This window comes from Sinocyclocheilus grahami, unplaced genomic scaffold (assembly GCF_001515645.1).
Source record: "Sinocyclocheilus grahami isolate Dianchi unplaced genomic scaffold, SAMN03320097.WGS_v1.1 scaffold535.1, whole genome shotgun sequence".
NCBI classification, from domain to species: Eukaryota; Metazoa; Chordata; class Actinopteri; order Cypriniformes; family Cyprinidae; genus Sinocyclocheilus; species Sinocyclocheilus grahami.
In genome coordinates, this window is record NW_015505714.1 from 1092724 (window position 1) to 1159635 (window position 66912).

The following is a 66912-nucleotide window of genomic DNA, read 5'->3' on the forward strand; positions in this document are numbered from 1 at the left end:
GGAGATAAACAGTTAATAAGATTATTCGATATGAGATCGTTCCGCAACTCCCCAACTGGACCTCACCGGACAATGGCACCTTTTTAGTTACAATGGCACCCAGCATCACTACCCCCTCCTACCCTGCGCATTTCAAGCCCCGGGACACCCCCGTTGCTTAGAAAAAAGCCATAGAGTGAAATCTTTCCCCTGCGCTGGGACGGCTGGCGGGAGAGCTCATGGGTGATTCCCGTTTATATCATTAAGCAGATGTTCAAACTCCAGTCTGAACAACACTGGCCACAAGCTTTGGGCTCTGCTCTCACGGAGAATATTTATTTATACAGCATATTTTATTTTAGATTAACTAGAAACTATTTTACATTTATAAAGTTTTATTTTGAAATGTAAGTCAATAACAATTGGCTGGAGCCAGAGCCAATGGTGAAAGTCTTTGCGAGAGGAGACCCCGCCCCATTTTGGAGGTTCTGCCCACTTTTGGAGTTCACGCCCCATTTTGGAGATCTCCGGTCTGCAGTTATATCTACTTGAAATTTTCCGCCATGTTCGATTATGACGCATCCTCTTCTTTTTCTGTATGATGTATCCTCTGGCGTGGCCTCCTGGGATAGAAAAGTATCCATCTACGAGCACTCAAGAAGCTGGACAGAAGCAGTAGGACATTCGGGAATTTCTCGCCTACTCTTTTATGAATACTAAGGATTCGGACATACTTATTCGCTTGCCTACTGCTTTTCGCCTACTATATAGTAGAGAAGTAGGCGGTTTCGGACGCAGCCAATGGCTTTGCTTCTGAATGAATCAGCCGTTTGAAGGAATCGGTTGAATGAATGAATGACTCACTCATTAAAACAGCGATTTGCTGTCACCTACTGGCTCTTTTAGTTTTATATTTAGAGTAGTATATTATAATATATAATACAGTATATTTGTGTTTTTGTATGTTGAATCAAATTTCTAATTTAATACAATAATGACTTTATCTTTCATTTTAAATTAATCGGCAAATGATGTGCTAATTAATTAATCTAATTCTTTGAGATTCATTTGATTAATTAATCAGCACATTGTGTAATTACTTAGATTAAAACATAAAAAATACACTATAAAATCACTGTGTAATTCGCACCCTGGACCAACAACCCTTTGGGGAAATTAACCATGTTTTTATTATAGTAAAAGTGTAGTAATGATGCTTTTGGCATTTACCATTACCTTTTTTTTTTTACCATTTAACCACACAAACCATGTGTAGAGTAATTTGTGATTACCATGGTTTAACTATAGTAACCAGGTTTTTTTTATATAGTAAAACCATAATTAATTTTCATAAGGGAAGTTGTAAAAGTTAGCCAGCTTACATAACATTTCACAGTTACAGTAATTGTGTATTTCGTCAACTTAGTTAGGCTAATAATATAGAAAAAAAGCTAAGGAATTATATGATCAGGATGTTTAAAAAAAACTAAAATCTCACCTTTCAGAACAGACATCGATAAGCTTGTGGTTCCCTTAAACATTTTCAATGTGGTCTGTGAGTTTTTGCAGTGCGTTTCTGTATTTGGTTGTGTTGTGAGTTTTTGCAGTGCGTTTCTGTATTTGCAGGCATTTCTGTATTTGGTTGTGTTGTGAGTTTTTGAAGCTCGTTGCTGTATTTGCAGCGCTCTTCTGTATTTGCAGGCATTTCTGTATTTGGTCGTGTTGTGAGTTTTTGCAGCGCTCTTCTGTATTTGCAGGCATTTCTGTATTTGGTCGTGTTGTGAGTTTTTGCAGCGCTCTTCTGTATTTGCAGGCATTTCTGTATTTGGTCGTGTTGTGAGTTTTTGCAGCGCTCTTCTGTATTTGCAGGCATTTCTGTATTTGGTCGTGTTGTGAGTTTTTGCAGCGCTCTTCTGTATTTGCAGGCATTTCTGTATTTGGTCGTGTTGTGAGTTTTTGCAGCGCTCTTCTGTATTTGCAGGAATTTCTGTATTTGGTCATGTCGCGAGTTTTTGCGGCACGTTTGTGTCGTTAGTATTTGCAGCACATGTGTTGTCAAACTAATGAAGATGTTTTCTTAATTTGCTGGTGTTTTTTTCTATTTGTATGTGTTTTTTCTTCATTTGCAGCGCGTTGAGCTCTCTCGGACACAGTATTTTCATTTTTTTTTTTTTATATTTTTATGCACACTGCAGATTAACGTTAGGCCCTACCTCATAGCTTTCCCCCAAACTTTACTGATGCTTCTAAAATTGTTTCTGAAAGCATTTATTTAAAGAACTTTTATTGGTTGCTTTATTTATTTATTTATTTGTATTATTTTAGTGCATGCTGCAGATATGACTTGTTTTCATGTTGGCCTTCAATGTCACATGTAAATACCATGTGGAAAGCACCTCCTATTTTATATGAATGCAGGGAATGTTGTATTAAATTTGCTCTGTACAGTACATTTCACAAAAGCCTGCTGTTCTTCTATAGAGAAGGTAATTTAATAAATTTTTGAAATTTGGAGAGAAACCTTTGAATCTGCTAACTTTGATATATTTGAATTGATTGTACGGATACATACATGACTGGCTTGCTAAAGACAGAGCTCATTTGAAGTTGATATTGACTTGTCATCAGTGTCATTAATCTAGCACATCAGTCAACTATGTCAACAGAGCCGTTGTTCACTGACAAGCTATGCAAAACCATGATGAACATGGTTTTGCGCAGCTTGTCAGTGAACAACGGCTCTGTGTAGTAAATGCTGCTCCATGTGAAAGCCCGCACGTGATGGAGATTTACTGCTGATTACAGAATCGGCTTTCCTGACAATTAAATATCGCATGTGATTTATCGTGCAGCCCTAATATCAACCTAATTAAGTTGTGAAGCTACTGTTATGTTTGATATCTTATAGTTAACCAGATTGCACGCTGGTTGTGCTGTTGTCGTTTACAGTGAGCATGTTTCTGCAAAGAGCCGATATTCATATCCAGTTGCCCTGCAGGTGTGTACATGAGTAAGGTGTTCATCTGGTTCTCAGCAAACCCAAAAACACAGACATGCACAAAGCTTGCTTTTCTGCCTCACTGGTAATGTTCCTGACAGAAGGGCCACTGACTAATTCATAAGGCAGCCCTTAATTGTTTTTCCTATCAAATAGGCTATATTCGCTGTAGAGGCACAAACATGAACAAACCCACTTTGTTTTACTAATGTACTAACAAACACATTCTTGCATTGACTGGTTCAGGCAAAAGCTAACATTCAGTTTAAAGGCATAATTCATTATATATTGACTCATTCTTATAGCTCCTTGAGTGTATGCTTTGTATTGAATGTTTTCCCCCCAGTACTGCATTTATTGTATCTATATGTCATTTCTCATTAAGATTTTCACTTTCAAATGTGGTATACTGTATGTAGAGACCGTGGAGAGACAGATGATACTTAAAAGTATGAAATTACACACTTGATCTTTAAAATGAAAACCTTGGCTGCAGGATGTAAGACAACTGTAAGCATTACACAAATATGCCAAGAACACTAACATTTATGTGGTTGAGTTTAGCTGCAGGTGTGGCACACCAGAATAGCTACCTTATCAAGCTATCCATGATATTTCTTTTTCTATCTACACTGCAATGATCATCAAGAGCGGCTGTCAGTTCTATCACTCAAGGGCAGTTCTAAGCCTAATGTCGCAAGCAGCATTTACCACATTTTTAAAAAGTCACAATTAAAGAGGTAGATACATTTAAACAGATTTGAAGCACCTTGCTTTGTACTGTCAAAGTTTAAGTTAGAGGCCAGTGAGCCATTTGTGATAAGAAGATCTACACTGAACAAAGAATTTCAGAACTTTTATCGGTTTGTAACTCCACATTGAATCCAAATGATCTCTAAAATTCTGCTTTTCAAGGTTGAAAAGGAATGTTTGCTTATTTAACATTTTCTGTTTAGAGGGTTTTTTTAATGCATATTTTGCCATTCAAACAAAGTGATGTTTAGCTGTGCTCATATGGAATGGTACAACTAAATTACCTATTACACTTACCATACAAAGTAATAAATTGCTTGTAGATTTGTTCCAAGACCAAGTTCTTTTCCATTAAGATTCTGGAAAATTGTCTGTTACAAACTTTAGTTCTTTAGAATCCTGAAAATATCAATCATTGTTTTCACAAAAATATTAAGCAGCACAACTGTTTTCAACATTGATAATAAGACATTTTTCTTAAGCAGCAAATCAGCATATTAGAATGATTTATGAAGGATCATGTGACACTGGAGACTGGAGTAATGATGCTGAAAATTCAGCTTTGCCATCACAAAAATAAATTACATTTTAAAATATATTAAAATAGAAAATTTAATTTAAAAAATAATAATTTTGATGGAAAATTAAATGAAAATAGAAAAAAATTAATTGTAATAATATTTCATATATTACAGTTTTACTGCATTTTATGATGTTTTATTAACAAAGTTCGGGAGGAGCACATTCAGAAAATCAACCAATTTAACACAGGTGGAGCATGTTTAGATAATCAACTCAATTAGCACAATAGTAAATATATATAGAGCCCATTTACCCTTTGTCCCATGACAGTTTTCTGGCATCCCTCCTCCACCTCAACTCCTCACTCCTAACTATTCTTATCCCAGCTCAGGATTGGGGGGTGCTCTCTGGGTTCGGGCAAAATTCCAAACTCAGAGCCCTCCCCTTGGACAGCATGCCCAATATTCTTACTATTTGCTCAATCTGATTATATGTAAGTGCGAACTTATATAAATATAAATACTTAATAAATAAATGCAGCCTTGGTGACCATGATTTATCTACCAGTAAATGTTAAGGCTGATTTATACTTCTGCGTCGGACCTACGCCGTAGCCTTTACGCCGTAGGCTATGCGTTAGTTTTCATTTATACTTCTGCGTCGTTGTCCGCGTCAACGTGCAGTACATATGCAAACCGCTAGTCTGCAGTGTCCACGGGCATGTTGCTGGAGTAACCCGCAGTACCACGGCAAAAGCCGAAGAAGAAGCGGCTCGTTGGAGAAGCATTATAGCCGTGACGGCGGCAAATACAAATACAAAAACTACAAAAAGGAGACAACAACGGAACAGGAGATGATGGCATTCTTTCAATCTCCACAAGGACTTGTACCACGGTAGATCAACATTGTTTGTTGCGGACAACTACTGATGTATAATGCTATGTAGTATAATAAATGATAAGACACTTGTTCTTTGCTTTGTTTTATTTTATATAAGAAGGTGTAACATTAAAATATATTAAAGTGCACATAAACACACACAAAACTCAAGTACATATGGAGGGAAGGGTTCTTGCAGACCAATCACAGCGCTTGCGGTCTGCGTAGAATTGACACGCTGTTAGATTTTTGGAGAGGAGCACGTCAGGCTACGGCATATGGGTGTGCGTCTGCGTAAGCTACGGCGTAGGTTCGACGCAGAAGTATAAATTGGGCTTAAGTCCAAAAATTTACTTGTGAGTCAAAAAGCTATGATAAATGGGTGATAAGCAGACAGGATGAGCTAAAGAGGATGAGAAAGATTCATATGAGGCAAACAAGTTGTTTCCCAAACAAGGCAAACAAACTCAAACGAAAGGCTGTATCAACACCCCAAGTAGATGCACAAGGCCTAAAGATCAAGCTGTTGACCCTGGGGTGACAGTTAGATGTCTTAGGAGCACTTTAAAACCAATCAAGATCACCCATGTTAGGAGATCTACACATAGCAAAGCAGTGATTCAACAGGTGTAAAGTGTTGAGCCTCAAGTTGATACAAACTCAGGGCTGATGAAAACCCTGAGAGGGATGAAGTTATTACAGAGGATGTAGGGCCAGAGGAGAATGAATCCACAAGTTACACAAATGTTGATGAAACTGCAAGTGTTGACTGTGGAAGTTCTGAACTGCAGAAAGCTGCAGAAATAGATGATAAAGAAAAAGAACCTCAGATTACAAATGCTACTGAGGAGATCCCACTTATAGAAACAGAAGCTGTGGAGGATGTAACAGAAAACAGAGTTGAAGACATCAAAAAGATGGAGAAAAAGGAAGCAAATTTAGCTGGACAAATGGACAGTGACATAGAGATGAGCAGTCTTGCTCAGGAGGTAAGTGTCCAGGAAGAGGAGGTGCCAGTCATCACAGAAAGACATCTCAGATGTAGAACAATAAGAGTTTGGTCTCCACTGAGAATGAAATCTAGATGTGCACAAAAACAAAAAGCTTAAGCAGATGTTGAACATCAGGAAAGACACACAGTGGTGAGCAAGAATGAACCTGAAACAATCTTAATGACAAAAGAGATAGTTGATGAAATAGATCAAGATGTCAACAAAATGAAGAACAAAGAAGCACATTGAGTTGGAGCCAGTAGAAGAACCAAACCAAACATCAGCAACAACAGAAGAGACTGTGAATGTCTGTATACCAATTATTACAACTGAGACCAGTTTGGAAAGTCTTGATGAAATGGCAAACATAAATATTGAGGAAACAGCAGTTCCGGAGAGTTCTGAACTACTTATGGGTGTAGAAATAGATGATCAGAAGAAAGAATTTCAGATTGTTGATGGTTCTGAAGAGAAGGTCTCACTTGTAGAACCTGGCAAGAACGTAGAGAAAGAGGATTGTACTCCAGTAACAAAATTACAAAGAGCCACAGTAGTACTTGTGGATTTGAACAAACTTTCCCAAAATACAGAAGGAGAGGGTGAGACTTCAGAAGATCTGACACATTCCCAGATGGAGGAAAAACTGGAACTGTATGAACCAGATAAAAGCGAACAAGAACTGTCTAATCTGGCATCAGAAGAAGAGGAACAACAAGAGGAACTACAAACACAGGAAGACACTGAAAAGACCCCTGTGGAAGAGAAAATGGTGGAAGAAAACACAGTTGAAGAACATAAACTCGATAAACAAGACGTGACATTTGAAGAGCAAAAGCCAACTGAAGATTTGGCCACAATGCCAGCTGAGGGCGGCCTGGTGGAAAGCAATAACATTGAAAACAATCAGAATGACGATGAAGGGGAGAGCAGTCTTGCCCAGGAGAAAGCTCAAGAAAACTTAGAAGAGGAGACACCAGTCAGCACACAGCGAAGCTTTAGACGAAGAACAATAAGAGTTCAGTCTCCACCAAGAAGAAAATCTAGACCTATACAAATACAAGAGGTTGAAGTCTTTGAAGATAAAACTGAAATAGTCCAAATAACAAAAAAGGAAGCTGATGAGGTGGACCAAGAAGGTGCAGAAATAGATGATAAAGAGATGGCACCTCAAACATCAACTGTAGATGCTACTGAGAAGGTGATCCCACTTGTAGAAGCAGAACCTGAAGATGATGTAGCAGAAAAAGGAGTTGAAGAAATCAGCAATATGGACACAGGCGAGGAGGCATCTGAGATGGGAGAAGAAGCCAATTTAGAGCAAAAGCAAAATGAGCCATTGGTTAAAAATGCCGAGACTCCATGGAGATTGACCTAGTGATTGGCAAAGAGCAAACATACATTGTTGGCGGGGCCACCATTCAAATAGAGGAGATAGTCTCACAGGTCTCACTTGTAGCAGCAGAACCTGATGAGGAGGAAGAGAAAGATGATGGTACTCCAGTAATACAACTGCAGAAAGCCACAGTAGTACTTGTAGATTTAAACAAACTTTCCCAAAATACAGAAGGAGAGAGTGGCTCTCCAGAAGTCCTAACCCATTCTCAGACAGAGGAAAAACTGGAACAGGATAAACCAGATAATAATGAATATCAACTATGTAATCTGACATCAGAAGATGAAGAAGAGCAAGAACAACTACAAAAAGAGGATGATACTGAAAAGAACCCTGAGGAAGACAAAATGGAGGAAGAAAACACAGTTGAAGAACAGAATGGACCTAACAAACAAGACATGACATTTGAGGGGCAAAAACCAACAGAAGATTTGGAAGGACAAAATGATCTAAAAGTGACAGAGATTGTAGAAGTTTATAGGGCAGTAGATGAGGATGTGGAAGAAGCAGTAAAATCTGGAGAAATTCTGAAAAAAAACAACAAAAACGGCAGACAAAACAAATATAATTCAGGAGGCAGAAAAAGATTACAATATTGCTTTAAAAGAGAAACAAACAGAAAGTGACACAGAAATGAGCGGTCTTGCTCAGGAGGTACCAGAAACTGACCAGGAAATCTTAGAAGAGGAGGCATCAGTCAGCACAGAGAGAAGTCTCAGGCGTAGAACAATAAAAATTCAGTCTCCTCCAAGATGAAAACCGAGATGTGTACAAAAACAAGAGTATGAAGCTTTTGAAGATAAAACCAGAAATGTCCCAACAACAGGAAAGGTAGTTGAAGAAATACATAAAGAAGGTTCAAAAGTAGCAACTAAGATGGTAGAAGAAGCCAATTTAGAACATAATGAAATGACAAACACAAATGTTAAAGAAACTACAGCTATTGAACCTGAGAATTCTGAACTGCTGATGGGTGTAGAAATAAATGATAAAGAGGATACCTCTCAGACTGTAGAAGAGGTCCAACCAATAGAAGCAGAACCTGATGAGGAGGTAGAGAAAGATGATGGTACTCCAGTAATACTGCAAAAAGACAAGTAATTACTTGTAGATTTAAACAAACTTTCCCAAAATACAGAAGGAGAGACTGACATTCCAGAAGTCCTAACACACTTTCACACAGAAGAACAACTGGAACTGGATAAAGCATATAAAAGTGGATATCAACTATGTAACCTGACATCAGAAGAGGACAAACAAGACATGACATTTGAGGAGCAAAAACCAACAAATTATTTGGAAGGACAGAATGATGAAAAGGAGAGGGAGATTGTAGAGGAATATAAGGTGGTCATAGATGAGGATGTGGAAGAAACTGTAACATCTGGAGAGCATCCAAAAGCAAGAACAATGGATTATAAGACAAATATAATTCAGAAGACAGAAAATGATCACGATATTTCTTTAAAAGAGAAAAAAATGGATAGTGATGTAGATATGAGCAGTTTTGATCAGGAAGCACCAGAAGCTGCCCAGGAAATCTTAGAAGAGGAGGCGTCAGCCAGTACAGAGAGAAGTCTCAGGTGTAGAACAATAAAAGTTCAGTCTCCACCAATAAGGAAATCTAGACGAGTACAAAAACAAGTGGCAGAAGGTTTTGAAGCTAAAACTGGAACAGTCCCACTAACAGGAAGAGCAGATGAAGAAGTGCATGAAGGAGGAGCAGAAGTAGATGATAGAGGAAACACTTAAAAAATCAACTGCAGGGGCTACTGAGAACGTCGTCTCACTTATAGAAGGAGAACCTGATGAGGATGTAAGAGAAGAAGGATCTGAAGAAATCAACAAAATGGAGAACAAGGAAACAAATTTAGGAATAAGGAAGCTCCTTAGATGGAAAGTAAAGAAGCCAATTTAGAGCAGCAGGAAAATTAGCCATTTGTTGAAAATGAGAAAGAAACGGCTGAAACATAAAAACCCATGGAGATGGATGAAGTTTCAGTGGTTAACAATGAGCAAACATACGTTATAGAGGAGAGCACCATTCAAGTAGAAGAAGAAACCTCGCAGATGGAAAGCTCTGAAACCAATTAAAATAAAATTGAAAGGACCACAAGGAGAAGTCTAAGGATCAGTGCACAATCAGTCACATCTACACAGAAGACCAGAAAATCTACACTGCTTCACAAATCAGAGTTGGAACTAGTGAAAGAAGCAGAGATGAGTGGAAATGAAGAAACCTCTTCAATGACAGCAAAGACTGTAAATGTCTGTGTACCGGTCACAATAGTGACCAATGTGAAAAAACTTGATGAAGATGGAGATATGGTTTCTGTGAGTAAAAAGGTGGAAACTACTTAAGATGAGCACGAGATAGACATATCAAATGATAAGGGAAAGGTGGTTGAAGCTTTGCCTGAAAGATCTACAGGTGATGACGAAGATGAGACTGTGAGCTCAGTTGAAACAACTGAAAATTAAATTCTGGTGGATAAAACTCAAGAAGTTGTAGAGGGGGGAGCTCAGAATGAAGAAAAAGCAGAGCCTTCACAGGAAAACACAGACCAGGAACAAGAAGAGGAAGTGTCACTGAGTGAAAACATGGGGGAAACCAATCTGACAAATGAATATAAGACAACAGCTGTGGAGGGGAAGTTTGCTTTAAAATGCTCAGATCAAGAAGCAGCTTTCATTACAAGAAGCCTCAGATACCAAACTGTAACAGTCCAACCTACACCAAGAAGTAAATCAAAACGCCTCCACAGAAAAGAGCTGGTGTCAGAAAGAGAAACTGATGGTTTAAATGTCCCTACAGGGAAGGAGAATGAGGCATTAATTGCTAAGGAGTGCACTGCTGAATTTGAAAATTTGGTGACAAACGAGGGAGAGGGCATAATTCAGACAAATGCAGATGAAAAGTCAGAAAAATCTGGGACAAAAGATTATACTAATGAAGATGGAAGTGAAATGCTGTTTGAAATCATGGAAAGTAACAGTGGCAGCCGAGTGAACACCGAGCAGAACAAATCTCAAGAAGAAAATCTTGAGAGAGAAAATGTGCCAGTGCCTAATGAACAGGAGGAGGAAGATGTTTCCAGTGTACAGGAGGAAGCAAACCCACTCCAAGAAAGAGAAAATGAGGGAGCCACAGAAGGTGTGCAAGGAAGTTCTGCTGATGTGGAGGAAACGGCAGTGGAATGGAGAACCCTGAGAAAAAGAACGACTGTTGAAACAGCTGCTCCAAGAAAATCCAAACGTCTTCGTAAACAAGAACATGATGACGATAGCAAACAAGTCAAGGAGGCAGTTATGGGACAAACTGACTCAGTAGAAGTGATATTTACAGCAGACGATGTAGAGCTGAATACTAATTCTGAAGAAATTCTACAGAAAATCCAGAAAAATGCAGAAGGGACTAAATCAGATGGAGATTGTAATGCACATAAAGCCACAGAGCCAGATGCAGATGAATCTCAAGAGGAGCAAAAACAGATCAGATTAAATAAAACCCAGACAGATGAGGATAATGAAGAGGTTGTGACAGTTGAAATAGGGGAGGAAGCGATAGAGCAACATGTAGATCTTGAGTCCAGTACAAATGAGGGCTTCACGTTAGCGTTGGAGGTAAAGGGAACTTCTGATCAAGAAGAAAACAAAGCAGATGAGGAGAGGAGAGTCATGATGGAGGCTCCAAAAGAGATATTCACATCTGCAGAAAAAGGTGAAGAAAATATCTCTGATGATGTCTGAAGTCTTGCCATTGAAAATCATGTTCGTCAGAGTAGCTCAACTATCAGACGAAATAAATGAGGCTACAATTCGTCAGTTATTTGTTCTTAAATGTTTAAATAAAGTCATTAATTATTAAGATTATTTGAACTTGTATCAGTTGTATGCTGGGATAGGCTTCAGCATCCCCATGGCCCTACAGTACATAAAACAAGCGGTTTGGAAAAAGGAAAGAAAAAAAAAGGTTTGTTTCACACACTAAAATAGTATTTGTTTGATTTACTTTTTTCTTACAACCAACACTCGTAGCAAAGTAGCTCACGTAATAACTACACACGAAATGTCTTCAGTCTTATACAATGGCCCCAAAAAGTAACTTTAAAATTCATAAACTTTAATTTATTTTGCACAATAAAATAATAAACCAAGTAACATCAAACAAATGATGCAAGACTACTTCAGTTACTTGTAACCAACTATAATTACTTTGATCCCAAGCCAAGGGGATGTTTAGTGGATTTATAAAAGTACTCCACACAGCTGTCTTTTCAGAGTGATCAGGTTCAGGTTCATCATCTCATTAAACAGACAGTCCAGCTTTTTATCTTAATCTGGACTGTTTATTTTATGGTTTGCCTTTTCTGTGTAATTCTTTCCTTTAAAATACGTGTTTTTGATATCGAAGCATTTTTGATAGTTTACGTGCCCAAATATTTCTTGTGCCAGTGTATAACAAGGGATTTTTTTTTTAGTGTAGGAATGTTTGAACTTTTATTTTGAAAAGAAGGCAAACACTGGCCGGAAACACAAGAGTACAGATTACATACCGTTGGTTTATTTACAAATTTGAGTGTTTTTAAGGTGAAGACTAAAGCTGTCATTTATGCCAGAGACACGGCTGAATATTTTTTTTAATAAAGTCAAGTTTTAGCGAAGGTGGGCATTTATTACTTTTTGCGAAAAGAGAGCACATGTAGTCGCGAAATCAGCAGTGTTGACATACGATTGCGAAACTCTTTGAGAAATTCACAACTAAGTCTAACAGAGCAAAGGTAAATAAGCTACATGTATTTACATAATATGCGATATGCATTTTCCATGCTTGATCCTGCGCGTTTGTATATGCAAAATAAATGAATATGTATGTAGTAATAACGGTATGTTTTACATTAATGAATGAATGAATGCAGGCATGCAGTGTGTGAAACTGCCCATCAGCGTGAGAGTGGAGCTCAACCTGCTGCTGCTGGCTGTCACAGTTCTAGCGCTTGTCACCAGACTATATGGCATTCAGTTTCCTAGAGCTGTAGTGTAAGTATTCGTTTAATTATTATTTATAGACATTATTATTATTAATTTTGTGAATTAAAAGAAATGCACATATTTATATATCATGTCTGCATACCGCTACAGGTTTGATGAAGTTTATTATGGACAGTTTCTGTCGCTGTATATGAAGCAAGTGTTTTTCATCGATGAGAGTGGACCACCTTTTGGCCACATGGTACTAGCTTTAGGAGGTGAGAAGATTTTTATTTTATTTATACATTTTTTAATATTTAATCAATTAAATTATATTTACTAATGCATAGTATTTATCTGTGCAGCGTATTTAGGAGGATTTGATGGCAACTTTGTTTGGAACAGAATTGGAGCAGGTGATCATCTCACAGATGCTGGGTTTATGTTGGGTTGACGAAGCCTGTTCATGTACAGGAGGAAAAAATAAATATGATTTCAATTGTAAAAGTTCACAATGTTTGTGTGTGTGTGTGTTTTATTAGCATTTTGTATTTTTATAATTATTTGCTGATGGTTGAGAACCACTCACACAATCTATTTTGGCACAGTCTTTCAGGCTGTTCTGACTGTATTTTTTTCTAAATGATCAGAATCATGTTTCTAGAAATTACTGCTTTGCAATGTCCTAGCAACCAGTCAGAACACCTTAGTGACCACCAAACAAGGTCTACATTGCATCGAGCTACATGACACACTAAGACTTATATAACCTTTTGTCGTGAATGTTCAGGCAATGCTTCGTCAAGACAACGTTTCAGCTTTCCTTTTAATTTACATAAAACAGGCGTTAGTAATTGCATTAGTCTTATTGATTTTAACTTGGGTCCATTGTAGAGTACACCAGTAATGTTCCTGTTTGGAGTTTTCGGGTAATACCGGCCCTTGCTGGCTCCTTTTGTATACCACTTGCTTATCTTCTGGTGGTGAAGCTCGGATATTCCCATTTCTCAGCATTGGGGGCCTGTGTGATCCTCCTCATAGGTAAGTACTTAGCATATCATTTTCAAGTCATTGCCTGATGGTGGTTTTTCCTGCCTGTTACTGTCGGTTAAATACTTTTGTTTAATTTTTACAGAAAACTCCTTGATTGTGCAATCACGTTTTATGCTGCTGGAGTCTGTTTTAATCTTTTTCCTGCTGTTAGCAGTATTGTCTTACCTTCACTTTCACAAAGCACGCAAGTAAGAGTTGTTGGCTAATATCGGTTTTATGAGTTTCAAATTTGCATTGTCTTGTCAACCTTCTGTGATTGTAATGATATTTGCCCTAATTTCATGGTTATGTATGTCATGCACTTTCTCTTCTTTCAGTTCATCTTTTAGGTGGTTTTGGCTCATGATCTGTGGGGTCAGTTGTGCATGTGGAATTGGGTATGTTTTACATTTTCTTCAGAAAGTGTAAAAAATCTAGTTTCACTTGCTCTGCAAATGAAATCTAAGTAGTTCCAAGTAGTTAGGTTTTCTTTTATTTGTCTTGTTTTACAGGGTAAAGTACATGGGTATGTTCACATACTTTTTACTGCTAGGCCTGACAGCTGTACACACCTGGCAACTTATTGGAGATCGAATCTTAAGCCATGTGAGTAGCAGTTAAGAAAATATCCATTGGTTTTACAGAGTTATGGGTACAACATTATGCCTTTGTGATCGGTGTGAACAGGGCAAAGTAGTGGTCCAGGTTTTGGTTCGCTTCCTGGCTCTTGTGGTGTTACCTGTCATCATGTACATTGGATTTTTCTACGTCCATCTTACCCTGCTGTTTCGCAGTGGACCACATGACCAGATGATGAGCAGTGCTTTTCAAGCAAGTCTAGAGGTACAGATTAATTTCAAATTCAACTTCAAGTTAAAAAGTTTGGAGTTGGTGAGATCCTTTAATGTTTAATGCTCACCAAGACTGCATTTGTTTGATCAAAGCACAGTAAGAAGAGCAATATTGTGAAATATTATTATAATTTTTTAAAATTTGTATCAAAATTTTATTTTATTTATATTTTCACTACTTTTTTTCTTTTCTTTTTCCCCCCATTTGAATACATTTTAAATTGTCATTCATTCCTGTGATGGCAAAGCTTAATTTTCAGCAGCCATTACTCCAGTCTTCAGTGTCACATGATCCTTCAGAAATTGTTCTAAAACATTTTTTGTCATTATCAATACTGAAAACAGTTGCTGCTTAATATTTTTGTGGAAACAGCATTACATTTTTCAGGATTCTTTGATAATTAGATTGATAAAACAGCATTTATGTGAAATAGATTTTTGTTTTTACTGTCACTTTTGAATAATTTAAAGCATCCGTGCTGAATAGAAGTTAAAATGACTGACCCAAATTTTGAATGGTAGTGTGCATAATAGGGGTGTGCGATGACTCTGTTCCCCTTTCGGGCTTGAACTGATGGTAAAACTAATGACATTATTTACTGTCTTTACATTTATTTTGAAAGATGATGCTTGTGATTATGGTAAGGGGCATTACATTTCCGACACGTGCATGCAGTGTTCGGCCAATCACAATGCACTGGGTCAGCTGGCCAATCAGAGCAGACTGCGCTTGTCGGAAGGAGGGACTTTGTAGAAAACTATGTGTTTGAGAGAGGCGGGGCATAGAGGACCTACAATAATGTACAGTATTTGAAAAATAATGTGTTTTTTGAACATTAAAGCATGTCAACATATTCTGTTACACCAAATACACAAAATAATTATCTTTAAAAAAGCATCATGTGACCCCTTTAATCTTTTCCAATAAGTTTAAACTGATTTTTGCATTTTATGGGCATTTTACCTTTATAAAGCCATTTTTTCTAAAAGTGTTCATTATTTTTTTAGCCAAATTCTTACATTTAATCAGGGAATTAGAATAATAAGACATTTGGGCTGTTACCAAGCAAATTAAATCAACACAGAAGCTGCATCTGAAGTGGCATTTAGATGTATTTACACACATGTATTTTGTTTAATGCAAGACATGAATGCATTTAACCTGCAATTACAAATGCATAAATAATGTTTTGATATAATAAACATAAAATGTTGAATACTGATATTTGAAATGATTTAAAACATGAAAAAAATCAAAAATTAAAGAAAGAAAAAGCCGAAATTTGAAATTAAAACCGCCAGCAGGTGGCAGCAAATCACTGTTAATAAGTGAGTCATTGCGATTAAACCGAATCATTTAAACGGTTGATTCATTCAAGAACGAAACACCGTCATGTTGCTCAGAGACACAAAACAGCACTGTGGCTGTATTCGGAATGATTTTTGTTGGCGAAATAGAGACAAAACAAGCAATATGGTGTCTAAAACATAAGTCTCTTAATTAACTTATTGTTTATTGAATTCAATGTCACATTTGTAATCATGGTAATTTTTGGAGAAAAACGGCACTCTTCGTGTGAAATTGAATATCTATATGAAGTGGTATAAATATATACATTTTCTGCCATCATGTCTTGAATTTGTGATCATTCTAAATGCATTTTAATAGACTGAATCATGCAGTGAAAGAAAACACACTAAATGCGCACTCGCACTAGTCTAGACTTCACGTAATGTCTGCGTGCGCTCTGTAGGGATGTTTTGAATGGTTTTTGCAAAATACTCGATAATGTCAAATCGCACATCGTTAAAACAACAATTACGATATTATTGCAGCCGATATATATCGCACACCCCTAGTGCATAATGAATTTAAACAGATTTTGTTTAATTCACATAATCGTCACCTATCCAAGCGGTCAACATCTCCTTTATTTCTCCTGTTTCTACTATAAAGGGTGGTCTAGCGCGGATCACTCAGGGGCAGCCCTTGGATGTCGCGTTCGGCTCACAGGTCACTCTTCGCACCGTGTCCAGTAAACCTGTTCCATGTTGGCTTCACTCCCACAAGGTTAACTATCCAATCAGGTGAGACATTGGGACTCTGTCTCAAAGCTGTAGGTTCAAGGTGACATAATCCTAAACAAACACATTTTCATGCTGATCTTTACTAATTATCTATGCTTAAAGGTATGAAAATGGCCGTGGTAGCTCCCACCAGCAGCAGGTGACCTGCTATCCTTTCAAAGATGTCAACAACTGGTGGATTATTAAAGACCCTGGGCGGTATGTACATTTAAAAGAATAGTTCACCAAAAAATGAAAAAAAAAAAAAAATAGCTGAACATTCACTGACTCTCAGGGCATCCAAGATATAAATGAGTTTGAGAAATTTAGCAGTAGATCACTTGCTCACCAATAGATCCTCTGCAGTACAGAATCAGAGTTCAGCAAGTCCACAATTAACATCTTTTAAAGTGAAACGCTGCGTGTTTATAAGAAACAAATCCATCAAGACATTTTAACTTTAAACTGTTGCATCTGGCTGAGGTAACAGTCCATAATCCATAATAATGCTCCTCCAGATAAAAAGTCCATCCCCTGTTGTCCTCTCAATCCACTGGCATATTGATTAAATCCTGACTTTTTCATTATTTTAGCCAGAAACAACGTTTTTTAAGTTAAAAACGTCTGATGAATTTATTATGAAGACGCAGCTTTTCGCATTAATTGATGGACTGGAGTTGTGTGGATTACTTGTGGATTATTGTGATGTTTTTATCAGCTGTTTGGACTCTGATTCATTCTGACGGTACCCATTCACTGCAGAGGATCAAGTGATGTAATGCTAAATTTTACCAATAAGAAACAAACTCATCTACATTTTGTATGGCCTGAGGGTGAGTAAATGATCAGCTAATTAAAACTTTTGGGAGAACATTCCCTTTAATAATTATAGCATTACTAAAAATATTTTTGTGAAATCATATGACCAATATGAGGGCTGCAGCTAAATATTTTACATGAATTGTATTGTAATTATAATTTCAAACCCCAGGCACAGTCTCGTGGTCAGCAGCCCACCCAGACCTGTCAGACATGGCGATATTATTCAGCTGCTTCATGGAATGACTTCTCGCTACCTAAACACGTAATATAATTCCACCAACATCAGATTTGTTAGTTACATTTCATATTAATTTGTTTTTATTAACATTCATATAAATTAATATACATTTTGTCCAATTATTCTGATGAGTTTTTCATTATGAATTAGTAATAATAATAATAATGTTTATAATATTTTTCATAATCTATTTAAGATAAGTAGTAGCAATAACCTGGCTATGCTTTGTTTTCAAGACATGATGTTGCAGCCCCCATGAGTCCTCATTCACAGGAAGTGTCTGGCTACATTGACTTTAATGTGTCTATGCCGGCTCAGAATCTCTGGAGAGTGGTAAGATCTGAGACCAATAGGTTTATAATACATGTTCACATTTATTCAAAATATATTTTATGATGTATTCTTTTCATTGGACTGTAGGACATAGTGAACAGGGAGTCTGATAGAGAAATCTGGAAGACGATTTTATCAGAGGTGCACCTAGTCCACGTGAACACTTCAGCTGTTTTAAAGGTTTGTATAGTAGTACAATTTGTACAGAAAAAACCTAGGCATAATAATATACAGTTTCAGAAAAAATGTGTGAACTCTTATCAAATTTTAGTTGAATGTATGTAGAAATACATGGACAAAATCACATACTTTTATGACAGAACTTTTGATGACAGAGTTTACATTTTTGGGTGGAGTATCTCTTTAAGAGAGTTATTTATACCTCTTTTGTAATGTCTTGCAGCTCAGTGGAGCGTCTCTGCCAGAGTGGGGTTTCAAACAGCTGGAGGTGGTTGGGGATAAGGTTTATAAAGGTTACCAGCAGAGCGGCATGTGGAATGTGGAGGAGCACCGCTATGGCCGAAGTATGAGAAATAACATCTCTATATGTTTTCATATTCCTTATGTCTTCTTTCTTTGATTAAAGACACATCTGTACAGGTCAGGAACAGAAGGAAAGGGAGTTGGAGCTGAAATCACCTACCAACAGCGACATCAAGAGAAACCTCACTTTTATGGCCAAATTTCTTGAGCTGCAGGTGAATATTAAATATTAATCATGCTCTTAATGTTATGATGTCAATCATCAGAAAAGCCATTTAAAGCTGATGTCGTAGGATAAACACATTTAATGTATGTTTGAGTAACAGTGGAAGATGCTGACTGTGAAGAATGAAGAGTCCGAACACAAATATAGTTCATCACCTCTTGAATGGATCACAATGGACACCAACATTGCATACTGGCTTCATCCTTCAAGTAATGTATGTCAGCATCATTCTGTTGGTTTTTGTTTTATGTCTTTGTATTTGATTTAAATAGAATCTTTTCTATTTTTAATACAGGCACAAATTCAACTGATAGGGAATATTGTTAATTGGACCATTGCAAACCTTGCACTGGTTGTTTACTGTCTTATGTTTCTAACCTACTTACTAAGACGACGGAGAAAAGTTGAAGACATTTCTCAAGGTATGTGCCTGGAGGTACTGTGAGCAATAATAGTAGAGAAGATGTTTGCTTCACCATAACCATTCATTAACTGTTCCTTTCCTGTTTTTCTTCTCTCTTAGACTCTTGGGAGCAGCTGGTTTTGGCTGGTGTTGTTTGTTTTGGAGGCTGGGCAGTGAATTACCTGCCATTCTTCCTAATGGAGAAGACTCTGTTTCTATATCACTATCTTCCAGCGCTCACCTTCAAGATCTTGCAGATACCTATAGTCGTAGAGCACCTGTACATCCATGTATTGAAGTAAGAGTTGTCATTTCTGTCTGAAAATCATCAGTGTGTCAGCCTGTAAGATTTTTAATGTTTTTGAAAGAAGTGTCTTATGCTCACCAAGGCTGCTTTTATTTGATCAAAAAACAGTGCAAACAGTAATAATGTGAAATATTATTACAATTTATCATTTTAATATACTGTTCAGCAGCCATCACTCAAATTTTTTGTGTCACATGATCCTTCAGAAATCATTCTGTGTTGATTTGGTGCTTACGAAAACAGTTGTGCTGCTTAGTATTTTTGAGAAAACCGTGATACGTTTTTTTTTTTCAGGATGCTTTGATGAATAGAAAGTTCAAAAGAACAAAATTTAATTATAATTTATTGCATCCTTGCTGAATAAAAGTAGTAATAAAAAAACGTATCAAGACTTTTGAATCATGGTGTATATGAATGAAAACTGCATGTTTATCATTGTATCACTCCAGTGTAAATCTAGTCTCTGTGCTCATATTTGTATGTTATGCTCTTCTCTCAGATCCCCAGCTCAAAGGAAAGCATTTGGTGGTGTTATTCTGGCAGTCCTTTGTTCAGTATATGTGTCCTACCACAACTTGAGTCCTCTGACCTATGGCCAGCCAGCATTATCGTCAGATGAGCTTGCTGCACTGCGCTGGAGAGAGAGTTGGGATATTCTCCTACGAAAACGCTGAAATCCATTTGTTTCTTTAAGAACGCAAGCTTCAATAAGTTCACAGTGATGTGAATGCTAAAGCCAAGGCATCTGGTAGTGCTGTTGGCTTTCCAGAGAGCTGTGAAATACGGTTTCTAGGGTCTTGTACCCAAACACAAAAATGTGAAAAACTCTACAATGAGAACTCATGCTGCTCAATCTCAAACCTCTAAACCAAATTAGTGCTTAATTTATCATGCTTTTATGTTTACATATTATTGTGTTCGTATGGCAATTTTATTGCATTGTTTTAGGGACTTGTTAAACTAATAAGATAGGTTGCATTTATTTGAATTTGTTTTTATTTAATCCTTACACAACACTAAACGGTGAAAATTGAAAATATGGAATAAACTTTTTTATATCCTCAAACTTTGGATTAGCCTATTCATAGCAGCCATTATTTACATGAATCCAACCAGATAGAATAGATAATGCAATGCAAATGTTGAGTGGAGCGAGCACAGTTGTTCATTTAGGATATAGTGTTCCTCTCTTTGAGAGTGTTTAATACCTCGGCTTAGACTGTCAGTGTTCATAAATATCTCACGGTCATTCAGAGTTGAGTGAAGCGAGGGTTTTTAGCTGGCTCTGCCAGTGGTCGTGCCACTGCTGCAGCTGTCTTTCCTGAGCGTCACACTCTTGCTGGGCTTTGAACAGCTCCTCCTTAACCCTCTGCCCATAGTGTTGGGGGAAGAAGACAGTCGCACAAGCAGAACACTTTCAAAAATTCTATTTCATGCTCTTATCAGGCATGTGTAGACAAGAGCAACTTTATATCCAACTCATTTGAAATGAACTTGCCTCATGCATGGCATCTCGTTCCTCAATGGTCTTAAGATGCCCTAGTGCGGTTTTAGCAGTTGTGATGGTGGCTGTTTCCTGAGATTGTTTGTGAAATGAGCTGTCATCAGTGGATCCGAAATAAATGCCTGACCATGTTCTACAAAACAACACATGCAATACAGCATTTAACATTCATTATTAATGTCCCATATACAGTAAAAAAGTGGTGCTTGAAAGACATTTCTATTTCCACACCTGCTGCCTTTCTGCATCAGAGTTCTGCTCGTCTTGCAGCAGAAGGTCAGTTTGTGTCTGGCGGATGAGTGTAGTAATATTCGCTTTCTTTTGTTCAGCATCTGCTTTTCCAAAAGACATTCAGGATTGAGTCAGTAAATTAATGATTATCAATGCAATAAATATATATACTAATATAATAATAAAAAATTATATGTGACCCTGGACCACAAAATCAGTCTTAAGTTGCACGGGTATGTTTGTAGCAATAGCTAAAAATACATTGTATGGATCAAAATTATCGATTTTTCTTTTATGCCAAAAATCATTAGGATATTAAGTAAAGATCATGTTCCATGAAGATATTTTGTAAATTTCCTACCGTAAATATATCAAAACTTCAGTTTTGATTAGTAATATGCATTGCTAAGGACTTTATTTGGACAACATTACAGGCGATTTTCTCAATATTTAGATTTTTTTTTTTGCACCCTCAGATTCCAGATATTCAAATATTGCCCTATCCTAACAAACTATACATCAATGGAAAGCTTATGTATTCAGGTTTTGGATGATGTATAAATCTCAATTTTGAAAAATTTACACTTAAGACTGGTTTTGTGGTCCAGGGTCACATATATACTTTTATATACAACATATACTTTTTTTTAGTATACACTTACATGAAAAAAATCTGATTACCTATTGCCTATAATTATGCTTCTAATGCATTAACGCTGATCGAGACCCTGTAAAACCTGTGCTATGGCACCATCTACATTTACATACATTCATTCATAAACTTACATCCCACTTGAACCTCATGAATGGTTATGAGGTTGTCAAACTGGAAGAGTAAGGCCTCAGCCAACCTAGCAAGAGCAGTGACAAATTCTTCTGCATGTTTGAGAGCACAGGCCTGTCCAGAAACAAGAAGACCCAAGTTTTAACTTTTGTGATTTTTTAAAAAGCAATAAAAGCAGTATACTCTTAAAAATAAAGGTGCTTCAAAAGGTTCTTCAAGCGATGCCATAGAAGAACCCTTTTTGGTTCCACAAAGAACCATTCAGTCAAAGGTTCTTTAAAGAACCATCTCTTTCTTACCTTTTTATAATCTGAAGAACCTTCTTTCGCCACAAAGAACCTTTTGTTAAACAGAAAGGGTCCTCAGATGTTAAAGGATCTTTATGGAACCATTTAGACAAAAAGGTTCTTCTATGGCATCGTGAAGCACCTTTATTTTTAAGAGTGTACAGCGATTATTTGAGTGAAAGTTTGAAACGGTAAGTCTGTAACCTGAACTTCCTGTCTGGTATTCTGGATGGCTTGTCTCTGCTCTGTCTGTCTCTTCTCCTCAGCCAGCACCAGCTGATTCAGTTCTGTCTCACAGGCCGAATGGCTCAGATGCACACACAACTGACCACTGTGTTCCCTCTATGACAGCAAGCCACAAAAAAGCACAAACCTAGTTACTACTCTTTATGAATAGCTACGGTTGCATGTATGTGTCCAATATTTCACATATATCTGGAGTAGATGACCGTACTCTTGCATTGTGACAGTTTAATGGCATCTTCCTCGGAGTGACTACATGGGAGGAACTTGATAGTATAGGATAATTTCCTCTGCTCTCACCATTGTTCTGCATTTGTTCACATACCCTCTTTTGTTCACTCTGCTGCAGAGCTAGTTGAAACCAGTGTTGAATTTGTGTCATGCTTTGCGTCAGCTTCTCAAGATATTGATCTCTTAGTTTAGAAAAAAGCTTCTCTGGTACGCTGGATAGAAACTCCTCAGTGGCCTTCAACTGCAGCTGAAATTCAACACAGAGTGAAAAGACAAAGAGTGAAAAATTTAAGGGGGTCTGAATACTTTCCGTACCCACTGTATATATATGTCATGAATATTAGAAATGCACATTGTTTTGTCTCATAATCAGATCTCTGCTATTGTTATTATAGGATTGCAAGGCAGTATGGTACTGATATTTAAAAAACATTGTATTTTAACTGTCGGTCATGTTTTCCAATCCTATGTGAGTTTTTCTTCTGTTGAAAATAGAAGATATTTTGAAGAATGTGGGTAACCAAACAGTTGGAAAGATTTGAAATGATTTTTGGGTGAACTATCCCTTTAAGTTGTGACACAAGGAATACTGTTTCCAGTTATAAGCCTCTACTCCTTTCAATTGATAATACCCTCTCAAAAGCCATTTATGAGTACTATTTATTCGTATTGTAGCATTTGGACCAATCAGACACACCATTTTTCATTAGATTTAACAAATCAATTATTCATTAGATTAACAAATAGTCACAGACCCCTCACCCAATAAACATATTGGGTGCCAGGATGTCTGTGAACGACACCAGCCCCCTGGTTACCATGGCAACCAGGACAATTCAGCTAGATCAGATAAACTTTACGATCTAAAATTATGTAGAGAGAATCTTCCCCCCACTCAATTCTCTCTAAAACAGATGCATACTGCTATAGGAAACGACTTCTTTCATTAATTCATAGACAAATTTGTCTGTGACCTTCCTATCATGCATATCATTGCACCGTTCTCAAGCCTGCCGACCGTTCCTCATTCTAGCCCGCCATGTGTGACGCTGTGTGTTTCGTTGTGAAAGCGAAATTACTTTGTTTGGTCTTCCAAAAGAGGACACGACTAGAAATCAGTGGTTAAGTTGTATTTACAACACTGTTCCAGAACACTTCAACCCAAATATTCAGATGTGTGCAGCACATTTTATGGAGGACTGTTTCCTGATCCTGGGAGAGTAGACTACAATGCCGGCTGTTCTGACTCACAGACTGTAAGTACGTTTTCATATTTAAAGGATTTACCACTGACGATTCAAAAGTGAGTTTTGAGCAGTGTAGAGTAGAGCTTGTTGTTTGTCATTTCTCCGATCAAAAATGCAGACACGGTTTTATGTTTACGTGGAGCGATGCAACGCAACGCGTAAAAAGACAGTATAAGTCATTATAATCCGTAATTATGTCATCCCTGGATGTAACAAATGCCTCATTTATAATGGGTTTTAATGTTTTTGTCTCGTCGCTCCGGCCAGGACACGGCATCACAGTATGGTAAGGGGCGTAACATTTCGGTCACATGCTTTCGGCCTTGTCTTTACATTCACCAACGATCCTTGGATCTCAGCTGACGTCTGTCTTAGCTCTTCATCGTCTTCATCTGGGAGAAAACTCTCCCGACCACCACAGAGTCAGAATAACATCTTTTTGGAGTTCATCACTCTTCAAACCCGGAAGAAGGTGATCACTTCTCCTACACCACCGAACCTCCAAACCATCAAAATTTTCATCTGAGGCTGGATCCGGACGCTCGTTCCAGGCCAAGGCAATGCAAGTATCGTACATTTAACTAAACGAAACAGAGGTTTAGAATAAGCTGTAGACCCCGTTCTAAAACGGCGCTGATGGTTCTACTCCGGTGGTTAACTGATTCTTTTCATAGCTTCATTCTCTGGTTTTCCTGATGGTTTCATCCATCAAGTCTCATTTGCCCTTTCCCATGTATGAGTGATTGTTTGTTTGTTTGTTAGACTAGTTTGTGTTAGTGTTTAGTTAATAAAACTCTTGTGCACAAATTACATGAGTTTCTGATTCTGCCTTGCAAATTAATGTCCCTTTACGATTTTGATCCTTGCTACATGCTCTAATGCATTAATACTGTATGAAAAGTATTTTCTGTGGCCACGAAAATATCCTTTCCTAGAGTTTATATGAACTCACACTGAATGTTCGCTGGACGAACAGATTAGTTGAGGGCAATTTAATTCTGCTACAGTTTCTACTGGCAGCTGATATAAATAATTGTAATTTATCATAATTAATTGTAATTATTTATATACATTTTCCTTTTGAGCTAATTTGCTACAGTATCATATATTTAAACTAGGCTTTTAAAAACTCATGGCATACAATACAGTCTCCGTTCTCACTGTGTCACGAACACCAATGTTTTAACAATTCATAAAAGATTGCCATCTGAGATTTCAGTATGATAAAGGTTAGGATCATGATTTTTTCAGTAGTATAACAGCACACCATGAGTGCATATTAGCACTGCTTTGTTTGTTTGGTTTTTGTTTTTGACACGATAGAGCATCTGGACCCGGAAACAGTGACCTGTGATGTCAGACTAAACAATCGGATAGCGTCATCATTGGTGACAATCATAACAAATGCATATTGCTTTGTAACTGGTCTACATTTAGGGCAATATTCCATGTGTTAACCTTGCAGGTATCTGTTGTGGTAATCATGTGACTGGCTCTGGTAGATAAGAAGTCTTTTGTGTATCTCCTCTGCACACTGATCAAATGTCTTCTGCAGTTGCTCAGGCCGAGTAATGAGGCGGCGCTCTTTCTTCTTACAGAACTCCTGATGGTGACACATAGCTCAGTTGCACTCCAAAATCAACTGTTTTAACACCTTATTTGCTTAATACAAACTGACTGTCTTAAAAAATAAATTCGTAGTACCTCTGCCACCAAGAGGAGAATATCATTGGCTTTCCAAACTGTTTCCAATACTGGTGATTGAGGCTTTAAAGGGAACACTGAGAAATGCAAAAATATTCAAAGAACGTGAAATTAACATGGCAAAAATTAAATAAAATAAAATATTACATAAAATAAGCAAGTGCACTGATCTGTCCTGCTGCTCTTCAGCTTTTGAACCAAAAATAAGGAACTTCTTATCAAAGCGGTTGGGTTTGGAGAACCTTCTTAAACTGACAGAAATGTTTCAAAGAAAGTATTAAACATTTTGTATCATAAATGTCAATTTTATATGATCACTAAGTTGAAAGTATGCTAATTATTATATTATTACAGCTCATTTTCTAAGTGTTCAGATTTTTTTTTATTACTATAGAACTATATTACTATATTATCACCGGAGGAGAGACACAGCCACTTCTCTAATGGCATTTCCCAAATTTTTTTCTCTTTTATCATATTTGAAATGTCAAACCTCTATGCGGTCATTGACTCCACTGACTTTCTGCACAGAGTCTCTATTCCAGACTGACTGGGGCTCTTTCCTGACCTCCAATCTGATCCAAGAGTGGAATTTAACCTTGCTGAAGGCAAGTGAATTTACAATGTTTAGAAGAACCCACAAAAACTAGTCACAGATGAGCATAAAAAGGCAAACTAATAACACCACAACAGCAGTATTAAATGATGAGGACACATAAACAATCCAACCTGCTGAAGGGCATCTTTCTATTGGGTCAACGTTTGCATCCTTGAGGTCTTGTGCTTTGCCTACACTGTTCGCCGGAAACAGACATGTACGTCATGAGAAGTAGATTATTTCCTCATTTTTTGTTTTTGTTTTAATTTTACCTATACAGCACGTGTGCCTTTTTAGGGCATTACAAATAGTCGCCCACAACAGGTGATAACAAACCAGTGTGTATGAATCTTTTACTTAAATTATTTGCTAATAATTCCAAACAATCTACAATATACAATAATGACATCAGGGAACATTTAAAATTTAAGGACACTGACTTGAGTAGGCCTTTGATAACCCCCACTGCCGCATCAACCAGGAAGGACACTCCAATGCGGCTAGGATGGAGCAGGCCATCTCCAGGACTGCCTGTTTTTTCCTGTATATGGGACCTGGGCCGAGCTGCAACTGCAAAAGCCCCCTGAAGCAGAGTCTGTGGTCGGGGGACAGCCATAGATGCATCCTATAAAAATATATCAGACTATTATCATCCATTTCTACAGGGATTACATTTCAATATGCCTATAGCATCAGAATATTTAATGCCGTACCAAGAAGCAGTCAAGGTACTGACACCTCTTCTTTAGTTCCTCCATCAGAGTTGTTGTTAAACTGGTTATCTCCACTATGGTTACAATCTACAATACAAAATGTTTTCTGTAGACCAGTATTATAATGACATAAATGTGAATCTTATAATATATATGGCTGTTTACCTTCTTATCGGAGCTGGGTTGATCATACGCAGCAGTCATTTTCTTTAAATTAGTTAGCATGCTGTCAATCGTCTTTTTCTGCATGCTACTCTTCAAAGCCTAAGCAGATAAATAGAAATTCAAAAGATTATGAATGGCAGACAGAGGGATGGAAAAGAAATAAGAGTAAACTATATACTTAAAATACCTCGCCTTTGATCTGGACTTGCGTGTTTTTAAAAATTTGTTGCATTTTTTCCAGAAACTTAAGATCGATAGCGAGGAAACTGAATTTTTCCTCAAACTTCCCGAGTATGTCTTTGGCATGAGGAAAAATGGATTCTCACTGTTACTTCCTTTCAAAATAATACATCTTTAATGTGTGATCACAATGATCGATTTATGAGCTGAAAATCTCAACCTACTCCAGACAATTTGTTTCTCTTTCTTCCATGTCCTGTATTATGGCCCACTCTGCAGAATCAATGTGCTTGTCAATTCCAGATGTGACTGAAAAGACTTCAATTTCTGCCATTCATTATATATTATTAATATATAATAATATATTAAAATTGTATGTATCAAATTCACTGCAAAACACAACACCGATAATTACTTATACCGAAAATAGTAATGGCATACTTGAAAGATCTCATTATCTGAACATTTGCATCCCTCAGGCCCTCCAGTCTAAACTCTATCTTCTGTCTGAAGTCTCTTTGTAAAGTCTGGATGATACTGATGTGCTAGTTCAGGTTGGTTTGAAGCGAGGTACGAAGTTTATTTATCCTGTGAATAAAAATGGCCAGAATAAGTAGACTGTGTATAAACTGTACACATAATTACCACTAAACATAGTTTATTTGCATTTATTTACTTTTCAGAATTAGTGGCAAAGGTCAAATCTTTCTCTCTATTGTAGATTTGCATTAGGAAGTCTTCAGTCAGTTTATTTTGCTGGATCTGTAACTCCTGTACTTCTGTCCAGCAGTTTTCTAGGACATCCAGTATACCCTTGCAGTGTCGATCCATCTGTTCTCGATGTAGCACTATTTCAGTTGCCCAAGTAATAAACAGTTTTATGAAATGCCAGATTTCACTTTTCTCTTGTGAAAAAGAAGTATGCATAAATTGAATTGAATGTGCACTTGTAGAATACTTCAATCCTTAAGGTATATAAAAAAAACTGTACTAATAATATTAATGAAATAATAAAAATGTACCTAAAAAAATCCTACTTATGTAAAAAAAAGATTAAATGTCAGAAAACATTACATTCCGTTTTTATTATTATATAAATATATTATTCCTGTAATAAATACTCTTTTTTTATAAATATGCTAAAGCAAGGGCTGTTACACTACTCCAAATAAGTAACAGCCAAAATGGCTTTGGATGTGATGAGAGGACAAACCTGCTCTGACATTATAAATGTCCATCTCTATTCTTGCAGCACGAGGTTGGTGGAGCTGCAGACGAAGACCCAGCTCAGCTTTCAGTTTCTCCTTCTTGGCTTCCACAACAGTCATAGTTTTGGTTAGAGTAATATGAAACCTCTCTTCCAGATGGCTGAAAAATTGGGTGATGTGCAACAGTGTGTAGTGCGAGAGTCAATGCAATAGGAAAGGGTGACCTCTGATGGCTAGCAGATGAAAGTTCATGGACCGGATTCGTGACAATTACAGTACTCAAAGAAAACTTTTGGACAGATTACAAATGGTTCGAAATTCAGCCGCAAGACTACTGACAGGTACACGGAAGTATGACCACATTACCTGTTTTGAGATCGTTGCACTGGTTACCAGTACCTTATAGAATTAATTTTAAGATTTAAATTTTTGTTTTTAAATCCCTCCATATATTGCTGATCTTATTCATGTTCAAGAGTCAAAGAGATCATTACGATCTAATGAACAAAATCTCTTACATGTTCCTCGTTCAAAATTAAAGTTCAGAGGTGACCGCGCATTTGCGGTAGCTGCTGGTAGCTGGATCAACCAGACACACAATTTTTTTAGTTATATTTAACAAATACTCTGTAACACTCCTCAGTCAACAAACCAACTACGAGGGTCGATGGACCCTTCCCCCGAAATGCATCTAACACCTCAGAAAGGCAGAACAGGCCTCAGGTTCCATGGCAACCAATGCTGATATCACTGGATTTATTGCCCAAAGGAATGCGGGCAGAGCAACTCACTCATTTTCCTCATAGAAAAGACACATAATGCCCAGAGAAATGGACTGTTTCTCTAATTAATTCATAGGAAAACCTTTCTTTGAATGAACATGCATATCCTTCAGGTCATTGTGTATACCATTATTGTTCTTGTATATTGTCTGTTGTATTGTATGCTGTTTTATGCATGTTATGATGGATCACTAGTTAATATAACCTCACCTATATCATGTTTGGTCTCTATGAATTCATCTTCGGATGATCTAATTGAGAGTGCATATTACATTCTGATACCTATGCAACATATTAATGTTCTAAAAATTTTTACTAGTTTGTGTTTTAACACCCAATCGAATTACATATGCGAAATACCATGCTTGGAGACAAAGAGTCATAAAACTCCCCAGTATTTCCAACCTCCCGCTTGGAATTTCAGCCTTTCTCATTGGACAAGCTCATCCTGAGAGGCGTGAATCTTGTCAGACCTTAAAGGCCTCACATCAGTGACCCGCCTTCAGTCTGCGGTTCTGTTAGATTCTGAGAAGATGAGGATGTGAGCTAGCACCCCTCTAAGGACACCCTAAGTCTGCGCCAGGCCTCGGGCTTTGACTTTCCATTCACCAAGATCCTCTGATTCAAACTGGTTCTTTTTCATCAACCAACTTCAGCAAAGATCAACTTGAGCATTCAGATTGCATCAAAACTCTCTTTCAGACAGACAAGACGTACAAGTATCAAACTTAGTCTTATTAATTGATACATTAAGTATCATTTGCACCTTTTTACAAAGGTGTGTTTGAACTAAGAAACTGATGTTTCCTTCAGGCTGCAGATCCGCTGAATATCAAATGGTACCATAGCTTCATGTTTTTATTTATCTTCTTTTTACTGCCTAAGCTTTAACCCTTTTCCTATACCAACTGTATGCGTGTGTGTGTGTGTGTGTATGTGTATGTTAGACTAGTTTAAGTGTTTATGTAGTTAATAAAGTCTTACTTGTATCACACTTGGCGTTGTTTATTGTTTGCTCATAACTGGAGTCCCTAATCATGCAGATTTTTGCTACATGCTCTGAGTATTGTACAGTAAGAAAGTTATTTTCCTTAACCAGGAAATTAACGTTCTTAGAATTAACAGACAGTTGACACTGAGAGGTCAAATGAATGCTTACAGCAGATCTAAATATTTATAATTAATTATAACTAGTTATGATTAATTATTCATATTTCCCCTTTGAGCTGATTCGCTACAGTGCTTTATAAATAAAGTTGGCGTGTTTCATTTCTCACATAAGAATCTCCAGCATTTGGATGCGTTTCTCACTCTGTGTTTTCTGATCTGACTTCAAAGTGCTCGGAGTATCTTGAATGTTTTTAGGATTCTGAATGTGAGGGATGTTCATAACGTCTCTGCAGGAAGAACATAAACATGGGTATATGTTGTATTTTAGACAAGTCCCCTGTATGATTTTATGATGGCCCTGGCAGGATTCTTAACCAGCAAAACTCCCATTGGCAAATATTTTCATCAGAAAGATCAGGCACTTTGTTGGTAAATAACATGGCATTACTTTTATGGCAAGGGAATTTTCACAGTTTTTTTAAATATCAGACATACTTGAACCGGGTAACTGCATCAAGTTTTATTTTTTTCCAATTTTGGAGCTTTTCCTCCCATCTCAACCTTTGGAAAATGTCAATCTTCAAATGTTTCTCCATCAAATTCAAACACAGTTTGGCCAAAGCACGTCGATTTGCTAGCAGAGCTTGGTTTATCATCTATGGAAAACATGGATTTATGATAAAAGAAAAAACTGCCGATAACATGCAAATACATTTTTGTCATGTAGACTATACTACCATGGCTTCATTGTCAATCAGTCTGTGGACATCACATGGCATCAAATAACTGATTTTCTCCAGTTTTGTGGTAGACTTTTTCAGTAATGCTGAAATCTAAGAAAGAGGGACAAATAAGCAGCATTACTAATCTAACAACTGTGGGACATATGCTTAGTTATTATATAGACCACATTCCATAGCTTTTCTCTCGGATTCATATTTGGAATATATCTCATATAGCTCTTTAATCCGCTTTCTTTTCAAGGAAGATTCATGGCTGACTTTGTTCCAGATCTCATGCATGAATAACAGTTGAGTGATCCTACACTCATTTACTTAGTAATGCTGAATTTGAGCAGTAAGCAAGTATTGTATATGACATTTGGTCCTCGCCTGATAGCTGTATGCTGTCAAATCAGAGATGTTTTAAATATTTTGCATAAGGCTTTCAATATTGTCATTATGCTCTGACAATCTGAGAAGAATATCCTTTCCCGTCTGTCTAAATAAAGGTTTGAAACCATAAATGCATAAATGTCACAATATAAGGCACCTTTGAGAAATATAATTAGTAATACTGCTACAGTGATTAAACACTAGATGGAGAATAGATTAACTGGGCTCTACTAAAGAATAAACACATTTTGGCAATAAATAGAAGTGTGTACCACACTGATGCTGGAGAGATCTGTCTGCAACTGAGAAACAGCTTCATTGTGATCCCTTCACCTTTTTTCCACAAGACGATCAATGATATCTGAGTTTTTTTCTCTGGAACTACAGACAAAACTATGGAAGAATAATGACTTAGTTTCTCATTATTATGACTTACAGAATTATATTTTTTTATTTAGTGGCGGAAACGGGCTTCCATAGGGCTTCCATACAAAACAGAATCACAAAAGATTGACTTTTAGTTTCAAAAAACTTTTGGGAAAGATGGCAAAACATTTTTGTTCTTAGACATTATTAGATAACATCACATTATTAGGACATGTATTAGACATACATAAATTGTATAATGTCAATCAAACAGTTTTGAACTATTTAGCAATTATTTTATGTTATACAATTTATTTATTATTATTGAAAAGAAATCTGGCAAAATGTCTTATTGAGTTTCATTGTCTTTTTGAGTTTCTTTATTGTTTCTTTGACTGAAAATTAACAAATGATGTTTAAACGAATGTTTGTGTTTTTACTTACACTACCATTCAAAAATTTGGGGACAGTAAGATTCTTTTTTTTTTTTAAATTAATACTTTCAAGTAGCAAGGACACACTGACAGTAAAGACATTCATAATATTACAAAATATTTAAAATAAATGCTGTTCTTTTGTACTTTCTATTCACCTAACAATCCTGAAAAAAGTATAATGGTTTCCACAAAAATAATACGCAACTAAATTGATATTAAGATATGCTTGTCTGTTGTTGGACTAGGAAATGCATATCAGAAAGATTTATGTGACACTGAAGACTAAAGTATGGCTGCTGAAAATTCAACTTTGTCATCACAGAAATAAATTACACTTTAAAATATTTTCAAATAGAGAAACGTTATTTAAATTTTGGTAACACTTTATATCGATAGCCCACTTTAGACATTCTATTAACAGTAAGTAACTTTGCAACTACATGTCAACTAGCAGTCAGTAGAGTATTAGTAAACTGTCTGCTTAATATCTTCGAACACTTTCTTTGTCAACTTATTCTACTAACCCTAAACCTACCCTAACAGTCTACTCTGAGAGTTAGTAGACATGTAGTTGCAAATTAATGAGAATTAGTTGACATGTAGTTACAAAGTTACTTATAGTTAGTAGAATGTCTAAAATGGACTATCGAAATAAAGTGTAACCTAAATTTTTTAAAAGTATTTTATTGTATTTTTGATCAAATAAATGCAGCCTTGGTCAGCATAAGAAACTTCTTTCAAAAAATGTTTAAATATCTTGTATTACAAAAAGATAAAACATTTATCTCCTATTGCTATGTACAGATCACTTCCATGCACTTTCCTCTACAATTCTGTCTTTTCAGGTAACACTTTATTTTACAGTGTCCTTGTTACACATGACATGTTACTTGCACTAGTACTAACAGTACATTATGCATAATTACAAGCAACTAACTCTAAGCCAAACCCTAATCCTATAACCTATAGTAAGTACATGCTGTTCATTACTCAGTACTTATTGGTGTGACTACACTGTAACAAAAATTGCCTTGAAAAGAAAAGACTCTATGCTACAAACAGTTCAGCATCACTGAGACTTTTAGTTCTCACCAACAGTGTCTGGAAGACCCCAAACCTCCTCACTATCATCCTGGTCCTCACTTTTTCCAACAGAATAAAGTGTGTTCCTATCAAACAGAGTACTTTTAATTACGATTAATGTCTTTAAACTAAAATCAAATTTGTATCTTGAGCAGCAGCAGCAGCAGCAGCATACCGTGTGTTGATGCTGAATGTCCCATTGAGGCGCTGTGATGCGGAGTCCGCCACATCTCCACTGAGCAGACAGTCGCCCTCATCTGCCACACGCTTCTTCCGCGAGTCATAGAGAGCCAGAGACAACTGAACCTGAGCACAAACACTCCCTTATCAACATACGCCAAGAGCTGCCTTCAGGCCAGGATTTTGCACTTAAAAGTATCCACAATATTACAAATATCAACAACATGAAAAACGCACATTTGTCTTTCAGATACTATGAATGCTGTTACCTGGGCATCAAACATCTGCCGGTAAACTTTACCACTGGAAAGCACATGTGTGTCTGCCATTGTAGGGACTAGGGGTGCTCCAATTGATCGGCTACTATGGATGTAACGGTTCACTCAACTCACGATTCGATTCGATTCACGATTTTGATTTCACGATTCGATTCACGATTGTTTTTAACAAAATTAGATTTAAGACAAATGATTATAAATACTGAATTAATACTTTATTCATCAAGGATGCATTAAACAAATGTTGCACGTTTCTTTGTGAAATTTAAATATAACACTATAATAATATACTAATATAGCACTTGCATATTATTGCTCTTTTGTTGGTTTTGATTGCTTATATTGTCCTCATTTGTAAGTCGCTTTGGATTAAACGTGTCTGCTAAATGACAACATTTAAATATAATGTAAATGAAAATAACAAAACTAAATTGAAATTTTAAAACAAGCCCCAAATCAAATAAATAAGTAAGCTTTGTCTGTGCTCTTTCCATTTAAAATTAGAGGCAACCACTGCATTTTAAACATGATCCAAAAAAAGATGCTGCATACATGCAACATGAGCAGTTTTTAATCTAAATTCGATATGATGATGATGATATGCTGTATGTATAATTTCGAAATTTGAAGGAAAAACAGAATGGTTTGACTTCAGTTTTGTGAAACTATATAAAATAATGATCTGCATGAAACAGAAAGAGCAGACGAGCTGAATGAGACACAGATTCACTCCCTGCCAGCAGGTGGCACTTAAGCGTTTCCTTGAAAGGAGGCCCAACCAAGTATTGAGTACATGTACAGTAAATTAACATACTTTCCAGAAGGCCAACAATTCACTAAAAAAAATTTTTTTATTGGTCTTATGAAGTATTCTAATTTGCTCAGATAGTGAATTGGTGGGTTTTTGTGAAATGTGAGCCAAAATCATCCCAATTAAAAGAACCAAAGACTTAAACTACTTCAGTCTGTGTGCATAGAATTGATTTAATACATGAACTTTTCCACAACATTCTAATTTATTGAGATGCACCTGTATAATATGCACTGTTGCACAATATTTAATTACAGCTTCAGATACATGATATTTTCATTTGCTACAAGTAGGATACACGAGACGTGTGTTCAACTCGGACACGCAGACGGTTGTTGTGGTGATAAACACTGTAAAAAGCAACCATTCTCATGTCAGCACTTAATGTGCATCTCGTATATGAAAAGCATTTTAGGGGGCCCTTGGCTTTTGGGGCCCAAGGCGGTCGCCTACCTTTGCCTAAAGGGTAAGTCCGCCTCTGGGGATAAATGTCAGACTTATCCACCTTTTTCTTGTCGTAAAAATGGGCGCGTGCATTTGTAAATTCTATAGGTCTAGCTTCCAGTCTCATCTGCATCCAGCTATTTTTATCTGTACAGAACCGCTCCTTTTTCTGCTTGATATTGAAAATGGGTGTGTCTTACCATATTATTTAAATGTATTATCTTAATTATGAACACACTGGTTTGTAGTGCAAACAGTTTAACCGTTTACTGCACGTTGTTATTCTCCTCGTTATTTCCCTATAGCGGCCAATGAACCGGAAGTCTCACCCATAGGCTTACTTCCGCGTTGAAGAAAAAGGTGGATCAGTTCAGTGAATATATTTTAGGGTACGTTTATTTTTAAACATCAGTTACTGCAACAGAAAAAAAGAGAACAAGATTTACATGAAAAGATATTTTATATTTATTATATAATATATATTAATAGATAACAGGAAATTTGGCAGATCAGACTCATCATGACAGCATAAGTGATTGACTGGACATACTTTGACAGTGAACACTATTATATTGATATGATGTTGTTAATCAGGTTTTATGGGTCACTGGATGCAAAACAATGTTGGATTGTCATTAAATTGTATTTTAATATGTCGTCAAAGAAGGCCACATTTCGTCTCCTTGTCCAAAGTTGTATGTCACGTCCCGTCTGTATCACTCCCAGTAGTGTTGTCTAGGATGCACTGCACACTCTCTTTGTCTGTTAATTTTTTGGTTCTTAAAGCACGTTTCCTGTTCAAGACCACATTAGTAGTATTGCTTAGAAACTAATCAATCAGTTCATTTAAAATCTGAAATATAGTTGTAGCTCTGCTTCAATGGTTAATTCCAATGATTAAATAGTTGTTATGAAAGAATACAAAAAACCAACCTCCTATAATAAAAGTTGCATTTTTCTTTAAGTCTGCAGTTAGCTGATATGTCCTCCTCAGTGAACATCCTCTGAATACTGCAAACATGAAATATGCATAAAAAAGGAAGCCACTATCACTGTATGCATAAACATCCACAACAAAGACACCTACATTGTACTCGCCAGATGTTTGGTTTTGTGACTCTTCACTCATATCTGTGTGAGAAAACAGGAACAAGGTTTAAAAAACAAGAACAATCTATTTTATGAGCATGAGATCTGATGGAGAAAAACAGTGAATGTTACCCTTTTCACGTCTTTCCCTGGACTCCTCCTCGCTGATCTGACTGTTCATCTGTGGACAAAATGTAAGCAACCCTGTTGATGACTAAAAATAATACAAACCAAATGCTTTAATGCAAAACTGTCGCTTTAAAATGAGAAAGACAATACAGAAATATCTTATTTCCTAAGAGTGTTTGCATTTAAACGTTTAGAGAATTAATTCAAATGACCTCAAATGAACTCAGCAAGGAGCTTTCTTCGGAGTTCTGAGGAATAAAACAAATCATAATAAACATACTATTCATTACAAACCATTACCCAGTGATGATACATTATGTGCCTAAAGATAATGTGCTTAAATCAGAGTGACACAACAGAAAGCCTAACCCTTTGAACTCACTAATGATTCATCTGTTCCATGCTCACTCTGTGTAGCAGAATTTTCGAGTGTACATACCACTTGAATTGGGTTTTTCTTTTTGCGAATCTTTGAATGGAGAGCAAGAACTTCTCCTTGAGTTCGAAACAACTGGACTTGAAGTTCATCATAACGCTCGCCCATCTCCCGGATCTGTTTGCGGTACTGGTCTTTGTCTTGGAGATTTTTTGAGTTCTCCAAATGGTACTCCTCTCTTGTACAAATAGCCTATCAAAAGGGCAGTGCCATACAACTGTTGTGGTTAATGTGATGCATACAACGGATACATTGAATAAATTTGAATAGAGATTGGCCTTTCTTCATCTAACACAGATGTGCCCAAACTTTTTATTATGAAGGGTCAAAAATCAAACTAGATTTAGGGCCGTGGGCCAAAAGTAAATGTTGCATTATATCCAACTATATTAAAATGTACATTTCTTAATCATATTTATATTTTCTACATTTCAGTGCGAACATAAAAATGTTAAATACAAAAAGATAAGGTAAAAGTTAAGGTATACTTTAATGCCATGTTTTTGAACATAAAATATGTTGCAAACATAATGTTGCTATATGTTCTCTCATGCAAAGATAAAAGTATGATACCGTGTCTCTTTCTTTGATGACCTCTTCCAGCTGCTTCAGAATGTCTTTCATTCGGTCACAGTACATTTTGGAGTCCTTTTTTAGCATTGTGCACTTCAGTTTCAACTCATCCTTCTCCTCTTGATACTTAAATTTAAAACTTACAAAATTACAAAAATTACAAAATTATATGTAATAATATTAATGAATAATTTGTTACATTTATATAGCGCTTTTCTGGGTACTCAAAGCACTTTACATGAAAGGGGGAATCTCCTCAACCACCAATGTGCAGCATCCACCTGGATGATGTGACGGCAGCCATATTGAGCCAGAATGCCCACCACACACCAGTTTATTGGTGGAAAGGAGTGAAGAAGAAGCCAATCAGTATATGGGGATGATTATGAGGCCATGATGATGGAATTGGTGAATTTGGCCAGGATGCCGGGGTTACACCCCTCCTCTTTTTCGAAGGACATTCTGATGATTATGAGGCCATGATGATGGAATTGGTGAATTTGGCCAGGATGCCGGGGTTACACCCCTCCTCTTTTTCGAAGGACACTCTGGGATTTTTAATGACCACAGAGAGTCAGGACCTCGGTTTAACGTCTCATCTGAAGGACGGTGCTTTTTGACGGCATAGTGTCCCCATCACTAACTATACTGGGGCATTAGGACCCACACAGACCACAAGGCGAGCACCCCCTGCTGGCCTCACTGTATATATATATATATATACACACACACACATATACATAGAGTGGGAATAGAAAATAATCACTTTTTTTCCAAATGGACACAGTTTTTTTTTTATCCAGCTGCATTTAGTGCAACTTATAACATCCAAGTGAAAGATATAACACCAACATGTCAGAAAAGAAAAAAACAATCACTAAATTGAAAAAAGGTTCACCCCCTTGTGTCCGTATTTTGTTGGACCACCTTTTGCTTTAATTACAGCCTTTAGTCTGTTGGGATACATCTCTACTAACTTTGCACATCTAGACTTTACAATATTTGCCCAATCGTCTTTGCAGAACTGCTCATAACAGGATATTACCACCTCCATGCTTTACTGGAGGAATGCTGAATTCTGGATGGTGAGCTGTATAGGATTTCCGTCAGACATACTGTTTGGTGTTGAGGCCAAATAATTCAATTTTAATCTCATCTGCCTCAGAATCACCAAGGTGCCTTTTGGCAAAGCTCAGTCGTGACTGCATGTGGCCTTTCTTGAGGAGTGGCTTTTTTCTCGCAACCCTCCCATACAAGCCACATTTGTGGAGAATGTGTGATGTTGTTGTCACATGCACACAATGAACACTCTTTGTCATAAATTCCTGAAACTGCTTCAGAGTTGCTGTAGGCCTCTTGGTAGCCTCTCTGACCAGTTTGCTCCTGGCTCTTTCATCCAGTTTGGAGTGATGTCCTGATCCAGGGAGGGTCTGTGTTGTACCAAATACCTTCCACTTCTTAATAATAGCTTTCACTGTGCTTCTAGGCATTGTTAAAACCTTTGAAATTGTATTGTATCCATCTCCTGACTTGTGCCTGTCCACAACTTTATCCCGGAGATCTTTTGACAGTGCCTCGCCACCCATAGTTGATTGTTTGTTTCAGTTGCACTACCAAGAACTGAAATGCTCCAGGAAGCTCTTTTCATACTGAGCTAATCAAAATGACCACAGCTGATCACAGTTGAAACTCAAATGGCTGTGTGCCATTGAGAAGGTGATTAGCTAGTAATTTTTAGGAGGGGGTGATCCTTTTTCCAACTCAATTCAGTTTATTTATTTATTTTTTCCCTGACATGTTGGTTTTACATCTTTCACTTGGATGTTATAAGTTGCACAGTAAATACAGTAAACACAGCTGGATAAAACAAAAACTGTGTCTGTCTTTATTTCAGGCTGCAAAGCAACAAATTGTGATCATTTTAAAGGGAGGTGATTCTTATCTATACCCACTGTACATTTATACATACAAATACACACACAAAAAACCCTCACAGTATGAAATGCATAATAAAAAATAAAGTTAAATTTACTTTGAATCCAGTCTGCATGTATTATTAAACACAGGCTACCTTATCACGCAGCTTTTCTGCATCATGTAGGTCTCTCCTTAGATTGTAGAGATCATTCACCAGCTCCTGGTATTGTGCCTGACTTTGTTGCTTGAATTCCTCTAATGACTGTGAATCAAGCTTTTCGTGCTCTAGAGTTTGGACCTGTGTCAATGATTTGTGTGTATTAGGCATTCTTGTTCATATATTGATTAGTGTAGCCTAAGTGAGACTAAGTGATTTACCTTGGAAGCACTTTCAAGCTCTTGTATACGAGCTGTAAGGAGATCCTTTTCTTTCCGCATCCGCCAGATCAGCTCTGGACTTGGCCTCTGCTCCATGGCATTTTTCAAGGTTATTGTCTTTTTCCATTGGATCTTTGAGTCACTTTCTGCATTCATTAAGCTGTGTTTCAATTTCTCAATCTTATAGAAAGGACCAAAGAGGGGGGAAAGAAAATACACAAAGAGCAAAGATCAAATTTAAAGAGAAAAACAGAGAAAAGATCATAGAATTACATTTGAACAATATTTGACTAGTGGTACTCATAGACATGCTACAGGGATGATGTATTAGGCCAAAACTCAGAAAAGAGTTAGCATTTATAGCACTTACAGTTCTTAAGTCAGTAGGTTTTTTTCGGGCGTTTGGCTAAATGCCTAAAATAAAGTCTGCAAGCACAATATCTTTATAAAGATATTTTTTAAAGCATTTACTTTTCTTGAAAAAGGCTTTTGTTAACAAGTGGCTAAATGGGACTACAGAGGTTAAAGACATTAAAAGTCATCACAGCGAACAGGAAAACTCATCTACTCACTAGTCCTCTTTTGCCAAAGTCTTTTACAGCCTCATTATGTTCATAATCACGTTCTTGCAAACTATTCTAACTCAGACCTTCAGGGAAAATGTTTTAAAATAAAGACTGAAAGAGCTGCCAGAACTGATGGTGGCTTTAACGTAATGCGACTGTGTTGTAATTTGTTTATAGCCTACATTTAGATTGTTACTGCTTGTGATTGCATTTAGGCTTCAAAATTCACAAAAATCGAGTTCATCTGTGAAGAGTATGATAAAACACTTAAGAATCAAAAACTTTTGTTTGTTGCTGGTCACAGAGCTTATTTTCCGCAACAATTCAAAAGTCTAAAAAAAAATCCTATTAGGATCTTGTTGAGGGAACCAGGGAGATGCAACTTCCAGGTTGGCCTACAAAAAACACATAATCACTGCAGCACTCTATTACAATTATTACCATAACTGCAAATCAATAAATAAATGCATTTAATTTCTTATTTCTATCTTTAGATTTTGTTGTGAACTATGACCACCAGGACATGTTCTTGACAGGTTTTCCTGGTGGACTGACTGATCACCTCGAGCTGGAGGTCTCTGTTACACATGAGCGCGCAGTTCTTCTCCTCGCTTAATCGGGTCAAGTCGTGCATCAATCGGTAATTCTCGTCTCTCAGTTTACGAGCTTCCTCGCACATGCGCTCGCGCTCATCTCGGATGCGCTGCACGCGGTTCTGCTGTTTGTGCAGCTCGCTCTCACACAGCTGCAGCTGGCGGATGGTGTCTAGCTGCTCCGCCGCCTGCGCAGACACTTCGAGTCGCTTCCTCCGTTCGTCCTGTGCGAGCTTCTGTAGGCGAGAGACCTCGCTCATGAGGAACTGAGTCAGGCCACATTCACCGGCAGTGTCTGGGTGAACAGACAGAGAGTTCTATAAACCAGTTTCCATACAGACCCATGGCAGACAATATAGTCAACAGGCACAGCATTTCTAGCTATGCTTCTGGACTCTCAGTATAAAAAGCAAAAATTGTTTCTCTAGCACAATATAATAACTATCATTTAGCATATTATCTTAATATTAGTACGTTTTATTAAACAGTTCGTTTGCAAATTCAACCGAGAGAGTGGCCTTCCAACAGTACTGGGACTTGCAATGTTTGTATCACTCTTTCCAGACAGACTGTGTCAGTCTGGACATTTGAGGTGGGGACTTTTCAGAGACTCTTCTTGCAGTGTACATTGTTACAACTTTAGGTGGCAACAAGGGAGTGTCTTTAACAGTGATTTGTTAAATCATTCATTCAACAGGTTAATTTAAAACAGCATACTTTCTGAGTAGGTCACTCTTCTGAAGTACTTTGCAGCTGTTAAAAAAGCATGTTCTATGAATGTGTGTAGTATGCAGTGCTGGGGAGATTACTTACAATTTGTAGTATGTTACTGATTACAAATTGCATGGTGAAAATTGTAGTTTGTAACATAATCTGGATTACACATTAGGTAATGTAGTTTGACTACTTTTTGATTCCTTTTAGATTCCTTTTGACCTAACTCGTTTATCACATACAGTAGTGTGGTAATGTTATTACATACCACAATGATCCAAAAAAAGAAAGAATATATATATATATATATATTTAATTCTTTGTTTTCATTATCATGAAATGCATTAAACATGACATCACAGCAGGGTTTCCCAAACTGGGGTTCGTGAAAAAACTGTTCGTCACAACTGTTCATGAAAAGCTAATAATGAATTAAATCATAAAAATGTTAAAAGCTTGGGAAACCCTACATTACATGAACAAACATTAATAAACATGACATTTTATATCCTCTCTAAGTACCTTCAGGGCCCCCTGGTTAAAAATCCTGTGGCAATATTTAACAAAGTCTGTTCTCCTTTGGCCTATGATGATAGCAGTTGTTAGAGCAATTATGATTTGTATTTGCATAAAAGGTGTGGCTAAGGTATTTTATGCTTAACATTTAAAAAAAAAAAAGGTATACGAATAAACTGATACGTAATTAAAAATGTACAGCTTACCAATAAGTACGGAGAAGACCCTAGCAGGCTCTTTGCCGGTGATTTTGCGGTATACATCTGGGTAGTCTAGCTCCAAACTCTCTAGAAATGCCTCATATCCTTTGAGGCCAGTTCTTTGTAATATGTCCAGCAGCACCCCTATAAGTGAATAAAAAGTCATTGCTGAACCATATCTAGATACCACTTAATATAAACGTATACTTAGAAAATAAGATAGAAAGCTTCAGATTATACAGTAACTATTTCTTTCAACAGTATTTGTTGCATATTTAATGTTTTAAAACAGTTAAACTTTAGGTGACCTAAAAAACGTACCAACTTTTCGGCGTCTAATAACCAGACTGGGGTCGTTGTAGATCTGTTCTTCATCCTCGCTGCTGAGCACTTTACACTGTCTCAAATAAGGTGTTATCCTTGAGGGCTCAATGGTTTTGATAAGAAGCATTCTGTAGTCTTCCAGCTGTGCCCAGCACTCATCATCCTCCTCCACCTCAAAACCCCCTGGGCCGTCAGACATGACTGACACTAGCTCTCTGTTGGCTTGAAAATATTTGTTTGATAGCAGGTTTTAAGGCTAAGCGTGCATTACACATTCAGCTGGTCTGTAAACTGAAAAAGGAAATGAAGTTCATTGAGTACTGCGGTGACATAAGTTCCCATTTTCCAGTTGTCATCAGTTTTTTTTTTTTTTTTTTTAATTTCCCTCTATTTCACAATGAATTGTTGAGCCGCAATGCACTTTCGGTGCTATTTGGTCACAGAATGAGTCCATAAAGTTTTTGACATTTTCTCAAGAAAATGTATAGTCAACCATTATTAATATAAATGTATGATCTTTTTTTTTGTTATTTCACAAACTTTTTGATTCAGGTGTGGGTTGCACATTATGATCATGTAATATAAAAGCATAGAAAATTCAAATACTTATAATACAAAAACACAAAGAACCAAACCAAATGACAACATTTCACAATTCTACAGAACAATTTATTCAAAAAGCAGTAACATCAACAAAATGAAAGTATATGATAATTCAGTGCAAAATTCTGAGTCTTATTTTTTCAAGAAAATTGTCAGGACACACTAAATTTTCTTAAACAAAGCATATGGATGGAGTAAAAGAAATGAGTGCAATGAATATCTGACTGGTCCCTTAAACTCTAACGTTGAATTTTTTGTAGTGGTACACATTTCTACATTAATCTTGAACTGTACAAAATCTGAAGCTACTGGCATTCATTCAGCTGATGAACTCAATGTCGACTCCTTTTCTTTTTGTCCCGATTCCTGAGAAATGTTTTGCTGCTGCTTCGTTTTCATTTGTGTTAAGCTCAGCCCTCTGAAAGATATAGAAAATGTATAAATTCTAAAAAAACAAAAAAAACAAAGATTGATTCAATGTTATACACAACTTACTGTAGCTGGTGGTTGAATCCTTTTTTTTCTCTTTTGTAAATACAAGACCTCAGCATCATCACCATTGTTATCTGTGGGCAACTGAAATTTCTCAGAAGGGTTTATAGTGGCCAAAAGGGCTGGTAAGGTAAAGCATGACAAGAAACGAGCCTTCAAAAGCAGGTACGCTGGATTTGAGGCAAACCTTTCAGCAATCATTTTGCGGATGGCAGCTACTTGATCTTCTTCCTCTCTGTAATTTTGATATTCATCTGGCAGGATATTCACTGCAGCTGCAAGCAGAGATTGTTTAACTTTGAGCAAAGAAGTCAGTGTTTCGATGCTGGCGGCAGACGGTGGAAGGTAAGGCAAAGACATCTCTAAATGAAGTAGTGGAATTCCACCTTTTCCATTCATCCAGTCATCTACTTCAGATGACTGCTCAGGGAATATCAAGTGGGGATTAAAGCTAACAACATCAGAGGGAATATCAGGAAGAGGGATCAATGGTTCACTTGATGTTATGATTTGAGGTACTTCTGATGGAGCCACAATTTGAGGTGGTGGAGCTGCAATCTGAGGGGATGGAGCCACAATCCAAGGTGATGGAGCCACAATCTGAGTTGGTGCAGCCACAATCCGAGGTGAGGGAGCAACAATCTGAGTTGGTGGAGCCACAATCCGAGGTGAAGGAGCCACAATATGAGGTGACAGAGCCACAATCTGAGCTAATGGAGCCACAATATTAGGATATTGAGCTATAAACTGAGGTGAAGGAGCAATTGGTCGGAGCGGTCTTCTAGAAGTAGAAAGGGGGCTCAATATTGTGTCGGGCAAACTTTTCTGTTGGATGACTGTTGGCAGCTGAATAGTTCTTACAGGAACGCAGTCATTTTCATTAACACCAGGAGACTTTGCCACTGCAACATTATTTGTTGGCTTGGATGCGACTGGTGCATTAGCCAAAGGTGCCACAGTCAAGGGAACTGGAAGAACACTGAAAACAGCAGGAGATACTCTGGAACCAGTTGATGTAGATGTCTGATATGGCTTTACAATGGATTCATCAGAAGAGGAATCTGAGGAGTTCTTCATAGCTTCAATGTGTGAAACTTTCTGGTCCTCTTTAGGTGCTGGAGATAACATCTGAACACTATGTAGCACACTTTTGCTCTGTACTAAGGTCGAAGTAGGTGAAAGAGGCGTCTGGATGCCTTTGGGGCTAATGTTCACAGAGGAGGAAGTCTTTAAGGTCTCTCTGGAGGCATTAGTGACTGAAGAACATATAAGGGCAGGATTGACAGAAGAAGAAGCAACAACCAGGGCAGATGATGATGGGTATAGATTGGTTGAGATACATGGACGAATACTGCTATTCAGGGGGGAAATGTTTGGCACAGTTAGTGTCTGGTTGCTTGGGATATTAGCAGAAAGTGGACCGGTTACTTGTACCAACTTGGTGGGGGCAAGAATCCAGTTTACTGGCTGCGTCTGCAAAGTAATGGTTTGAAAAACAACATTCTGTTTGCCTTGGTTTCGTTTCAGCGACTTTTTTTTGCTACCTTTAGCTTTAGCTTCTTCCATTAGGGCTGGGACTTTCTCAGTAGGTTTGTGGATGCGTTTTGTAGATTTGTCGCTGTTTGAGACCTCTACACTTGGTGATTTGGAGGTTGAGGCCATGACAGCTTGTGCAGGTGCTGTCTGCTGTATTAGAGGTAGAGGAATATGTGATATAGCTTGTGGTGGTGACTGTGGTAGTAGAGATATTTTCTGTTTCGTAAGCATTAAAGGCTGCACTGCCCTCTGCTTGTTTGGCTGTGTAATGACAAGAGTTTTGGGATGAATCAAAGCAGGGGTTGTCATCTGCATGACTGGCTGCTTGGGAAGGTTAAGAAGAACCGGCTGCAGGGGAGGTGGATGTTGAGGAGGTTCTGCAGGTTTTTTGTGCTCAGCTTTCTGTTTTGCCTCCTTAAGCATCGCTGACACTTTTTGAGGAGGAGCCAAATAACCATAGGAAGGAAACATTGACATTAAGCATGTTATGGTAGGAAGAATTGGAGTGCTTTGGATATGTGCATTATTTGTTATTATATTTCAAGACTTCAAAATGGATAAATATAAACTGACATACCTGTTCTCGATTTAGATTGAGCAATTGGCTTCTGGAAAAAGACAAAACAAGAGAGAACAACTGACAATACTGAGGGAACACTAATCTTCGAGGTATTACTTTCTTTAAAAAAATACTGCTTATTCATATGCACATCAGCAACAAAGTATGACAACTAGGTTAATTAATTTAAGATGCTGGATTGATAAATACCTTAATGTCGATCTTTTGCTGAATTTCAAAGACAATCTTGCAACCCTTGATATCTATTTGAAAAGCCTGTGTTAAGGAAACACAACCATGTGAAACACTGCCGTCTTTGTTTCTTTTATTTCATCGTAACGGTTGACAAAATTATTAGGCTTACTTTGAGGAAAAATGAAACCACTGATGTTTTTGGAAGAGTGATGTCTGCTGCTTTCATTCCAACAATATCACCTGTAAAATGATTATTGATGAATTATTGACAAAAAAATGCCTTGAATTACTCATAACTAGGTCCATATTGAATCTACACACTAGAGTACTATAAACTAAACTGAACTTATTGCTTAAAGTCAATGTGAATTGTAGTTGCAACTCATTTTACATCCACAGGGTTTCTGCAGGTTTTATAAAAGGTCAATTTAAGACTTTTAAGACCTAGTAAAGAAATTTTAAGGAGTAAATTAAAAGAAACACAATGTCTCTCTTACACAATATGTAAAACAATGTTTTTCTTGTACATATCTTACAATACGTTCTCTCAATATAAATGTCTAGGGAGCTCACAATGAGTTGTATTAGCAGCACTTCAATACCGATCTTCCAACTGATCTCCATTATTTTGTAATTCATTTTACAAAAAAATTTAAAATAATAATAATTGCTTAAAGGGATAGTTCATCCAAAAATGTAAATGTTATGTTTATCTGCTTACCCCCAGGGCATCCAAGATGTAGGTGACTTTGTTTCTTCAGTAGAACACAAACGAAGATTTTTAACTCAAACCGTTGCAGTCTGTCAGTCATATAATGCACGTGACGTGTCTTCTTCTTCTTGCTTTACGGCGGATCGTAGACTTGTAAGTGCATTACCGCCACCATTGGACCATTGACACTCCTAATTGAGATTGTAGACAGAGTGTCAATGATCCATTTGAGAGATAGGTGGCGGTAATGCACTTATAAGTGCACCGGCTGTCGAGGACACGCTCAGGACAGTTCAGACAGTTCAGACGTTGCAGTGCATCAGAGGTAAAAAACTATATAAATACCATTCAGTTTCTTGCACAGACCGATCGTTTCATGTCTTTACACATCAATGTATCGGCACGAGCCGCAGGGTTTAATTTGGTTTTGTTTGTGTATGTTTTTTTGACTCTCAAAGCCGTAATTTACCATTCACTTCCATTATATGACTGACAGACTGCAACGGTTTGAGTTAAAAATCTTCATTTGCGTTCTACTGAAGAAACAAAGTCACCTACATCTTGGATGCCCTGGGGGTAAGCAGATAAACATCAAATTTTCATTTTTGGGTGAACTATCCCTTTAAGGCTTGAATACCTCTGCTCCCAACCACTAGGACTTGAATGGAAATAACTTTTTGTTAACTTTTGTTTTCCAGTGCAAATGTCTGAAGATTCTTAAATCAAAATACATTTACTTACTTGTGTCCAGTAAAATTGATTTATGTTTAAAACATGAACAAATATCTGTCAGTGGGCTCAGATAAAATCAACTTTATTAAAATGAAAATTTTCATATATACTATTGACAGATATTTGTTCTTGTTTTAAGTATAAACTTTTTTTGTTTCAAGACTTTTCATTTTACATTGGCATCTCAAGTAAACGTATCTTCAATTAAGTATGTTACATTTGCATTGGAAAGCTATTTTATTATAGATTTTTTTTTTTGGAAAACAAAAACAGGAAGATATTAATTTTGGCAATGCATGCAACATTTAATGCAATGACTGCTCTGATGCGAGAACTTTTTTAAGGCTGCAAATTGTGCAAGGGCAAATTAAGACCTGCATAAACCCTTCTTTAATAATGTGACATATTCTGGAGTGAAACTAGATATTTAACAAGAAAAAAAGGGGGCGAAACTTTACTCATCAGCAATTAACTGTCTGATATGTGAGGCTGCTAAAACATTGCTTCAGTACCACAAAAACCCACAAATGTTTAGGTGTTTTGTCAGAAGTGAAACAAGGGTCTGTACCTGTGCAAAACGCATCTTCATTCGCTGGAGCAGGCAGGATCACATTACCAATCCACGGGGTGATGGCTTTAAGGAGGTCATTATTAAGGCTAGCCATGTCCTGAACCGGCCTTCTTTTCTTTATATTTATTGGACTTGTCATTTTCTCCTTCAAGTTATTTTGAAAGGAAAAATGCATAAAATCAATGTAACGTAAGTGTATTATTTATTTAAAATAATATATTTTCTACGTATGATATTATAAAGACAATACTGCCTTAACAGTTTTAAGTCTGAATAAGGCTATAGTTTTAAATCTTATTAGCTCTTAGAAAGTGGTAACTATTTTCTAATATACTTAAATAAATAATAATAATGTAATGGCCTTATAAATGTAACATCAAGTATCATCTGTGTTAACCATACCTTCTTAATAACAGATGCTCCTTTCCACTGTAGGAAGAGTTTAATATCACTCAGAGACACCTTGAGCATGGCCTTCTCATCGTCAGTCTGCATGCATGAAATGAAATTCATTTTTACACAGAAGCATTGCAGAACATATAAATAAAATTAAAAACGGGTCTGACCTGAAAAGAGAAAGAAAACATCTTACCTGACTCTGCAAGACAGTAGGTTTTAAACCTACATAAGTTCTTTCCACGTTTCCAAAGCGGTTCAGGACAGTATTGCGCACGAAACCGAGCATGACTTTTGGACATTTGCTCTTCTGTGATCGAATGCGGCTGAAGACGAGGATTTTAGTGGATTCCTCTAGCTCATCCTCGATGGTAGGAGGACAGACCCACACAGTCCTGACAGCTCCTAGAGAATGAACCACTGTGTTTGCATTTACAGGTATCCATTCCTTCATATCTGGCTGTACGTAGTCCTTTCGTGGTATTTCCATATTTTGTGGTATTTCCAGATCTTTGGGAACATCTGATTCAACATCACTGTCCATATTATTTATCTGGTTTTCATCCTCGGAGCTGGTGATCATCTCTTGTTTAATGTTTTTTTTCAATACTTTTTGTCTTTTTCCTGGCACTGTTGTTGGCCTCCTTTTTCTTTTTATGCCTTTACTCTGATGCTCTTTACTCGTACTCTGAAGAAAAACAACAACAACAAAATGTTTATGTTTATTTATGATACTTAATCTTCTTGAAGGATGCAAGATATATTGAAGAATGAACTTACAGCTTGTGTAAGTAATTTCCACTTATGTAGGCATTGGCAGTCAATCCGGTTTGGGATCTCTGAGGCAATCTTACTCCACTTGCCTGGAAAATAATGAGCAGATGTGCCCAAACATTTTAATACGATGGGCCAAAAATCAAACTTGACTGAGGACCATTGCCCAAAAAAGTAAAATTTAAAATAAAAATTTAAATAATGAATCAAAAATGTAAATTTTTTTTTAATTTGTTAAAAAAATTAAAACAAAAATATACACATTACAAATTAAGATATATTTCAATGGCATTTTAAAAAAACCTTTCCCCTCCTCTTGTGATATAGCATCACAGGCCAAATCAAAGGTCATCACAGGCCAACTTTTTCCCACAGGCCCTGGTTTGGGCATCTCTGATCTAGAGGCATTAGATACATTATGGATAGACTTTGATCTGAAAAACAGCCAATACAAGTGGATAGAGTTTTTTTGAAGGCTGAGACAGTGTCTACATTGAAAATGACCATCTTGAGGATGTCTGTGCTAAAATACAAGTGCCAAAGCTGCATGTTACTTCACAATGTTTGCACTAACCATGAAACTATGAGCTGTGAGCAAAAGTAAAATGAAAATAAAATCTGCTGGTTTAAGAATTTTTGCATGTTATCTCAAGAAGTTGAACAGTTCTATACCTTTTGTTAGATTTTCTCCATATATGGTTAAAATCAAAACAACAACAAAATGATTTCAATGTCATGACGAATCATCTCCTCTCTAAAGTAACATCATGAGTTGGCCTTGACATAATGGTCATTAGTTATTTAAATACACTAAGAGTGTTATTTAGAGTTTTTCATGTTTTTAAAGTCTCTTATGCTCACCAAGGCTGTATATATTTGATCAAAAATACAGTAAAACAGTAGTTTTATAAAATATTTTTATTTGATTGTTCCCTTGAAATTGTAATTGTGATTATTATTTATGATTATCACAATTTACATTGAATGTTTGAATAGCTTTATACCATTGTTTGAAGCAACTGCATGCTATATTCATTTATATGAAAATAAGCACATTGAAAACACTCTTCCTGAAAAAACGCATTGCTTTTCTATAGCATTAAAACTCAAATGTCAACTACACATTGGTTTGGTTTCTTCTTTAAATTAAAAAAAGTTAAAATATGCATGTTATTATAATGCTATTCTAAAACTAAAATTAAAACAATGGAAAAACCCTTAAGAAAATAAACATCTTAAGCATCCAGAATAATGTAAGTGGACTTTTGTTTTTTTTTACAGAATTGTGGCATCCGTAATTATAATCACGATTAGAAATTTGATTAATTGTGCAGCCCTAATTTAAATGGATGCTGGATATTGTTTCTGCCTATTTTAAGACTTATTAACGCTAATTTATTGAGATAGCGATAGTTAATTCCAAAGATTTCACTTACCAACGCCATATTTCTCAACCTTTTCTTTTAGTAGTTCCACCTCCTCTTTGCTCCAAGGCCCCTTTTTCACATTTTCCTGAAGACAATCCAAATACCTAAGATGCAAAAATCTTGCATCATATTTACGTATCTAGCACTAGTCAATCCAGCCAGATTGATTTGGGTGTTGAAATTATTTCAGGGATGTTATTATGAAACATTAGCTGCAGAGCATACATTTACTTTTGTCTGAAATGTCATACTGTACCTGTCACGACAAGCACCGTCGGTCCTGCCTGGCACTTCCAATCTGATTTTCCCCCATTCTTTGGTGCCATATTTTGCGACAGCATTCCGCAACAACTGATATGAAAGCAGTTAGTCAAATTAGTGAACTTGATTAGTCAAATTTGGCATTTGGCATGCAACAGATTTTAAAACATTGTGTCTTCACTGACAGAATATGGTACAAAAGCAATACATTAAATCAGTTTCTCATTTATTGTAAGAGAGTACAATATACAAAATTAATTAAGCTCCATACTTGGTCCTCCTCTTTGGACCAGGGGCCTTTCTTTAAAGAAGGATCCAAAACGGATGTCCAGCGATATGCCAGCTGTGATCCATCACGGCCCTCCATGAAGTATGACACTGTGGAGATAATAAATAATACAAATATATAGCACCTATGATACATACTTATTTCCAAAACACAATTGATGTAAATGGAATCTATAAATGAAACCTATCATAAAGGACATATTCTTGCATTTAAAACAAATTCTTGAAAAATAAAACAATTTTTAAAAGTGCAGTCAGATGCATGAACACATTGTGTGTGATCAATCCCTTGTTGTTCCCTTATTGTTATTTTATTTTGAATTAGGCTTATCCAAGCTGATTTCAGAGTCAGAATGATCTGTTTCAGAAACAAATGTGCAACATTCAGTACAAGAACTCAAGAAGACCCAAATGTCTCACTCTGTATGTAAGGAATGAAGTTGCCAATTCTCATTTTTTCAACCAGTTTTCTGAGGATCTCATCTTCCACTTTTGTCCACTCTTTCCTTCTGAAGGTCTTTGAAATGTAGCGCTGGTAAGTCTGGAAGCACATGAAAGCCGTTCTGTTTGTCTGGAAAAAACATATATATATAATATCCGTTAAAGTATACATATACATATATGAGGTGAAGGTAGTATTGTTAAACATATTAAAAACCTTATTAAATAGCATGTTAACATTAGCAGCTGTTTTGAAAGTGCATGAATTTCTCTACCCTTACCCCAAGAGCCTCTGCGATTTTGTCCCAATGGCAGCAATTGTACTCTTCTACAATTCCTTTCAGTTTAACAATCTCATCCCGTTTCCATACTGACTTGTCAATGGAGGGGTGTAAATAGTTCTGCCAGAACCTTTTCAAATCATCAGCCTGTCGCAACGCTTCAAACTATCAAACACAAACAAGTTCTTTCATACTTTTGAAATGGAAAACTGATGTTATAAGACAGAACTAGATTTATTTGGATGCATCTTAATAAAATAACTTACGTCAATATTTGATATTTTCTCCCAGTCATGATCATCATGGAGATTACCCAGCAGCTGATCGTCTTTCAGGGCACTGATGATATTATAAAGTTTGATTACACATGTTATTGCACACTAAGCACACAACCATTCAAAAGTTTGGGGGTCTGTAAGGTTTTTTTTATTGCTTTTGAAAGAAGTCGCTTATGCTCCCCAAGGCTGCTTTTACAGTATTTGTTCAAAATACAGTAAAACAGTAATACTGAGAAATACTATTATAATTTTTCTGTGTTTTTTATGTGAATATATTTTTAAATCCAATTTATTCCAGTGATGGCAAAGCTGAATTTTCAGCAACCATTGCTCTAGTATTCAGTGCCACATCATCCTTCAAAAATCATTCTAATATGCTGATTCGATGTTCAAGAAACATTTCTGATTATTATCACGGTTGAAAACAGTTGTGCTGCTTAATATGCAATTTTTTAGGATCCTTTGACAAATAGGAATTTCAAAAGAACAGCATTTATTTGAAATAGAAATCTTTTGTAACATTATAACTGCATAGAATTCTTTCAATAAATAAATAAATAACTTAAAATACCTTTACCTTATTTCTACAATTTCTTTCTCAATTAAATCTATTTGTTTTTTCAGCTCTTCTTTTCCCTCATCAGCAGCTCTAGACATCTTGGCACTCAGATAGTCCAGCCTATGAAAACAAATCTCAAACTCTCAAAATTTCTAAAAACGGCCATTTTCTACAAAAATACACACACACGCTTAAATTTACTTAGAAGGCAAACTTGCATTTCTAAATGCACAACTTTTTTTGTATCCAAATAGAACAGACAGGGCAGATATTTAGGTTTGGTTTTCCTTTTTCCAGAACTCACTTGGATAATTTGGGTTGTAGCATCCGTTTCATTGTGTCTTTGGCGACTGCATTGGTCAGCAAAGTTTTCTGCCAACCGTTCCCTGACAGAAATAACCAGCATTTTATTTTTATTCAAAAATCACTTAGATACAAGTAATAAAAAGCAAGCATGCTGTCACAAAACACACATCTTTTTATTTTCAGCTCATCAATGGGTCTGGTACCATGACTCAGCCTTGTTTTGGTTTCTTCATTTGCTGGAGGGCCCTAGAAGCAAACAAAATAAAAAATAATATGCAAATAAATAAATAAATAAATAATAATAATTCCGGGATGCAAGATCATAACATACCAGACCGGTGAGTTTGTCTTTGAAGTAAGGCTTCATGAAGTATCCAAGAAATTGTTTCTGAGGGGGAATTCCTGGTAAGGAGGAGCTAGAAGTGCTTGGGCCAGAGATCTGGGCCTCAATCTCTTTCTGTGGAGGTACAGTTTAAAATAAGAGGCTTTAAAATGGTTCTGCTGTAATTAAACTCATGCAACCGTGCGGCATGAAGACTCTGTTTCAATGAACTCCAGCCCTGATGTTTGTTGTTCACCTGCTGAAGTGCTTGGGCCAGAGATCTGGGCCTCAATCTCTTTCTGTGGAGGTACAGTTTAAAATAAGAGGCTTTAAAATGGTTCTGCTGTAATTAAACTCATGCAACCGTGCGGCATGAAGACTCTGTTTCAATGAACTCCAGCCCTGATGTTTGTTGTTCACCTGCTGCTGTTGATTCTCATTGAGGAGTTGTTCCAGCTCAGCTAGTTTCTCTTTCAACACCTCCTGATAGACCAAATTCATCTGCAGGCAAGTCTCCACATTTTGAGGAAGATCCAACTCATCATCATCACTGTCTTCATATCTCTAATGAGAGCACACCAATACCGTATTAGAAGCATTTTAAAACAATAATGGGAAAATATAATAGAAGCATATATCAAAGAAACAAAATGGTAACTCACAGAATCAGTGTCATGTTCACTCTCTGTTTTGCAAAAAAAAAAAAACAACATACATACATACATACAATTAAGACAAATTAATTTACAAACAAATTATTTGTATAGCTGAAACAGCAGACCCAATACCCAATAATGAATTGCTACTGATTTATCAGATTATGCGTCATATATTTAAAGTTCCCATTGAGAATATAAGGGTTAATTTTTCAGGCCGATGTAAATCGCTATAGATAATAAGATATTATTTGCCTTCCAATACATTAGCACCAAGTGTATTCTCTAACTCTTCAATCTCCCTCTGTATCCGCAGGCGCTCTGCCTCCAAGTCATCACGCCCCTAGAGGCAATTACAAGCAATATAAGAATAAAAAAAAACATTACAAGAAGAATAGTGCGTTTAATTTCTATAGTAACCATTTGGCTTTCTAGATTCTTACCACTCCTTCAACTTCAGGTCCACTGTCATCAGATTTATCATCTGTCCCAGAAACATTATGTATTACATTAATGTAAAGCACAGAGCACAAGTCAAAAACAAGGCTCCTACACTTTTTGGGCAAAACAATTCCATAACCTTTCCATCACCATTCCAGTCATTTGGGAATGGTGGGTAAGGATTTCATCAAACATTTTTTAGATCACTAGTGAATCATTCAGAAAGTTTTGTGAACAAAATTTTTGATCTAAAATAATTATTCACTTATGATTAACTTGATTTACTCACTGGTAAATTAGTGCAATGGGATGCCCAAAAGACAGAGGAGAGACGGGCATCTCTCTCACAGATAGGAGACAGTGACTTACCATCACTGCTGCTGTCAGATGACAGAAGGTTTATAATGCTGCTGTCTGCACCCAGAGTACTCTCAAGAGCCAAAATCTCCCTCTGGATTTGATCCCTTTTCTCAAGTAACTCATTCGATTCCATGTTAGACAAGGTGAGACCTGAAAACATTTTACAGGTTACTGAGTTACAACATTGTACACTTTGCCAACGCGATCTTACTCATTTGCAGGAGTGTAAAGTACATAAATATTATTTCATATTAATATTATTTTGGGCATATTTCACTAGTCTAAAGAATTTCCTATAATTACAAAACGAAGTCTATTTTATTCTCTCTTGAGAATTTTAGTTTTACTTTCCATAAAACAGCCAATGAAACCACTATCATATGATCATGCATCATCATGATCAAAGTTTTCACCAAAGATGGACTACAGCTGAATTAAAAATATTACATATAAAGTGTTTGTTACATATTTAAAACACTGAGAACATTTTAAAGGTTGGTTTACAAAGGCTCTTGATTTCATTTTACATACAGTTCTCAATTCCAAAGAAATGTAGAAGTTTTTTTATTATTATTATTAATATATATTTTTTTACTTTCACTCATGTGTGTGTTTGGTTAGCTAGTAGATGTTTAGGTGAGTAATTTATTTTCTTTTGATTCAGTACCAACTTTCTATATTTTTACCTGTAATGTTTCACATCTACTCAAATGTAATGCTGTAGAAATAAACAATACAGCTTTAAAGAAATACATTAAAACCCTCTATATTCAACATACAATAAAAACTAGTCACTTCTAGACCACAAAGCAGAAAACACAGTACATGAGTATTTGGCAAAGGGAGCAAACGAACAAAATATCTAACTTTAGTTGTCTGTCTGTGCAGTGCGGGCATGTACTTACATTAGCTTTCCTTTAATGGGTCGTGCTGCTGTGAGCTTCAGTATTGCAGCTCTTCTATCAAAACAACACAACAAAAACACCTGCTGGATCCTGCAGCATCTCTGCACTTTAGTCCCTCTCAAATCTTCCGGGACAGCACCATGTTTACAAAGAGTGCACTTAGGGACTTTGCAAACTAGATTCACACTTGCACAATAAATCTAAGTCGTTGCTTTTAATTGCAGTTTGCAAACAAAGATTTACATAAATCGTACTTTAACTGTCAATAATAATTCTTGCCTGGTAAACCTACTCTACGCTCAAGTAACGTCATGTGCGTACAAACGTAAAGCGCGCGTCACCTTCACCGACACTTCATAATAAAAGTCCCGGCGCCTCTCCGCTATCAAAGAATTAGAAGAATGCTTTAATATGTTCATTACTACGTTAATTAATGAACATTAAATTCATACTTACTGCTTTAATATTTAGCATAGATATTGTATATGTTAAAAAATAGATCCAAAACAACACAACAAAAACACCTGCTGGATCCTGCAGCATCTCTGCACTTTAGTCCCTCTCAAATCTTCCGGGACAGCACCATGTTTACAAAGAGTGCACTTAGGGACTTTGCAAACTAGATTCACACTTGCACAATAAATCTAAGTCGTTGCTTTTAATTGCAGTTTGCAAACAAAGATTTACATAAATCGTACTTTAACTGTCAATAATAATTCTTGCCTGGTAAACCTACTCTACGCTCAAGTAACGTCATGTGCGTACAAACGTAAAGCGCGCGTCACCTTCACCGACACTTCATAATAAAAGTCCCGGCGCCTCTCCGCTATCAAAGAATTAGAAGAATGTTTTAATATGTTCATTACTACGTTAATTAATGAACATTAAATTCATACTTACTGCTTTAATATTTAGCATAGATATTGTATATGTTAAAAAATAAAAAATAAATAAAATAAAACGCTTTTAGCATCTATTAAATGTTAATGTAATGATTTAGAGATACTAATTGTTAAATTCTCAATCAACAACAAGACCACGTGACTGAAATAATCTTCTTTATTAAGTCAATAAAGAGCATTCTGAATATAAGGCACATCATCCAATGTTGATTAGTAAAGTATTTTTCAATAAACAAATGCTTAAAATGCTGTAATTTAAAACAGCAGAAATATAAAAATGTGTTAAGTTATACATCAAAATATAATCAAGAATCAAAATCTGGCCAATAATGTGCAATAGAATTTTAAGAAGGGACTCGACTCGTTGTTTAACAAAAGTGCAAAACGTTTTTGAAAATATTGCTGGCCACATACAATACAGATCTTTGATTTTGGTGAGAGAATCCAAGGCACTATTTGGTACACTTAAGTGTTTATATGCTAAGGTTCCTGCTAGAGCTTAATTTGATCATCATTTTGCCCGAATCAAAATCTGGCCAATAATGTGCAATAGAATTTTAAGAAGGGACTCGACTCGTTGTTTAACAAAAGTGCAAAACGTTTTTGAAAATATTGCTGGCCACATACACTCCTACAATACAGATCTTTGGTTTTGGTGAGAGAATCCAAGGCACTATTTGGTACACTTAAGTGTTTATATGCTAAAGTTCCTGCTAGAGCTTAATTTGATCATCATTTGATCACACCTCATTTTGTTATTTCATAAAACCTAAACATGATGCTAATGAAGTGGATGAACAAAATAAATAATGATGTACCACGGTCTAAATGCAGTGAGTCTATAGTGTACGGAACATGATGTTTGCAGAAAAAACTTAATCATGAATCTCTGTGATCTTGTCAATGGATGTCAATAACTGGGAAACAAAACAGAATGTCTCTCTTCCCGACAGCAACTGCCTGTAAAAATACAAAACACATTCAGTGCAATGATATATTAATTTAAAGGGGTCATATGATGCTTTTTTAAAGATCATTATTTTGTGTATTTGGTGTAACAGAATATGTTGACATGCTTTAATGTTCAAAAAACACATTCTTTTTCAAATACTGCTAATATTTCCACATAGTGAGGTAGATATGTGGGGGCGTGTTAGAACGAGCCGTTTTAGGGGGGCGTGGCAGAGTCTTAACTTTGATAAAGAATATCTCTTTGGTTTTGAGACTTTAGTCTTTGCAACTTCAGGGATCTTATCTATGCACAATCAGCTTGTAACACTCCAAAGAGAAAGGAAAACTTGAAATCGCATCATATGACCCCTTTAATGTATTTACATTTCTGATCATTATTAAATGATTATAGAAAAGTATTTACATTTCTGATCATTATTAAATGATTATAGAAAAGCACAATAAAAATTAATGGCCGTTGTTAATCATACTTGATAGAAGTCTCTGCATCTTGAGCTGCTTTGTTAAGGTACTCAGAGGCCACTTGTGCATTGTGTCTCATTGTAGTTAAAGCTGTAGTTTCTTCATATCTTAGCCTCTCATTTTCACTTTTATATCCTTCAAGCTGGCCCTGAGAAGAAAATATCAAAAATAAACACAATGATGGAGTTTTAATCTGAACAATAACAGAAGTGAAATAGATATCTTGATCACAAATTCATATTATACAGTAGTATATAGCTGTATTAAATTATATATGTACCATTACATATAGAGTGCTTGTTATAAGTGTGCTTGTGCATATGGAAAGAAGTCAAACCTGGAGTTGTTGTATCTCTTGTTTCAATTTTGAAATACTATTTTCAGCTTTGACTGCTCGCTTCTGTATTGGATAAAACAGAATTTTAATTTCTTAAATGCAGTAAATAAAACATTTTAAAGATCTTTACACCAAAAAAGATAAAAAAGATTTAATTTATTAAACCTTAATAAAAAATCTGTCATGAATGATAGCACAATGCTTAATACCGTCATTAACTGAAGGTTTTGTTCTACTGACTGCACCATTGTCTCCAAAGCCTTAGCCTCTCTCTCCTCCTGTAATTTCTTGCTGTGCAACTCATCAGTCAGTTGTTTGATCCTATTACAATCGAAAGGTTTAATTATGAGAAATCATCTAAAAACTACACAGCAGCAATACATATAAACTTCAGTCCATTAAAGGAATGGTTCAACAAAAAATTAAAATTTGCTTAGCATTTACCCTTAGGCCATACAAGATGTAGACGAGTTTGTTTCTTCATGGACTGGAGTCGTGTGGATTACTTATGGATTATTGTGATGTTTTTATCAGCTTTTTGGACTCTCATTCTGACGGCACCCATTCACTGCAGAGGATCCATTAGCAAGTGATGTAATGCTAAATTTCTCCAAATCTTTTCCGATGAAGAAACAAACTCATCTAAATCTTGGATGGCCTGAAGGAGAATACATTTTTATTTTTGGGCAAGCAATACTTTAATTACCTCAAAAGAATTGTAATTATTTGTTATTTTACATTCAGTAATGTAACATATTATTTGTGTAAATAGCCTACCTTTTGGAGTCAGATTCTGACCTTCTAAGGAGTTCTTTGACTTGCTTTCTGAGTAGGGAATTCTCTTCTCTGAGCTAAAACACATGAAACACAAACACCTTAAGAAATTTACATTTTTGAAAAGCAGCAATGTACCAATTATAATATAACAATTGGCTCATGTATATCCAAAACCTCACACCTTTCTCAATTCACACAACATACCTGTTGGGGATTCTTTGTGCCATTTTCAGCATTACTCCTCTTAGGATGGAAGGAAATGTCAATCACTGAAGTCTCTTCATCACCCTCATAGCTTCCTGTGCTTCTTCTAGCTAAGTGGTCCTTTGGCAGGAAGTCAGAATCACCCAGTTCCCATGCAGTTACATTTGCTTCCCTCTCATCACTGCTCAGAGATGATTGCTCAGAGTAAGCGCTGAGGTCTAAAGTGCCACATAGATCGAAGTCTTGAGAACCATCAAGGGCTGATGGGTGGCAGCTTTCAATCCACGTCTCCTCAGGTTCGTTTTCACAAGGCTGACAGAGCAGAGAGGGGTCTGTGAAGAAAGGCCCCTTCGTGGCAAAATCTATGGAGGTGTTATAGTCCTGCTCGACGTGGCATGCTCCACCATACACCTTTGTAAAATCAAAAATATTTGAAACATTATAAAAAATAAAAAAAAAAGACAAGACAAGAATCTACCAGCAATGAGATTCTGCATGAACTTACTTTTGTTCATTGGCAAGTTTTACATTCATATCTGTAAATACACAAATGTGAACCCTACTTTAATGTCTTTAAAGGGACATTAAAGTAGGGACGTCAGTCAAAAGTCATATCATCTACTAAACCTTAAAATCTTTGCCATGTTGTTTCTCACCTCTTTGCCTTCTGTAGGACAGGGCTGCTGGTTCTTGTTTCTGATGAACTCCTTGAAAGAAAATGGATTCAGCGCATCTTGCTTTGGCTCTGGCTCATCTGAAAGTTAATTTGTACATGCGCACAGAAGACATTAAAAATGAAGATTTTAAGCCCAGAATGCTCTAATACATATTCAAGACAGGCAGCTAGTGCTGCTTTATTATCATGTTGCATTATAGAAAGAGAGAGGAAAAGACAAGCAGGTTGACACGTACCATCTTCAATGATGAGCTTTTTCGTCTCGTGTTTAGACATGTTAACTTACAGAATCAACTTAACCAGATGCGTAAACTATCCAGCAGACTGTAATTGCTCAACATTACACGGTCAGTAGGAGAGGAAAAGCGATGAAGTACAGCAGAAAGTAAAATGTATTCCCAGTAAATGTTTCGTTTAATTATTGTCAATGTCAAACATTATGTCATAAACCATAATTCATTACTGTAGTTTACAAACAGTACTAATCTCCTGCAATACTAACGCCTCTGCTTCTGTATGTCAGAGAGCAGCTTTTCTACAGGAGACATGTGTCAGATCGCCACCTATTGAGGTGGAGATACAAGTTTACAGGTCGGAGAGATGGTTGATGTTTAGTTATGGGAAATGCTGACTATGCTGTTGTTGCATATTAAATGACAAAAAAATATTAATTTCGTTTATTCTGATATCCTCCTGAGAACCAGAAATAAAAAGCTTTGTGAATTTAGTATGCTTTCATGTCATTACATTGTTTAGAGCATAAGAAAAAAATGGTAAAATAACGGTAATAATGGTTGAAAACTTATATTTTATTTATATGTTATGCTATGTGCTCTGTAGAGGACACCAGGACTCAGTTTTTCTAAAAAATAAAATGACAAGAATAGACATGAAAAGGCAAAAACAATGGGATTTTTTTTTAAATCACCAATCAATGTTTAGGTTTCAGGATTTTTTTTTAAATGTGTGTAAAAATTCCATAAACTGGTTTTCCCATTAAGCACAATGTTATCTATACACTGTATCTAATTTGCATATTAAAGTGCTGTTGGGACAGCATGTTGAAAAAATAAGTGTAATAATGGGAGTAGTCATTGGCCAGATTTTCTTAATAATATATAATATTTCATAGGAATATTGATATATAATTTGTTTTCCTATTCAATTCTTTTGTCTCCCAAAATGTATAATAAACATGCTTTTAGTCCTGGTGTCCTCTACAGTGGACATGTATGAAATTATGTCCTGTTTCATGACAGGAAGTCATATTTTGATTTGAAACCCCATAACATTTTCCTGAGATGTTGATTTATGACAAACAATTTAAAAATTAATCAGATTTAAATTGTAATTACAAAATATGATCATATTTCCATAAGGATGTACAATTTTATCACTAAATTAATGTCAGCCATTTTTAAAAACCAAGGAGAGGGAGCGGTCACGGTGAAACATCCAATCATTTGGTATCTCTGGAAAGCCCTGAATGTGCTCTGTACAGGACATCCAGACTTAAAACTGTGACATGTGAGGTCTCAGAGAAATTCACTCAAATATAATGTCCATTACAGAGGCAAAAACTCCATAGCTGGGTCTCAGGAGGATATAGCAAAACATTTGTATTCCACATTTTTAAACCAACAGTTTATCGGATATAATATTAATTAAATAATAACTAATAATGAAATCTTAATGACCTTGTCGACATTTTACATTGTAATGTAAATGCAGAACAAATTAATAATTTGCAAACCTGAACAGACACTTTTCTTATGCAGCATTAAAAAGGGACTCTTTAATTATTATTCTACCTAAATGCAAATAATATTGGTTAACTTCTTGTGAAATTTCACTTGTATAAGTGTGAAGTATATAAGTATATGCAATATCAGTTATTTTAAAACTTGTATGCGAATTTGGGGAGTACGTTTAACGTTTATTATTCACTTTCTTTCTTTTTTTCTTTCTTTCTATCTATTTATTTAAATAATTATCTGTGTTTGTCAGTTTTTAATCTACAGTCAGTTTGTGGTTTATAATCACAATTTGACATTTACTTCAGTTGTATACGGGCATCACGCTGTTTGCAAGCGTCTTGTAGGTCGGTAGATAACTGGAAGCGGCTGGGCGACAGAAAGTTTTAAAGAATCTGAATTTTCGGTATGCTTTTCTCAAAGTACAGATGAAAACAGCCCGTTGTTTTCAACGGCAGAGCTGTGTTCCAGCTTTTTGGCATCGCCGCTCCCATCCGAGGCTGTTTTGAGAGTCTGCTGCACGACGCGTCTGCATGTATGCGTGCTTCCACCAATCACAGTCCGCGACCCTCACGCATGCGCGACCGACCGCTGTCGCTCTCGCGTCGCAGGTGTCAACAGAGCGAGCGTCTCTGCTGCAGCTGGAAACCTATCCGTCCCGTCGAAAATAATCAGTCCTATGGAGCGGGCGGGCAGTACAGATCAGACGGCCTGAAACTGTTCGAATGAGACCGTGAGCTCGTGTCTGTTGCCAGGGCAGGTTTAAACGGGGAAGAGGGCGGCTTTCCGGGCTGTAGACAGCGGGCTCGCGGAGCGTCTTCAGCGGGGAGCGCTGCGGTCCTGCCGCCGCCGCTGCTGCTGCTGCTGCTACAATGTTCGTGCAGGAGGAGAAGATCTTTGCCGGCAAAGTCCTGAAGGTCCACGTATGTACCGTGGAGGGTACCGAGTGGCTGGAGGAAGTCACGGAAGACACCACTATAGAGAAACTCAAGGAGAAATGCTTAAAGCATGTAGGTCTGCCATCGGTTAGCTGGCACTGTTAGCCAACTCGGACAGGACAGGCCCGCTGGATTCTCAGAGTCATTGCCAAGTATTTTTAGTAACTAGCAGACGAGTCGACGGTGCTATTTATAATTTAGCAAGCTGGTCTGTCACCTCCGTCTCTATGGCTGTACTGTAACTCCCACTGTCACCCTGGTTGGTTTACTGTGTAGAACTGACATTAACTCGTTGACAGCCTCTTTTTGTTTACAATATATCTGTCAAGTACTCAGATCTGTGCAGCTCAACTCACCTTGGCACCCATTCATATTTTCTGTGAGGATTTGATTTGCACACTTCATGGCTTTAAGGTTGTGAATGTGTTTGTAATCACTTGACTGTAGGTCAAGCCATGTTCTAGCTGCAAGGTGCAATGCGGGCTGAAAAGTACCATGGCATTACCCTGTGCTTAATGGCATAATGTCACAATTATACAGAGTTTTATGGACTTATATAATGACAATATCATGGTGTTCTTTGAAGTACCTTGGAGTATCTTGTAAAAAGCAGGATACATTAATTATTCAGTACCAGGTAACATGGTAACAATTGACGCCAACTGTACCGTGGCACTACCACAGTACTGGACCCCACTGTAAGTGGGCTGAGCTCATGATTGTGATTTTTATGGGGTAAATGTACGGTTCAAAGGTTTGGGGTTGTAAGATAGCAGCACTTTTGCTGCTACTGAGGTGGGATTTGGTTAAGGTTAGGGACAGGTTTGGTGGTATGGTTAGGTTTAAAGGTGGGTTGTGGTGTAAGGGTTGGGTCGACAGTGTATTTCTGTAGTATGTGTATCTACATTCAAGTATTTTTCAAATATTGGTACTGTACATGTATGTGCTCAATAAGTACATTGTATCTATTGATTATATATTTCAATGTTAGTACATAGTAGTTGAAGACACTACATTTATATTTTTCTTCTCTTACAGTATGTCCATGGAAGTCTAGAGGATCCTAAAACTCTTACACATCACAAACTCATTCATGCTGCCACTGAGAGAATTCTCACCGAATCCAAAACAGTTGCTGAGGAAAATCTTAAAGACAAAGGTATTTCAACTTACCAGTGCATCTGATGGTTCTTAACATTTTTGACTCTAAGGCCCTGCATTTTTCACGACAATATTCAAAGGCCCCCATGATTTTTCCAGTTGTCTGTTATTTCACTGGGTAAGGATTAAGCATAAGTATTTTCAGAAATATTTTTCTCGCAATTTCTACTAGATTGAATATTTAAAAAAAAATATTGTTGAGGGAGTGAATTGAACTAAGACATATCTTTATTTTTAATTGTTTTAGCTGTTCTTAAATATTTTTTTTTGTCTCCATTCACCATTAAATTAAAATGGACAGTTTTTTATTTTTAAATGGAATTTTACAGTATAATTATAAATTATTTATCCATTCACATAATTTTTTTTTTTAATTTGTGTGCTCTTGTAATCTTTAATCAAATACATTAACTTTTTTCTTGTTTGAGAAGGCATTTCACTCAGATATACGTAACAATAGAGAAAAAGATGAATGCAATTTCCTTTCATGCTGAATTTGAATAGTTTAAGTCATCTTGAGGCCCCTTTGGAAGTTTGCTAAGGCCCTCTATTGGGTCCCAGCCCTTGGTTAAGAACTACTGATCTAGTCATGTTTTGCATATGTTCTTTGTATTTAAAATCAGATTCTGACAGACATGAATCCTGATTCATTTTTGTTTGTTTTCTAGACTGCTTATTATTGATAAAGAAAAGACCTCCGCAGGCTCCACCAAAAATGGCTGACATATCTTCTGAAGAGAAGGTATCTGGTGGCAGTTTTCTTCTTGGGTGAACTCTTCTTAATTAATACTATGCATTACACTTCTAAGCTTTGTGATTCTGCAAAGTTGAGCAGTGTCTGTGCTTGTTGACAGAAGAAGCAAGAGAACAAAGCACCAGATAAGGACTCCATCCTTAAAGCCACAGCAAACCTGTCCACTCGCAACACTGACCGTGCTGTAACTCAACACAATATCAGAGATGTGGGTGCATGCAGTTTATTCAGTTAGATCTTTCTGCATTGCAATTGTTCAGAATATATTGTTTTACATTGTATAATTTCTTTTGTCTCCTTCAGTTTCAAACAGAGCTGAGGAAGATTCTGGTCTCACTTATTGAGGTGGCTCAGAAGCTGCTGGCTCTGAATCCAGATGCTGTTGAGCTCTTCAAAAAGGCCAATGGTAAGCAATGGATACAGACCAGAATGGATTAAATCAGTTTAAGCCTTGGTGAAACAATTAGTTACCATGTTTTTCAGATATCTACCATAGGTTTTTCTGACATATTATTTATTAATCTGACTTATTATTTAAGTACCATAGAGTAATATTGCTGTACAATAGTACTGCCACAGTACTTTTTTTTTTTTTTTCAAGAGGTCATTATTAACCTGCTTTATTTTATTTATCTCTGATAACCACTCAGAATATCTGACTGGTCAGTATGCAGGTGTAAATATAATTTTGCTCTCTTAGCAAATGATGGTGAATGGTTGTTCTTTGTGTCTTTCCTCTCTGGCAGCCATGCTGGATGAGGATGAGGAGGATCGTGTGGATGAAACGGCCCTGCAGCAGCTGACTGAGATGGGTTTCCCTGAGAGTCGCGCTGTGAAGGCTCTACGCTTAAACCAGTGAGTACTCTCACTTAGGGAATCCTCAAACCCTTTTTCTTATGTTTCAATAATCAAAGTGAGCATCTGTAAGTGACACATCTGTTACCAGTGAACTAGTGATTGAAGCGTTTTCTTGTATATAAGGATACAATTTTAAAGGAGTAGTACACTTCCAGGATGAAAATTCTGTCATCATTTACTCACCTCCAATTGTTCCAAACTTGGACGAGATTCTTTCTTTTGTTGAACACAAAAAAAGATATAAAATATCCTATTTTGTGTTCAACAGAAGAAAGAAACTCATCCAGGTTTGAAACAACTTGAGGGTGAGTAAATGATGACAGAATTTTCATCCTGGAAGTGAACTACTCTTTAAAGGTACATCAAATTATTTTTTTCCAAAAGTAATGTTATTCTATATGAGGTTGACCAGCTGCATGTAAATTACATATAGTTTTTTTTGATGTTCTCATTATCAGACACTTTCGGTTGTTGACTACAATACTGTTCAAACGTTTGGGGTCTTGTTTTGAAAGAAGTCTCTTATGCTCACAAAGGCTGCGTTTATTTAATCAAAAATGCAGTAAAAACAGTAATATTGTGACACATTAGTACAATTTAAAAGAACTGTTTTTTCAGAAAACATTCCAATATTTTGATTTGGTGTTCGAGTAACATTTCTTATTGTGAAAACAGTTTTGTCCCCCTAAAAAGAAAAGAAAATCTTTCTGACCGCAACTTTTGAACTGTAGGGTTCATGGTCAGTTCATGGTTAACAAATGTGCCTGTGAATAGTGCATTTCTGGGTGGCAGCATAAAGTCCAAGACTATTGGTCTGTGAAACATAAACAAAAACATTTACTTAGTACACCCTTTAAGTGTCAATTCAGTTGTCACCTTTATTTTAATATAGCGCTTTTAACAATACAGATTGTGTCAAAGCAACTTTACAGTATTAAATAGGAAAATAGTGTGTAAGTAATGCAAAATGATAATAGTAAACAACACTCAATTTTCAGTTAAAGGCAGTTCATCATTAAATTCAGTGATGTCATCATCCAGCTCAGTTCAGTTTAATAGTTGTACCATGAACATATGGGAAAATCTTTCTAAATAAGAATAATCAAATGAGCAAACATGAGGTTTTAGGTTTTGGTGCATCATTAAAGTAACCCAACTCTCACTTGATTAAAGGGGTCATATGATGCTTTTTTAAAGATCATTATTTTGTGTATTTGGTGTAACAGAATATGTTGACATGGTTTAATGTTCAAAAAACACATTATTTTTGCCTCTCTCATACGCTTCGTTTTCTACAAAGTCCCTCCTCCCGACAAGCGCAGTCTGCTCTGATTGGCCAGCTGACCCAGTGCATTGTGATTGGCCGAACGCTGCAAGCACTCTTCGGAAATGTAACGCCCCTTACCATAATCGCAAGCTTCAGCTTTCAACATAAATGTAAAGACAGAGCCCGAAAGGGGAACAGTCTCGTGACAGACACAGTGATGAATATGTGTTTGCAGTACACAAGCCACGGTTAAGTGTGGCTTGTTAAGTGACTCCACTGTGATGTGTCTCGCTCGCTCTCTCTCTCTCTCGCTCGCTCGCACACACACACACACACACTCTCACACACACACACACACACACACACACAC

At 36.7% G+C, this 66912-nt stretch overlaps 6 protein-coding genes and 1 pseudogene across 7 annotated transcripts in view; 3 read left to right on the forward strand and 4 right to left on the reverse strand.

The window, feature by feature from the left end:
* The first annotated feature begins 8392 nt into the window (after positions 1–8392).
* Positions 8393–11266, forward strand: LOC107555466 (glutamic acid-rich protein-like; annotated as a pseudogene).
* Positions 11267–12025: 759 nt separating this feature from the next.
* On the forward strand, positions 12026–20267 carry LOC107555474 (protein O-mannosyl-transferase 1-like). Its single transcript, XM_016238284.1, has 20 exons — positions 12026–12297; positions 12436–12556; positions 12659–12765; positions 12853–12903; positions 13382–13528; positions 13623–13728; positions 13858–13917; positions 14032–14125; positions 14207–14362; positions 16328–16458; positions 16561–16656; positions 17429–17521; positions 17734–17830; positions 17918–18010; positions 18234–18354; positions 18431–18528; positions 18640–18753; positions 18835–18961; positions 19063–19240; positions 19749–20267. Exons 2-20 carry the CDS (start codon positions 12438–12440, stop codon positions 19921–19923), a joined length of 2163 nt encoding a protein of 720 aa, XP_016093770.1. The 5' UTR covers positions 12026–12297; positions 12436–12437; the 3' UTR covers positions 19924–20267.
* Positions 20268–20436: 169 nt separating this feature from the next.
* Positions 20437–33746, reverse strand: ccdc180 (coiled-coil domain containing 180). The gene is given in 30 exon segments (XM_071582303.1): positions 20437–20632; positions 20750–20886; positions 20985–21014; positions 21016–21085; positions 21771–21882; positions 22260–22397; positions 22624–22785; positions 25236–25379; positions 25481–25530; positions 25628–25746; positions 25986–26082; positions 26210–26274; positions 26519–26703; positions 26792–26878; positions 26957–27055; positions 27144–27264; positions 27361–27463; positions 27558–27724; positions 27813–27993; positions 28350–28510; positions 30404–30523; positions 30732–30892; positions 30974–31062; positions 31144–31259; positions 31347–31473; positions 31620–31732; positions 33152–33168; positions 33251–33323; positions 33413–33543; positions 33687–33746. Coding segments are annotated over 30 exon segments (3372 nt in total). The 3' UTR covers positions 20437–20495.
* A 1794-nt stretch (positions 33747–35540) lies between these two features.
* Positions 35541–42671, reverse strand: card9 (caspase recruitment domain family, member 9). The gene is made up of 12 exons (XM_016238285.1): positions 42383–42671; positions 42068–42205; positions 40601–40926; positions 39473–39652; positions 39249–39392; positions 37178–37303; positions 36608–36796; positions 36381–36416; positions 36172–36220; positions 36026–36081; positions 35884–35954; positions 35541–35744 (listed from the first exon to the last, which is right to left on the reverse strand). Exons 1-12 carry the CDS (start codon positions 42582–42584, stop codon positions 35651–35653), a joined length of 1611 nt encoding a protein of 536 aa, XP_016093771.1. The 5' UTR covers positions 42585–42671; the 3' UTR covers positions 35541–35650.
* Positions 42672–43109: 438 nt separating this feature from the next.
* LOC107555491 (snRNA-activating protein complex subunit 4-like) lies at positions 43110–55822 on the reverse strand. 2 transcript variants are annotated; one of them, XM_016238313.1, is made up of 25 exons: positions 55481–55822; positions 54585–54725; positions 54218–54258; positions 54030–54117; positions 53781–53803; positions 53539–53682; positions 53128–53253; positions 52964–53042; positions 52795–52876; positions 52509–52610; positions 51920–51992; positions 51654–51818; positions 51352–51472; positions 50915–51021; positions 50639–50733; positions 50392–50486; positions 48962–49044; positions 48378–48869; positions 48188–48274; positions 47783–47930; positions 45940–46010; positions 45786–45851; positions 45594–45624; positions 43484–45447; positions 43110–43406 (listed from the first exon to the last, which is right to left on the reverse strand). In XM_016238313.1, the coding sequence occupies exons 2-25, from the start codon at positions 54706–54708 to the stop codon at positions 43308–43310; spliced, it is 4506 nt and encodes a 1501-aa protein (XP_016093799.1). In that variant the 5' UTR covers positions 54709–54725; positions 55481–55822; the 3' UTR covers positions 43110–43307. The 2 variants fall into 2 exon arrangements, with proteins under 2 accessions (XP_016093799.1, XP_016093798.1); XM_016238312.1 differs by having other exon boundaries at positions 51352–51502.
* A 1099-nt stretch (positions 55823–56921) lies between these two features.
* On the reverse strand, positions 56922–60355 carry LOC107555476 (serologically defined colon cancer antigen 3 homolog). The gene is made up of 8 exons (XM_016238286.1): positions 60047–60355; positions 59791–59888; positions 59135–59545; positions 58931–59004; positions 58363–58474; positions 58154–58216; positions 57825–57964; positions 56922–57342 (listed from the first exon to the last, which is right to left on the reverse strand). The coding sequence occupies exons 1-8, from the start codon at positions 60084–60086 to the stop codon at positions 57258–57260; spliced, it is 1023 nt and encodes a 340-aa protein (XP_016093772.1). The 5' UTR covers positions 60087–60355; the 3' UTR covers positions 56922–57257.
* Positions 60356–62144: 1789 nt separating this feature from the next.
* The window catches only part of LOC107555477 (ubiquitin-associated domain-containing protein 1-like), an 8914-nt gene continuing 4146 nt past the window's right edge, over positions 62145–66912 (forward strand). The window contains exons 1-6 of the mRNA XM_016238287.1: positions 62145–62574; positions 63541–63661; positions 64332–64405; positions 64518–64625; positions 64721–64823; positions 65164–65272. Coding sequence (XP_016093773.1) covers positions 62437–62574; positions 63541–63661; positions 64332–64405; positions 64518–64625; positions 64721–64823; positions 65164–65272 — 653 coding nt within the window. The 5' untranslated portion in view covers positions 62145–62436. The remainder of the gene's footprint in view (positions 62575–63540; positions 63662–64331; positions 64406–64517; positions 64626–64720; positions 64824–65163; positions 65273–66912) is intronic.

Bases quoted from the DNA above. Each gene is read 5' to 3' on its own strand.
- LOC107555476 (XM_016238286.1), bottom strand. From the start codon at position 60,086: ATGTCTAAACACGAGACGAAAAAGCTCATCATTGAAGATG. The intron at 58,475-58,930 runs GTAGGCTATTTA...CGATTGTAATAG, and splicing joins TCAGAATCTGACTCCAAAAG to GATCAAACAACTGACTGATG. The intron at 57,343-57,824 runs GTATGATTAACA...GTATTTTTACAG, and splicing joins GATGCAGAGACTTCTATCAA to GCAGTTGCTGTCGGGAAGAG.
- card9 (XM_016238285.1), bottom strand. From the start codon at position 42,584: ATGTCTGACGGCCCAGGGGGTTTTGAGGTGGAGGAGGATGATGAGTGC. The intron at 39,653-40,600 runs GTGATCAGTCAG...CCTTTCTATAAG, and splicing joins ACAGAGACCTCCAGCTCGAG to ATTGAGAAATTGAAACACAG. The intron at 36,417-36,607 runs GTATGTACACTC...TTTATTCCTCAG, and splicing joins AGAAAAACCCAATTCAAGTG to AACTCCGAAGAAAGCTCCTT.
- LOC107555474 (XM_016238284.1), top strand. From the start codon at position 12,438: ATGCAGTGTGTGAAACTGCCCATCAGCGTGAGAGTGGAGCTCAACCTG. The intron at 12,766-12,852 runs GTGAGAAGATTT...TTATCTGTGCAG, and splicing joins CATGGTACTAGCTTTAGGAG to CGTATTTAGGAGGATTTGAT. The intron at 18,962-19,062 runs GTATGTGCCTGG...CTTCTCTCTTAG, and splicing joins AGTTGAAGACATTTCTCAAG to ACTCTTGGGAGCAGCTGGTT.
- LOC107555491 (XM_016238312.1), bottom strand. From the start codon at position 54,708: ATGGAATCGAATGAGTTACTTGAGAAAAGGGATCAAATCCAGAGGGAG. The intron at 54,259-54,584 runs GTAAGTCACTGT...TTTCTGGGACAG, and splicing joins ATCTGACAGCAGCAGTGATG to ATGATAAATCTGATGACAGT. The intron at 50,487-50,638 runs GTACAGTATGAC...TTTGCATCTTAG, and splicing joins GACGGTGCTTGTCGTGACAG to GTATTTGGATTGTCTTCAGG.